Source organism: Triticum urartu, chromosome 7A, assembly GCF_056163025.1.
Source record: "Triticum urartu cultivar PI428250 chromosome 7A, HENAU_Tu73, whole genome shotgun sequence".
Taxonomy (NCBI): Eukaryota; Viridiplantae; Streptophyta; class Magnoliopsida; order Poales; family Poaceae; genus Triticum; species Triticum urartu.
This window is the reverse complement of record NC_141879.1, coordinates 725,910,481-725,973,370: the sequence shown is the minus strand read 5'-3', so window position 1 is coordinate 725,973,370 and position 62,890 is coordinate 725,910,481. Positions and strand designations below refer to the sequence as shown.

General features: G+C 45.4%; 4 protein-coding genes across 5 annotated transcripts in view; 3 read left to right on the top strand and 1 right to left on the bottom strand.

Annotated features, from left to right (window-relative positions):
• LOC125529131 (uncharacterized) overlaps positions 1–9,141 on the bottom strand; it is a 10,203-nt gene extending 1,062 nt beyond the window's left edge. Inside the window, exons 1-17 of the mRNA XM_087534135.1 lie at positions 8,871–9,141; positions 8,521–8,648; positions 7,575–7,653; positions 6,956–7,107; positions 6,592–6,856; positions 5,968–6,193; positions 5,698–5,869; positions 5,457–5,630; positions 4,895–5,161; positions 3,959–4,381; positions 3,104–3,124; positions 2,952–3,022; positions 2,786–2,844; positions 1,986–2,320; positions 1,752–1,883; positions 1,520–1,668; positions 1,176–1,247 (exon numbers count right to left, since the gene is read on the bottom strand). Coding sequence (XP_087390261.1) covers positions 1,176–1,247; positions 1,520–1,668; positions 1,752–1,883; positions 1,986–2,320; positions 2,786–2,844; positions 2,952–3,022; positions 3,104–3,124; positions 3,959–4,381; positions 4,895–5,161; positions 5,457–5,630; positions 5,698–5,869; positions 5,968–6,193; positions 6,592–6,856; positions 6,956–7,105 — 2,516 coding nt within the window. The 5' untranslated portion in view covers positions 7,106–7,107; positions 7,575–7,653; positions 8,521–8,648; positions 8,871–9,141. The remainder of the gene's footprint in view (positions 1–1,175; positions 1,248–1,519; positions 1,669–1,751; positions 1,884–1,985; positions 2,321–2,785; positions 2,845–2,951; positions 3,023–3,103; positions 3,125–3,958; positions 4,382–4,894; positions 5,162–5,456; positions 5,631–5,697; positions 5,870–5,967; positions 6,194–6,591; positions 6,857–6,955; positions 7,108–7,574; positions 7,654–8,520; positions 8,649–8,870) is intronic.
• Positions 9,142–37,373: 28,232 nt separating this feature from the next.
• Positions 37,374–38,350, top strand: LOC147962297 (uncharacterized). The gene has a single exon (XM_087537617.1). It carries the CDS (start codon positions 37,426–37,428, stop codon positions 37,873–37,875), a length of 450 nt encoding a protein of 149 aa, XP_087393743.1. The 5' UTR covers positions 37,374–37,425; the 3' UTR covers positions 37,876–38,350.
• Positions 38,351–41,350: 3,000 nt separating this feature from the next.
• On the top strand, positions 41,351–43,532 carry LOC125531951 (uncharacterized). The gene is made up of 4 exons (XM_048696151.2): positions 41,351–42,291; positions 42,411–42,485; positions 42,573–42,755; positions 42,892–43,532. The coding sequence occupies exons 1-4, from the start codon at positions 41,413–41,415 to the stop codon at positions 43,228–43,230; spliced, it is 1,476 nt and encodes a 491-aa protein (XP_048552108.2). The 5' UTR covers positions 41,351–41,412; the 3' UTR covers positions 43,231–43,532.
• Positions 43,533–61,702: 18,170 nt separating this feature from the next.
• The window catches only part of LOC147962296 (3beta-hydroxysteroid-dehydrogenase/decarboxylase-like), a 7,044-nt gene continuing 5,856 nt past the window's right edge, over positions 61,703–62,890 (top strand). For both annotated transcript variants that reach the window (XM_087536671.1, XM_087536670.1), the window contains exon 1: positions 61,703–62,088. In XM_087536671.1, the coding sequence (XP_087392797.1) occupies positions 61,839–62,088 (250 nt within the window). In that variant the 5' untranslated portion in view covers positions 61,703–61,838. The remainder of the gene's footprint in view (positions 62,089–62,890) is intronic.

Sequence of the window (62,890 nt, the reverse complement as noted above, 5' to 3'; positions counted from 1 at the left end):
CATAGCTACCACCGTAGTTTTGAATCACCACAGTCTCAATTCTTCAATTGCCACGAGGAAGATTTTAAGATGGATTAAGCATTCATCTTGAGAAATGTATTCTTCCTGTTGCAATCCTTGTGCTTTAATATACTGTTTGTTTTGTGGCGTTTGCAAGAATACATGAGGAATCCACTTAGGCTGGATGGATGTCTAGCCTCAAAGCTCTTAATGTTCATGATTGGTTCCATGCTACGAATCTTTTCTATTTATGATTGCATTTTGTTTGTCTTGCCTGGTACCGAATGCTCCAATGACTGAAGGCGGATGATAGAGATGTGTGTGACAAAGCTCTGAGCCGATGCCGGAAGGGTGAGTGAGAGTGTCCGATGGCAAGTTTCTAGGAAATCATGACATACTCACAAAGCGCTCATGTATTATTCAGGTATATACATTAATAACCATAGATATTGTCTACGTGTGGCAGCCATGTCACCGGTTTTTAATGTATCATCACCACCACCCCATTGTCAACAACTTCCAATGCTCCATGGTTTCATTTTTGTTTAAGCCAAGGCAAGTTTCACAACATCCCACTACTGGTCAGCTCTTTAATTCATCGCCGCCATGGCTTCCCAGGGAAGCAACCTCATCTGTTATGTCTCTCTGACCAGGTGGACCCACTGGTTAGGAGCATTTGTTCATGTCAAAGGTAACATGGGAGTGAATAGAAGAAGATGGCACCCTTCAAAATGGTGATGTGTATGAAACCACCGAACACGTATCCATGTCAGCAAAACAAGGGTCTAAAACCAGGGTATAGTGAGTCAAGACAATATTGAAACTTGGAAGAGAGTAAAGTGGACAAAAAGTATATCAGTATGTTACCTATAAACAACTGCAAATACCTGATTGTAGTAAAAATGAGACTTTCCCATATTTCATTTTTAATGAAATTCTCCATGTGCACCCGCGTTTACGTTTTGTGGTGCCACATATAAAAAATAGAAAGTATGTGGCGCCACAAAAATAGAGAGTATACCACATAAGTATACTCTATCTGAACATATGAAAGGGTGAATACGAACCTATATTCCGAAATTCTGCTTTGGAGAAAGTACTTCAGAACAAATGACATGCAACAATGCAATGCTCTTAGAAGTAAAAAATATACAATGATAGAAAAAATTGGTTACCTTCTCGACCCCATAGAACATGCTAGACCAGAAACAAATCCGCTCTTGTTAACATGAAGGACTCTCATACGCCTGGGGAATATGAAGCAACTGACTAATTCTCACAAATTTAGTTATATAATATGTGAAATTGTATCAATAAGCAACTTTGATCAAATTAGGTCTCTGTTCTAACATTTATAACTAACAAATAAATACTTAGTGGGTGTTAACTCTGCAAGATACACATAAATAACACACACAATCCTTGATATCATTATAAATCAGCACATGTACAAATGTTAGGAATGGCAGGTTATAAAGGGGTGCGGACGTATCTCACAAGGACATACTTTGGTGATTACCTGAAATCAGTGGAGCTCCACAAATGAACAGTGCCGTCTTTTGTACCTGCAATTAGAACTGGAAGAGTGGGATGGGAAACGACAGAAACAACCGGAGACATGAATGCTTTCAGTGTATAAACACACATTCTTTCCTTCAAGTCCCATATCTGTTTTGATAAATAAATAAAAGCACGCATTGTTAACAATGTCATGTGCATAGTATGTGTATTTCTTTAAGGAAGTAGCAAACCTTGGCATTTATATCGTTGGAGCCAGTAACCAAATGTTGCTGCCCGGCACGCATGAAAAAATCCAGGCAGTTCACTCCGCCAGAATGACCAGATAGAGTATACTTATGTTCAGGTGAACCCATATTCCAAACCTGAAAATCAAGCATATGCGCTTGCAGTTAAGGTCTAGTAGGAAGTTAAATGTATCCTTATAATGTCAAATATTGTTTGGGGATGAGAAAATTCCCCCAGACCTTTATCGTGTTATCTTCCGAAGCACTAGCAAAACTGTTGGTGTCCATTGGGTTGAATGTGACTTGCCTTACAAACCCGCTGTGACCAGTGAATGTTCTTACCAACTTCCACCCTCGCTCCCCGTCCCAAAGGCTTATGAACCTATGAAATACTAAAAGTACATACGATTGGGTTGGGTGAACAGCTAGTGATTGGAGACCATTATCAACAGAGATCTGCTTGATGTGTCTTATTTTTTTGAGTTGTCCAATTTGATACTTGTAAACATGGATGGAACCGGTAGTGAACCCAACAACAAATAATTGCTTGCGTGCAATGAATTTAATAGAGCAAACTGCAGAAAATGTCCAATGGTGTTATTAGTATTATCAGTGTATGATGGAAAAAAATGTATGTAGTCAGAGAGCATACCTTGTCCGATTCCGACATTACGAGAAACCATCACTTCCTGCCAGTAAATACAAACAAGTAATTACAAAACTATGGTACATCTTCCAGCACAAATTGAGCATTTTGTGATGACCATTTACTTTTTCCCATGAATAGTCTGTCAGCAAAAGCTTTAATATTTAGTTACGGGACTTACAACTTACATCGAACATCACCGAATATATGATTTTATTGATTGCAAACATTGGCAATCATTAACAAAATTAGTATTTCATCAGTTACTCCAGTATTAACTTCTTAGATAATACTCCCTCCGTCCCATAATATAAGACCTTATTACATCCCATATATGAGTATATGTAATGTAATAAGGTCTTATATTATGGGACGGAGGGAGTACCACATTAACTTGCCTGTGTGTTACAGCTCCATATGATAACTTGTCCGCTCCAGTGACTTGTTATAATCCTGTGAGGCGAGAATATATTTAGCACACGCAGATCATGGCATCCAATCCATTCACTTGAACAAAGATGTTTAAATATTCTACTACCCATATAATGCTACACACTCACCATGGCTCCGACGGATGTGCATCTAGACAGAAAATATTACTAGTATGGTAATTATCATCCATACGCATGATCTGATACAACAAAACTTGGTTGAGCATTAGAGAAACCGCCTCAATGGAGAAAGATGTAATGAAGAGAATAGAAGTTCATACCTTTACTGGAGGCAGGATTGCCTGCAACATCGTAAATGCATGAAAAAACAGAAACATCAATCAGCATATCATGTCAACTCACCATTGAAGCAGCATTATATTTCAATGCCACAACATAATTAGCCTCTTCAATGTAGTTTCACTTTTTCTTTTTACTTCACAGATTAGGTTTGTCTTAATTCAAACTTTCTAAAATTTGACCAGGTTTATAGAAAAAATATCATCATTTATAATATCAAATCGATATCATTAGATTCATCATGGAATGCATTTATTTGGTATTGTAGATGTTGATATTTTTTAATATATATTTGGTCAAACCTTACAAAGTTTTGACTTAAGACAAACCTAATATGCGAAGTAAAAAGAAATGGAGAGAGTAATTCACGTGGGATGCCTATCTTTTTCTACAGGAAAACAATAGGAGAGGGTCCTCAAAGAGTTTCAGGTTTCTCTCCTTCCTAATCTAATTCATCTCAGAGTCTCCTTCTGATAACTCTAGATTTAATTACTAAGTTTTTCCCATTTGACAAATGGCAATAATTGCTTCAGAAACGAATTGACAAATTTGAAATAGTCATGAGCCATATTTATGACCTGGCAGGTACTTAAGCTGTGGTCGTGGACTTCCATTCATAAGAAAATCTTCTCCACAATAATGTATATTTATTTGCAAACTTGAGAGACTAATTATGTCAGTCAAGGGCCCATTATTGTTGACATGACCACTGCATTTTATGTTGTTTTGTGAAAAATCAGGTTCGCAGCCCTATATAGTACTAGCATGTTTAGTCAATACTACTACTGCAAGTATCCCAGGTGAGCAAAAATGTTTTGTTACAAGAACTAACTCACCTCATATGTTGTCTCTTCTTGCCGAGCATAAACAGCTTTCACTGTATGCACCACAGTATTTCCTGACTTTTCGGCTTCCTCAAAGAGTCCCTCGCAAGCAAGCCGTACGGCAGTACAGCTACACTTGCCATTTATAATGCTACGAAGGATTAGTTCATCTTCTCTTTCTTCTGGTAGGTTTTCCTTTTTATCTATTATCACCACGAGAGTGTAAGTGGATCTCGGAGGCACAATGCCATACAGTGGCAGCCTTACGAAGCACATCCCTTTGTTATTGCTCTTCTTCATAAGCATAAATGGCACATGTGCATCTGTATTATTTCTTAGGTGCAGAGAGGACGGGATCAACTCATTGGGTTCAAAAGGGAAGTGGAGCATATGTGGGGAGTCATTAAAAAGCTCAACAGAGCCTGGTAGGATTACCTGCAGAAGAATTAACACTGTTAACATTCTTGTAAATTTCAAGAAAGAAAGGACTTTGTATTGAGATGCAATATCAGAAAGTTGGGGCGAGATAACTAATGTCGCTAGAATGAAAGTACAGCAAATATCGAGGAAAAATATATTTACAACCTACAGACTTCTCCCACTCTGTTCCTTCAACTGTTCCTCTTGCACCATTTCTCTTCTAGATGATGTAAATATCCTTTCCTATGCATCATGAGATGCACACAGCCATCTTCCGTCCACCATTATTAGTTTTTTACTCCCTCTGTAAACTAATATAAGATCTTTTAGATCACTACTTTAGGGATCTAAAAGATATTATATTAATTTACAGAGGGAGTACTCTATTTCTGTTTTGATTATATGGAATATCGTCTAGTTTTTTAACAACCCAGTCAAAACAACAGTCATTCAGAAAAGCCAACTCACAGTATCTTTTAGTTGTCCAGTACTTAAGTGCAAGTTATTATTCCTAATTAGTGAGTTCACCTCAGGTGCTGTGTCACTTGCTGGTTGTGGCTCACTAGATTCCTTTGCCGCATCTTGATAATTCTGATTGGCTGTGCTCGACAGCGACAAAGGCATTGGTGAATAACCCTCAGATTTTGCTTCGTCCAACACTTCACTATCTGTCTCGTAGTTGAACAAGTCTTTAGTGAATCTCTCCAGTATGAGATCCTTGCTCATAGTAGTGTTTAGTACCAGCAACTGGTCTGTGCACTGCATAGCCGACAGCAACTCTTCACAGGCTTCCACCTATATATATATACATGCAACAGTGAGACTTTTCAACAATTATGATTAAGATCCGATGATTAATTTTCTTCATTTTATTTCATCCTCCATAAAGCTTGACCCTTTTATAAAAAGAAAAAAAGAGCACAACAGTTTAAACTACATACACTAGGACTGCTACAGTAGATTATATTGTAATGCTGATATAGCAGAATAAAATATGTGCTCATTCTCATATTATGTAGGCATATTCCTGTAGAAGCTTTCATAAAATTAAGGTAGAACATCATATGCAATGTGACATGAGTGATCATACTTGGTCTGCCGCATCAAGGACTTGGATTATATCCTTTGTAGTAGGCCTTCTCTCCATACCAGGGTTCAAGCATTTTTGGGCTATGTTGATGCATTGTTTTATTTGTTGAGTATATTGTTCCATTGGTATATACACTGACGATGATACAAATTTGTTCCTCCAACTTTCAAGTACCTACAAATTTGCAATAGTGAGCTAAAAATGATGGTATACATGCAAAGGCTAGATTAATTCATCTTACTTCCTTTCTGAAGTGCTGAAAAGATATGCTAGTACTCTGAGGACTCTCCTGCTTGACATCTGGATAGTCCCTACGACCTGTGATTATCTCCATTATTATTACACCCAAACTGAAGATATCTGCCTTCTTAGAGATTAAGCCTTGGTTTATGTATTCTGGTGCCATATATCCACTGCCACACAATACGGAAGCACTGCAGACGTAAACAAACATATACAGAGTACGTGAAGAAGATAGAAAACCGATGGAGCTGCAAGAGGCATAGCTTACAGTGTTCCCGCACGATTAACAGTGTCAGTTCGTGATTTCTTCTCGCCAAAGAGCCTTGACAATCCAAAATCCGCAATTTTCGGAATCATAGTATCATCCAGCAATATATTTTGAGGTTTGAGGTCCAGATGAACAATATAGCGTTCCTCATGAAGGAAATGCAAGCCACTGCAAATCCCCTTGATTATGCCATATCTCGTATTCCACTCAAGGCCCAAAGATTCGTCTATAGAATTGATAAACAGAAGAAAAGAAATTTCAAGCCCATTTAATGATTATGATAGTGGTACTGTAAACAGCACAAGAAATGATGGGAGGTGTGGTTGCATGGCCCCACCATCTAGGTTTCAGTACTCTTTGGATTAAAAATGTGGGTGCATTGTTCCTTGTCACAAAAAACAATCTCCTTTTTTTGTTCCATAAGAGCACCACTTTAAGTGTGAGTGGGTAAAGGTGAAATCAAATGTATGCAGTTTCTATTATGCCAGTGTTCCGAAGATATAACAGTCATCCTTAGGCTAGTAACTGACAAAATATTAGATTTTGAGCTGTATTCTAATAAGGTAAAGTCCAGGAGAGATAAATAGAGAAAAATAAGCTACAAATAGTGTTTGGTAACCATACCAGATATATGTTTGTCAAGGCTTCTGTTGGATACATACTCGAAGCAGAGCAACCTGTTTGGCATTTCAGCAAGAATATGCTTCCCACTCCCACTTGGATACTCTCTTAATTCCCATGTAGATTCTGCGCAGTAACCAACAAATTGTACTACATTTTCGTGCTTAGTCCCCATAAGATAAGTGATCTCATTTTGGAATGTCTCATCATTTTGATGTAGTTCCCGAAGTTTCTTTACAGCAATAATTTTACCACATTGAAGAATTCCCTGTGTAATTAAACATATCTTCATATCAAGTATGTGTGTCCTTGATTAATCACTACTGCTAACATTTGAAAAGTGGAGCCAAAAAGAAATTGGGCATACCTTGTAAACCACTCCATACCCACCTTCCCCCAGCACTGACTTAGTGGAAAAATCAGATGTGATGTCTTTTAAATATTCTAGTGAAAATCGAATTGGTGCAGCATTTGAATCTTGTGGCTTCTTCTCGAGTTCATCATGTGCACTTGCCATATCTGATTACATGGAAACAGTATGAGAAAAAATATATAAAGTACACTCTTTTAGACAGATATCATGAATGCGTCTGAGATAGTAGTATCTCCCAGAATAACCATGTTTGTAACAGAACACCAGTACAAGCATAATTTTCTCTAGTATAGTAATTATTGGTATGACTTAGTCCAACAACTGGATTATTTCCTCTCCAGTAAAAACATAATGTGGGAAGTGAATAGCATGCTCAAATTTGTAGATAAATTAAGAAAAAAAATAAAGTGCAAGAGATGCATGTCATTCTTGATGTTATCCTGTCACAGATATATTTGTTCATTCTTGATGTTCGAATGGATCCATATCAAATGCACTTTGAAAGATCAACATCTCAGCAGTCCAAACCACTCCAGCAGTTTATATGTTACTTTTAAAAAATATAGTTCATGAAAGAAAAGGTAGTCATCTATGAGAGGAGCAGGCAACCTACTTGGTTTTATCCTGAGCGAATTCCTCGAACCAATGAATTACACTGCAGCCTGCAGGTCTCCAATGATGAGACCAGAAGACTGTATCAAAGAGGATGGACAATACATATGAGTACTAAAGCAATGGCCACAGGAACGAAAAAGATGTCCACCCCTCCCCTACCCCATCTCCCCTGTAATAAATTGATCTAAGCCGTGGTTGTTAAACTAAGGGAAAACTTTGTTTTTGCCACTCTAGCTTTTGACCACTTTACTTTTGCCACTCTAGAATTTGACATTTCACTTTTGCCACTCTTAATTTTTGACAATACATCACAATTGCCATTCCATGGCAAAAACAATAATTTTAGAGTGGCAATTATGATACATTGTCAGAATGTGAAGTGGCAAAAGTGAAATGAAAAATAATTCCTTTTGCCACAAAATGGCATTTGTAATGTATTGTCAGAAGCTAAGAGTGGCAAAAGTGATATGTCTAATTCTAGAGAGGCATAAGCAAAATGGGCAAAAGCTAGAGTGGCAAAAACAAAGTTTTCCCTTAAACTAAATGGAAAATTTTCTATTCCTATTTTGAAGGGTAAACCCTAATTTTAAGTAAACATAGCTGAACTGCAAAGCAAATTCAGATAAAGATGCTGGACTAAGATAACAGAGTTTGGGACCAAAATCAAGAGGAAGAAAGGTTCACTAAAGTAGACCGTTACAAAATCAAACGAAGCACAAAATTTCTCCAGTACCTGCAACTGCAATTAAACGCATGACCCAGTTGAAAACTAACAACTTTTATGCAACTGCTGATCGATACAGAACAACAAGCCGTATTTCATCTCTTTTTTTTAGATCGGAATGTGTGGGGACAAACTGTACTCCACAAAGAGCTTATAGAAAATTATAAACTGCAAAGCTTGAAGGCTGATTGGTCGTTCCGAAAGCTGAAGCGGCACTAACCTGGAAGATCGATCTGTGGGGATGCAGGCAGCTAGCTAGCTTTGCTCAGGAAACGTCCAAGCAGAGCTGCAAAGGAGACCAAACAGAGTAGACGACTTCACATAGGATTGAGAAGACCACCTTGGCACCTTCACATTTAACAACTTGTGATAAGGTCTAAGCAAAGATATGGGTCACGGGTGCAGCCAAGAACCACGGCAGCTGACTGAGCACTAAAATATGGTGAAGTTGGTAATCGCACTATCATTTTTGACCAGTTGCGTATTAAACGGTGTCAAATCGTGACATAGGCATCTCTACTTGCGCATTAATTATAGGCCACGAGGGCGAAGAACATGAGCGGACGGTACCTGCGCTCGGCGGTGGTGCCGCCGGAGATGCTCGCGGTCGTGGGCGCGCCGCCCGCCCAGCAGCGCAGCCGCGTGCGGGGCCCCGATATCCACCACGGCAGGGAACTTGGACGAGGGGGGCGGACGGCGCGGCTTCATTGCCACCGGCCGCCGCTCCATCGTCGCCGCCTTGCCGGTGTCGGATTGGGGAAGAAGAGGAAACACCTCCGCGTCGCGTGAACAGAGCAGAGCAGGGCGTGGGAGTCGGCTTGACAGGCTTGATACGGGCCAAGACCGAAATATGCGTTAATAGCCGAATTGAGCCCAACTAAAATGAAAGAGGAAGGTAGCAATATCCCAGCCCAGAACGGCCAGTCAAATAAATATACTCAAATCATTAATTGATGAGTACTCCTTGCAAAGATCATTCCCACCTCCCCAGAATATGAACCCTAAAATTTTTCTTTTTTCGTAGATCTATATATTCAAAATGTTTTATCTTTTAAATCGTGCGTTCAAATCTTGAACTGTTTTCACTGTTGGATTCCTCGCGTCGAGATCTCAAAACTAGATCTCCTGTTAATAGGTTTTGATGAACATTTTTTCAAGAGAAAACCGGGAGCATGGTTTTTTTTTCTCTTTCCGAAAGAGGCACGGCCGGCCGTGCCTCTTGCGGAAGGAAAAAAACATAAAACACGTTTTTTTCGTTTCCGAGAAGCACGGTCGTGCGCCTTATCGCGAAAGCAAAACCGTGCATCTCGTGTAATTAAAAAAATAGAAAACGCGTTTTTTTCGCTTTTGAGAAGCACGGTCGTGCCTCTCGTAGAAGCAAAAACGTGCCTCTGGTAGAAGGAAAAAAAATAGAAAACACGTTTTTTCCCGTTTTCGAGAGGCATGACCGTGCCTCTCACGAAAGCAAAACCGTACTTCTTGCGAAAGCAAAACCGTGTTTCTCGCGAAAGGAAAAAAAACTTTTAACTTTTTTATTTCTGTTTCTGAGAGGCAGCAAAGTTGTGCCTCTCGCCGAAGAAAAAAAACACATTTTTTCATGCAAAAAATATTTCTTTTTTGGTCCAAAAGCAAAGAAAGAGCGATGAAAAACCCAAAAGTAAAAAAACCCAAAAAACCCATTTAAAAAGCCGAAAAACGTGTGCGAAAAAATATAAAAAACATAATCCGAAGAAAACACCAAGTGACGCGCTCTCAGCCTACCCGCAAGTGATCGTTGTGAGGCTCCCGAAGGAGCGCTCGTCAACTAGACTCCCATATCCTAAGAAAAAGCCGATCAGTCTTAAAAAAAAACGTCCGAAGGCAGAGTTAAAGCCCAACTAAGGCCCTTTTTGGTTCATATTAGAATAGAAATACCATATCAATAAAAAACATAGGAAATGAGATGACATGAATCTCATTCCCTATAAGAAAAGAGATGACATTTGATTCATAAGATATGAATTTTTGCAATGAGTTTAGGCTATTTTATTTCCTTTATAATGTAAAGGATTGTTTCCTAACTGCATGCTTTAAAGAAATTTTTCTTACAAAATTCTTATCCTTTACAATCCCTAAAAAAACCGTATATAAACCAAAGGAGGCCTAAGCAAATCTCAGAAAAACATGCAACAGACATTGTTCATACCGAACCAGTAGTGCACAGCCCAGTGGCAGAGTTAGCAAATTGTCAAAGCCTGGACACGTCATAGACTCAAATTTACGTTGGTCAACCAAACACCACAATTCCAACTAAAAAAGAAAACACCACAAGTATCATATACTCCTACTCCAGAAGACCGACTTCACATTTAACAACTTGTGATAAGGTTTAAGCAATGATATGGCTCACGGCTGCAGCCAATCCAAGGACAACGACAGGTGATGGAGCACTAAAATATAGTGGAGTTGTTAAGGCTGGCCATAGTGGGGGTAACATAAATAGTATCATGTACTTGGGACTTACGAACATGCTTATGTGATAGGCAATTAAAGAAGAGAGATGGTTATAGTAACATAGGTAGAAACCATAACATAATAAATATAGTGCTACTATGTGTGTATGGCAATAAATGAGACCACCTATGATACTATGCACTATAGAGGTAGTGCCACTATGACCAGCCTAATAGTACCTTTTTTGGTCACTTGCCTATTAATCGGTGTCAAATCGTGACATCGTCACCTCTACTTGCGCAATAATTAGAGGCCACGAGGTGGGAGAACATGAGCGGACGGTACCTGCCCTCGGCTGCGGTGCCGCCGGAGAAGCTCGCGGTCGCGTTCCGCTGTGGAGCACGTGGCCGAGGGACACCGTACGGCGCGGCCGCATTTCATACTGGGCTAGCCAAGGTAAAACAAGGGCTTGATCGGTCAAATAGGCCGACTAAAATGGCATAATACCACAAGTCCATGCCACTGGCCATTGGCCACTGCCACGAGTATCACAGTATGTTTGTCTCAAAAAAAGAAAAACTAGTACCACAGTAGCTGCTGAGAAGGCAGCGAAGAGAGCAGAGACCGGAGACTGAAGAGAGGAACAATGCGGCTCGAATCCGGTGCCGACGCCACCAGACAACGAGCCCAGCCAACGCGCGCACAACATTCGGAGCAGGTGCCGACGCCAGCAGACGACGAGCCCAGCCAACGCGCTCGAATCCGGTGCCCGCCACCAGACAACAATAGTCCAAAGTATATGGGCAAATCTGATGTCTGAACACACAAAACGACCACATCGCACATAGTTCATCATCCCAAACATCAATCATCAGTCCACAATACATACTACCAAATGACCATATATGTCGTTCGGAACAACTCAATGCTCTCACATCTTCATCACACCTACAGCACACACAAGAAGAAGTGCAAACATAACCGCCACCCCCAGCTTCAGCACAGTCATCATCTCATTCCCTACCCCCAACAACTCATTGTACAACATCACCATCCTTGCCGTCATCAAGTATTCACTACTCGGCTTCGAGGTTTGCTTCACCTGTGCCTCCCGGGTCTGTTTCGCCTGTGCCTCCCATGCAGTCCTCTCCGCCTCTGACTCCAGCCTCTCCACCTCCGACTCCAGCTTGCTCGCTCTTACGGTGAGCCTAATGGCATCCTCGAGATTAACTCCAAAAGATGGCCTCTCTATTTCTCCTCGCGCTCCAACGGACACCTCAGATCTTGCTCCCTGAATTCCACCAGTATATATTTTGTTAATTTCTACCCGATTGGCATGAAACATTACCCTTCTCCATAATTTAAAAAATATACATTTTCAATATTAAACCTTACAACCTCAATTAATCTTAAAGTCAGTATATCCAAATCTCTCAAATTATCGATAAGCCTCTCAAGAACTTTTGGTCATACTGGTTGATGCATGAAAATTAATATTGTAGGGCACCAGCTAGATGACAGAGAACCTCCATGGCTTTGGATTTTTTCACAACCACTTCTATGTGTTCAGCATTTATATACTGCACCATAATAGCAGCAATTTCCTTGAATATCTTAAAACCCTTCCTACAAAGCGATATACCTCTTCTGATAATATGACATGCCACTCCTTGCAACATGCTGGGAGATTTGGCAGGAGAGGAATAGATGCACTTTTCAAAGCAAGATAGCCTCCACCTCTGACATTGTGAGAGAATTGAGAAATTCACTGGAGCTATGGAGACTGGCGGGAGCCAACTGCATTGAGAGCCCCTTCGGGGAACCACCGTGAGATTGTAGGTTTTTAAGTGACCCTCTTTTTCACCTTTTTCTCTCCATTTTATCCTTGGTCCCTGACCGCCACACACTTTTTTGTTATCACCATGTTCTCCCTGCTATGAATCAATGAAATAGCCAGTAATTGCTGGACAGTTCAAAAAAAAAGTACCCAGCACCTACAGTACTAGTTATACTTGAAAAGCTCATATACTACACCATAATAGCAGCACACTAGTAACATCAATCCATTGTTCGACGCCATTTTGGCGGATTTTTGTTATGAAATATAAAAAAATGGTGTCAATATGTATGTGCAAGAATGAATATGACCAAGAATAATATGTTGATATTCATCAGAGAGGGTCATCAAGACCACGGAGCAGTGATTACCTAGCACCTAGTTTGTACGTAGGCATGCAAAGAGTCAGGGACGGAGCTCACGTACAACCACTGGTGTCAGTTGACACCAGTGGAGTTCAGCGTTTCAATTAGCATGCTTAATAAATTTTGTCTTTGACCCCAGCCTGAAAGATCGATTGACACCAGTCCGGCCGACGGAAAGCCGCTCCACAAACCCAAAATGCCAGCCCAATTATAGTCGTGCAAACAAAAAGGCTGACGGAAAGCCCGCAACACGTTAATCTAATAGCTGCGGTTGTGAGTTGTGACATACGCGGAAGTACGTGCAGATCACACCATCCACACCTATCCGTCTTTTCGCCGCTTGGTGTTTCTCAACAAAAAAAAAGCCTCTCCTCGCCGACTCAATCCTCAATTTCGGCACCCAGAACCAAACCCTAGCAATCTCAATCTCTCTCTCACCGCTCGATGAAACAACACAACTGCGAAGCAAAAACAGCATGTTTTCATGCCGGCCAGCCGGCCGGCCGCAGCGGCAAGAAAACAATTTTAATCTAATAGTCTGCTGAGGAAAGTTCCTGAGTCCAGGTCTTCGGCAAGGTACACCATGTCTGTACGGACATATGTGACCCCTATACAGAATTTTCTCACCTTGCCTAATTTGAATTTCTCTTCCTTGATTCATCTGGGGATTATGCATAATTTTTTGTTGAAATGAACTATATCACATGATGATTTTGATTCAACAAAATTGATTGATCTTGGTCATGAACTTCACATTTACATTGATAATGTGCGGACAAATCAAATATTTTCCAATTTGGTTTGTATTGCTGAGCTTGCTATATTGTTCGTGGATGCCCAGAAGAATCTTTTTCCTTTGATTTGGTGCATCGACTTCTAAATTCGATTCTAATTTTGTTGATTGTTGGTGATTTTCAAAAATTAATATTGGCAGCAATGTTCTACATAACAAAATGAGTGAGCAGTTTATGAGTGATTGACTGATTTGCTAAGCAGGAAAAAAAATTCTACCATTACAAATGATGACATGATTAATCTCTTTAAGAAGGTGAAAGGCCATGAAGGGAAATTATAAAATGTGAGTCTCGAGTCACTTTAAGTTTCGTTTGATGATATTTATATTTAGTATTGTTAGTTATGTACAATTGTTGTCAGTGTAATATGTTTTGTTTGTTGATCTTTTGCTCGAAGTTATAAATGAAGCTCTCTACAGTCGTCTTTTTTTATTTTCTTCTTCTTATGAATTTGTAACTGGTTTCTTGCCTTCACTTGGTATGCAAGCTTTTAAATAAACAACTATTATATTGTTTGCTAATTGCATATTTTCATTCTTTATATTGTTTTTTGAAAGTTATTTATATTTCCTGCCATAATCCAATAGTGGGTTGTGGCTGACACCAGTGGCGATTTTTTCTAGCTTCGTCCCTGCAAAGAGTTATGCATGGGCACATCTCACGTACAAGTTATGATTACGATGGAAATCCTATGCGTGCATGTAGCTAGCTCGTTGAACGTGACGAGTTAGTTGGCTTGACTATCCACGAAAGCTGATCAGGCCAGGTCCCTACGTGTCAGCCGTGACCGTGTCCGTGTGTAGGTCTAGCTGCTGCAATGCACGCACAGGGGATAAGCTTCAGAGGAGATAATGCATCCTTATCTTGTCATCTCTCCACGAGATCAGGAGCGCCGGTTCAACAACTCTGGAGCGAGACTTATCCCTTCTGGCCACACACCTGCCTATATAAGAAGCAGCCACCACGAGTCAAGGGGGACCACCGGGGGGACGCGCCCACGGCGGCAGCGTCGAGCAGATGTGCGGAGGAGCCTGCAGAGAAGCCCCCACTGCGCCCTCGGTGACGAAAAAAGGAAGCCAAAAGGCCACGCCAGGGAGGACCATGCGCTCGGAGGACGCGCCGGCATACGTCCACTGCACCGTAGACGTGCTGCGACCACGACGACGACGCACGCCCGCCGGCAAGCCCGGCGGAGCCTTCTTCCATGCGCGCTGCCGCACACTCCATCAACCCAAGCAAGCACACGCACGCGACGCCAAGACTCAAGACTAACCGTGCACATTGATTCATCTCTCTATTCTTCTTTAATCTTCTTCGTCATGCAGATCGAAGATTCAAAGATCGATAGCCAAGCGAGCACTCGGCCAAGAAAGAGGCGGCACCCAGGAGAGTGTGCGCCCATGGTGGCAGCCGACGGCGCCCTCGCACAAGCAAGCCACATGTAGATGAAGCAGCGGCGACAGCTACGACCCACACGAGAAAGGCGCTCACACCGGCGGCAATGCCCCGGCCGGCCGGGGACGACGCTGATCGTGTCTGCGAGGCTAGGAAGTTGCGCCGCCGGTGGTGGCGCACACCTGGCCATTTTGTGTTATGTCCAAGTCGTATGGTGCTCTTCTTTTTCTGCCCATATGATACGTATGTTTCTTTTCTCTCTTGATGCCCAGGCGCCATGGAGACCCACACACGAGGACTCGAACGGGGCGAACACACCCGGCCGTCAGGCCGTCCACACACGCGCCGCCGCAGGGCTGCACACGGGGAGGCGCACACAGATGGGCTGGCCGCCAGGCCGCCCTCATGCACGCGGCTGCCGGCGGCGGGCTACACACCGGAGAGGGGCACAGCCACACACGCGGCCATCAGGCTGCTCACGCGCACACACGCAAATTGTTTAACGAGATTTTGTCGCGCCGAAGTATGTATGAGCATGGGAAGTATTTTCATAATGCTTTCCCTAACCATTTTCGAGAGGACAAATGTAATAGTGTTTCTTAATGCCTACGTGTAACTAGCAAGGCTCACAAGATGGCCATTGTAGTGTGAACTAAAGAAATAGCGCCGGATGCATGCGTGCATTGCATGCTAATTAGCTTGCTCAATCACAGATAAATCATTAAAATTTTCCGGCCAGCAGGCCAACCTGACACCATGCTTGTGCATTGTATAAACTTGGTTGCTAACCTCTTGGGACGGCGGATGCACGCGTCTCACTTGGGTCCATCACACAGGAAGCTGGATAAGCTATACCTCGAGCTTACGGTTTGGATGGATAAGTGCTTGCTCCATGTTTCTAGGCAGCGACGGGTTGGCTCAACTGAAAATCGGCGGCGGCGTTATGATGTGCCGTGCTTCGTCCAAGCCCTAGCCGCTCTCTATATAAAGCCCTGACGCTCGCACGCACAGCGGGGCGGACAGACTCAGCCGTCATACCGCACAAGACACACACGGCGACTGCTGGCCGCAAGGCTGCGCGCAGGAGACTCCCATGGCTGGCCGCCGCTAGGCTACTCACACGCACGTACACAGCCGGCTGCCAACCTACTCACATATATACACAGATGTGCATATCCATCTCACGTCCACCACCGAGAGTTAGGGCATCTCCAGCCGTTGGCCTCCTAGGGGCGTCTAAAAGCGCCGCCTGGGGGTGAGCCGGCGAAAAAAATGGCACTGAGGGCGAGTCGGTCCCCAGCCGTCGGCCCCCAGAACCGTCCTCAGGCGCGTATCTTAAAAAAAAAAACAGAACCGTTCGGCGAAGTTATGATAAAAACTAGTTAAATTTCGGCCAAACATTACAAATTTCAGCGAAATTCAGCCAAACATTACATGAACCTAATCTAAAAAAAAGAAAGGGGTTGAAGTCGTCGCCGCCGTCGCCGTCATCGTCGTCGTCGGCCTTCTCCTCCTTGACGCGGGCGCCCCTGCTGGACCCCTCCCTGGCGTCGCCATGGCGAACAGGCGGCGGCGCGTAGTCGTCGTCGTCGCTGTCGCACAAGGCGACGACCCCGCCTTCCTCGCGGCCGCGTCGGCGCTCCTCGAAGCGGCGTAGGGCGGCGCGCTAGCGCTCCTTCTCCTTCTCGCGGCGCGCCTTCTCCATCGCAATGGAGTCCTCGCGCGCCCATTCGAGGGCCGCGGCGTCGTCGTCGTCGAACTCGGCTTTCACCGGCGCCAGCCCCGGCTCCGTCTTCACCGGCGCCAGCCCCTGCTCCGTCTTTGGCTTGACGAAGCGCGGAGGAGCCGACGAGGGGGCGCGCCGGCCGCCCTCGTTGATGACGATGCCGGCGCTGCGAGTGCGCCGGCCGAGCGGCGTCTCCGCCGCGGGCTCGGCCTTGACGCCGAGCAGCGCCGGAGAGCCGGAGGAGTGTGAAGAAGAACGGGATGAGGAGGAAGAAGAGGAGGCGCCGAACCTCCTTGGAGCCCATGGCCCGGCGCGTCGGTGCTGCGCCGGGGCGGCCACCCTCGCCGGGGGGTACGCCAACGGCGGGTCGTTGCCGCCCTCGAGGTACGTGAGCACGCCCTCGAGTGTGCGGCCGGGGACGCCCCACCAGAGGTGGCGTCCCTCGCTATTCTGCCGGCCGCCGACCACCGACGCGCCGTTGGTGGACGCCAAGCGCTGCTGTTGGCGGCGCTCGAAATACGCCGCCCAGGCCGCGTGGTTGTCGGCGGCGTACTGGGGGAGGGAGAGCTCGGCGTCGGTGAGGGACGCGTGCACGATCTCGACCTCCTCGGCGAAGTACCTCGGCTTCGCCACGGCGTCGGGCAACGGAGGAATGGGCACTCCCCCGGCGCTGAGTCTCCACCCCGTCGGCCCGGCGCGCATGTCCGGCGGCGCCGGGATGTTCGCCTGGAACAGGAGTCAGGACTCCTGTTCGCGGAGCGAACGACGGCCGAAGCCGTTGGCCGCCGCCGTATCTCCGGGGAAGCGTTCTGCCATGGCGAAGGCGGGGCTGGGCGGGCTCGGGAGAGGTAGAGGGAGGGGCTGGGCGGCGGCGCTCGGGGAGAGGTAGGGAGAGGAAGGGCTGGACGGCGGCGAGGGGCGGGGCTGGTGTGGGCGCAGGTGAGTGGAGGCCGCCGGCTTTTATAGCCGGGCCGCGCCCGTGTGTACGCGTGCGAGGGAGTGGAGGCATCAGCGCGCCGTCACGTGAACGCGTCGCCCGTGAGGAATCAATGGCAAGACTGACCGGCGGCAGCCTTGCCATTGATTCCCCGCGGGAACCGAGGCCGTTGGGGGAAGACGAGGCGCCGAGTCGCTGACGCGGCGGGCCCGCGTCTTTTTCGCGCCAAAACAGCTCGCCCCGGCGCCCCGAGGCGCCCCCAGTGCGCCGGGTTCGGCCTGGGTCCGCCAACGCTGTTTTCGGTGCTAGCCGGCGAAAATCAAGCTCCTGGGGCGCGACTGGGCCGTTTTTTCAGCGCCGACGCGAAAAAAATCTCCTGAGAAGGCCTTCCTGGAGGCACGTCTGGAGATGCCCTTAGTGTATGGAGACATCACTTCCCGACGCCGGCGGCTGCATCGATGTGGCCATGTGTCTCTTGGTAAGGAACGGTGAGATCATATACATACAGATTCCTTCCTTCCTCATGGCTTGTTGGCTCAGAATAAGATTGGTTTACACCGATCAACATGTTGACCCAGATATTAGATTGGTTCATCCAATCATGTTGCCTCAAAAAAATAGATTGGTTCATCCAATCAGGTTGCCTCGGATTATAGATTGATTTATTCAATCCCATGTTGCCTCGGAAAATTAGATTGGTTCACACCAGTCAAATTTGTTGCCTCAGAAAAATAGATTGGTTCATCCCGATCTTTGTTGCCTCGGAAAAATGGTTTGGTTCACACCAACCTAATATGTTGCCTCGAAAAGAAATAGATTGGTTTATCCAATCTTTGTTGCCTCGGAAAATAAGATTGGTTTGCCCAGTCTACAAATTGTTACCGCAGGTACAAACTATCAAGATTTGTTGTTGATGCTTGTCGCCTAAAATAAGCAAGTACTCCCATCCGTCCCAAAATTCTTGTCTTAAATTTTCTAGATACGAATGTATCTAGTTATGTTTTAATGTTAGATACATCCGTATCTAGATAAATGTAAGACAACAATTTTGGAACGGAAGGAGTAGAATATAGGTACAGCTTCTGCGGGTGATGAGTAGGGTTGTGGAAGAAAATGTGATTGGTTTACACAGGTCGTGGATTAGTTCACGCATGCCCAGAGAGAAGACCCGCTAGCACCACATCCATCCGTCACCGCCGCACTCGCCAGCGACCAAGCACCACATCCATCCGTCACCGCCGTACTCGCCGGCTACCAACGCACACATCCATCCATCAGGAGATTCATCCGTTCACAAGCGCACACATTCATCCATCACGTAGCACACATCCATCCATACCATCTATATCACCCACGCAACGCAAAGTTACAGGAGCAGCTTGAGTTGGACGCGATCGCATCTGGCCGAGGCGCTCGTTGGCTACACGCACCCGAAGCCAGGAGACGTAACGCACGGCGGAGGTCAACCGACTGGACGGCCATGGACGACAAGTTGATCTTCCCGGCAGGTAAAATTACCAACTAACTCTCTCTTATCCCTCATGCGTGAATGCAGAACACGGTCACGGTGGAGAAGTCGTCCATCCACACAAAGGAGGGCCTCGCCGAGGGCATGGAGACGACGCCGGCATGATGTACTTGTGCCATGTCTCCTTCCGCTCTTCACCGAGCCCATTATCCTCGCGTGTCACCTTCGACTTGGGAGCAGCCGGAGCTCGCCGACGACGTGGCCCAACCGCTAGCCCCGGTACTCTATCATGGCCCCGGCGAATAGGTCATGGTTTCAGGTCGCGACGTACATGTCTCCGACTCTCCGGTGCACAGGTCCATCACGTCCCGGTCACGATGAACGGGCCTGGCGTATTGCTTTTCAGAGAAGACGGCGACGAAATCAGAGCTCGGCAGGCAGGTCCATGGCGAACCCAGGTCACCGGCGTACAGGTTTTGCATCACACTCTTGAAGGAGACGGCACGGTGGAACCGAAGCTCGCCGACGATGCAGCCCGAGACTCGCCTTTCCCTTCATGGTGTACAGATTCTCGATGGAACCAGCGTCCGCAACGACGAGCCTCCATGACCGGCTCCTCCTTCACGAGGCACGCGTCCCCGACGAACAGGTGAATGGAGTACAGATCCTTCACCGAGCCGGAATTTGCAGCGACACAGTACAAGACCGGTCCCTCCTTCGAGAGATGCACCTACAGTGGCGAACAGGTCCTTGGCGTACAGGTCCACGGCGTCGCCGGTGTACAGGTCACCCTTTGACGTAGCACCAGTCCAAGGCGACGCGGCCTCTACAACGCCACATTTCCACGGCCTCGTGAGGCGGTCCCCTTTGCCTTGGCCGACCACCAAATACTTGGTGTCTAGCCGAGACGAGGCGCCAACCACCTCGGCCATGCCAACGTGAGAGCGTGTCAGTTTTTACACAGACGCCGGTCTCTCCAAACCATTACTCCCACAAGGCGTAGCCCCTTGAACACCCCGATGAAGTAACCGGTCGTCGAGAAGTCTAAGCTGAGCGCGACCCATGCTACCTCAACACCAACTACTCCAACGCCGCCAAGACCGACGAGGCACGATGGCGAGGGCGGGCGCGGCCACCGCTAAGGCCACGCCACTTGCGGCGTGTGTACCGACGAGGACACGGGCTCTGCCGCTGCCCACACACACATCACCATCATCATGCATGGAGGACGAGAAGCGAAGACGACCACACAGCTTAATCGGAGATATCTCGCGGAGTAACCCGCGGGAGTAATTAACCGGGAGCCTTCCGAGGCTCCGGGAACTAGGAGACCGCAATCGCCACAGTCAGGCAGGCCGCGCTAGTAGGCCACGGAGCTCATATGTAAAGGGATCTTGTAATTTTGTTTCTTCAGTGAGAGATTAATAAAGTGCATGTTTCCCTCTGTTTATTTGTGTACTTAGTACACTGGCATGCCCGCAATTTTTTATTTCCCCTGGCGCGTAGAGAGATAATAACACGATAACCATTGTTGTTTGTTATTATTTTTCATGTCAAACATCCATCAATATCACAATGAAAGACACTGCATGTAAAAGTCCATGCAATTGGATTACATTTACCTCCGCACATCGAGGCACCCAGTTGTTAGAACGGAGATCAATCAAATTGCGAACCATGAACTTCGAGCGTGGTGTCAACTGAGGGTTTGCTACCAGCTCCTTAATCTGGATGAAGTAGGTATTGTTAATTTTGCGAGACCTTGGGTTATCATCAAGTTGTTTACCAATCGTACTGAAGAATTGACATATGGTTTCGATGTGTTCCTCATCAGGGCAAGCCTTTCTGCCAGACCCCAGTAATTTCTATGTAGTGCAAACAACAAATGGATTAGGAAAGTTTACATGGAACAATATATGTATTATCAATTCCTAATGTGTACCTTCGCAACACAATGACCTATCCTCTCGGTTAGCATCCATCGCTTGATTAGCTCACCAATTAGACGAATATTTCCAAGTGTTCTAAGTTTGAATTTTCTTTCCTTATCCCTTGTCATCATAGCTTGGTCAGGTCAGGTCCATGTTGGAATCTCAACCTTTGGGTTGTCGGCACCTTCAAAAGCTTTCTGACAATTGTTCAACAGCACATGTTTGAATGTAATCATTCCACCTCCTGGTTTTTCAGCAGGGAATGACGGGAAGTTGAAACTGACTTCATAACAAAGCTGAGCATACAACGGACAGAAGGTGGGCTCAAAAACAGCCTTCTCAAAAATGAGAGACACAACATCCTGAATCAAAAGCAAAAGATAGATGAACCACCAAGAAACCATCACAAAGTATGAACTATTATGCAGCTGGAAACAATCAAACCTCCAAGATACCAGCACTAGTAATTCCACTATCCAGTATTTGCTTCGTGAGTAGATCAAATTTCTCTAGCGTCAGTTTGTTCAGTATGCTGCACAAGCAAGACATATGCAACGACATGCAAAGGGCAAACATGAAGCTAGGAACTAGGTAATATAAGCTTAGTAAACACGAATACAGACAACCACTTCAACAAGAATAAACAAAACAGGAAAACATAATCTACTATTACCCTTTCACTGTTTTCAGGATTCTAACTTTCTTAGAGAGATTGCCTCTACGGGATGACCAAGGAACCTTGGCCTTGATAAGAGTAGGAGGGGTGCCGATCTGAAATTTGGAAAGCAAAGTGACGTGTGATAATGAGTAATACACAAATGGTAAATACTATACATGCATGTTCAGAAGTATCTTGGTGAAATAGCAAGTTAAATATAACAAAAGCGTTGAAACATATGAATTAATTGCCAATGAATATTCATTACTTCTTTGTATTCAAACCTAGAACTTCTGCATGTTGTTGTTAAGGTGTATAGGTCAACTGCCCTTTCCATTAGTTCAGATTTTTGCTTGCGTTGGCTAGTGCATGAAACTTAACATGGTATCGAAACCTAAGATTTTGAGTCTTGGCTTTCACAATTTATCCAAAAAAATTGTTGCCCCTCTTTGTCCACGTATAAACCTATTGAGCGATAACTCTGTGTCTATTCACATATTGACTTCCCGCATCACACATGAGAGGGGGTGTTGAAGTGTATATGCGATTATCTTTCGTCAGTTTAGACTTTTGGTTACACTGGCTAATGCATGAAGCTTAACATTTGTTTCCATTTGAACACTTGTTCCCCGAATGATATGTTCATATTTACATAAATAAACATAATTAAGCAAAATATATAATAACACAAAAAAACATAATCAAACTACACGAAGTTGGATCGGTGACCCCAAAAATGACTAATGACAAGCTAGCAAAACCAAGTTACTATACTACTCAAATTTGATGTACAATTGCATGACATCAGCCCTGGTTAGTCAATGTAAATCGGCATTAAGTCCAAATAAGTAGCAACCATGAAACAAAACAATAAATAAATCCGAAAAAGGTCAAACAGAGCAATACGTAAGCGACGGATGCTCCTTATCTTAAAGGTACCTAAGCTTTTGAAGCAAACTGGGAGCTCAACTGATCATGCCGGTTAAATTGCTCTCGCTACCTACCACTTGAATTGTAAAGTTCATTAGCTTCATGAATGGCATCCCAAGATGTCTCCTCACGAATTGCTCTGTTTGACCTTTTTCGGATTGATATGATATTCGATCGCGACGACCGAATTGATGAAGTCATGAACTATGATTATGATGATGACGAAGAAAATGTTGATCTTGAAACAACAAAGACCGGCGAGGTATATATATTTATATAAGCAGGCATCTGGTGATCATCACATGTTTTAAATGACTTGAAGATATATTAACGAATCGATCTTTCTTCCTTCAGCCATCCGGATAGAGCAAATCTTCAGGCAACAGGACGAAACGAGGCCCGAACAAAAAGTTGAAGGAGGGCGTAAAGTACAATATCAAGGCCATCAGACCTAATGGCGAACCATTAGCGCCTAAGAAGATTGCGGACAAGTTCGTTCGTCAGCGCGGAGTTCTTGTGAAGGACCAACTCCCCATCTCCCTTTAAGAATGGAGAGAGCCAGCAAAGCCACGTCCAAATCTTACTTTTGTCGACGACAGACAAAAAGGTCTACCTTGGGATACTCTCATGGAATATTTCACCCTACCAGATCATTTTACAGAAGCAGATGTGGAGAAAGTCAAGGACGCTGCTCTTAGGAAGATGGCGGTTGCATTCAACAACCACAAGAATCGTGTATGGGACAAGTACGTCAAGTGAGGAAGGAAGACTCCAGTATTCGAGGGAACACTAGAGAAGCAAAGTGCTCATTGGGACGATTTCGTGAAATTCAAGGATTCGGAATTAGCTAAGGAACGGTCGAGAATAAATAAGAAGAATGCCGAAAAAAAAGGATAAGTTTCATAAGCTGGGGCCAGGTGGCTACGCGGTCGCAATGCCTAAGTGGGATAAGTTTGAGAAAGAGATGGAGGATGCAGGTGTAACTCCGGTTACTAGGAGCTGGCCCCCCAGGTGCAGGACTTGGTTCTATGCGCATGGGGGGGAGTTGGACCCGAAGACAGGTAAAGTTTCGATGAAGGCATGTCTGAACGGAGCCGACGATAACCTACTTGTTGCAATAGAAGAGGCTCGATCGGGGGTGTTCCAGCCCAATAGAGAGAACGACGAGCTTACGCGTGCCTTGGGTAATCCTGAACACCCGGGAAGAACACGAGGCAAGGGCGCTATTCCGTGGTATGAGGGGTTTTCAGACTGGAACGCCGACTACAGAACCCGTGCGAGAAGGAAGATTGCGGAGGGAAAGAAGAGGAAGATGGAGGAGGAGCAGAGGAAGCTGGACTATGAACGCCTTCAAGGCCTAGAATCAAAGCACGCGGACTTGGCAGTCAAATTCCAGCGGCAACAGGAGCAGATCGACTCACTTAGCCAGCAAAGGGGGTCTCAGCAGCTACAGCGGCTAGCGGATGATCCAGCATTGGATAGCACCGCCGCATCCATGCCGAGAAGCAGCATGGGTTCCGCCCCGGGCGACGCAATGCTGGATAGATACCCCGTGGATCACATCATGGAGAATACTAATTGCGAGCTACACTTCAAAATGAAGAACATATCCATGAAGGTGGAGGACGACGTTGCTTTTACAAATCCCCCTGAGGCAACCTTCCATTGCAACCCGATTCCAGCGGGCTATGCTCGTGTCTGTTGGGGAACGTTGCAGAAAACAAAAAAATTTCTACGGTTTCACCAAGATCCATCTATGAGTTCATCTACCAACGAGTGATCGGATGCATCTACATACCTTTGTAGATCGCGAGCGGAAGCATTCAAAGAACGGGGATGATATAGTCGAACACGACGTGATCCAAATCATCGGAGATCCTAGCACCGAATGGACGGCACCTCCGCGTTCAACACACGTACGGTCAGCGTAACGTCTCCTTCTTCTTGATCCAGCAAGGGGAAAGGAGAGGTTGAGGAAGATGGCTCCAGCAGCAGCACGACGGCGTGGTGGTGATGGAGCTGCAGTACTCCGTCAGGACTTCGCCAAGCACTATGGAGGAGGAGGAGGTGTTGGAGAGGGAGAAGGAGGCAACCAAAGGCGTGTCTCAAGAGCCCTCCTTCCCCCACTATATATAGGAGGGCCTAGGGGGGGCGCCGGCCTAGGAGATCCAATCTCCTAGGGGGCGGCGGCCAAGGGGAGGTTTCCCTCCCCCCAAAGGCACCTAGGGGTGCCTTCCACTAGTGGGACTCCTCCCCTATGGAAACCCTAGGCGCATGGGCCTATTGGGGCTGGTGCCCTTGGCCCATGTAGGCCAAGGCGCACCCCCTACAGCCCATGTGCCCCCCCGGGGCAGGTGGCCCCACCCGGTGGGCCCCCGGGACCCTTTCGGTGGTCCCGGCACAATACCGATGACCCCGAAACTTGTCCCGATGGCCGAAACAGGACTTCCCATATATAATTCTTTACCTCTGGACCATTCCGGAACTCCTTGTGACGTCCGGGATCTCATCCGGGACTCCGAACAACATTCGGGTTACTGCATATACATATCCCTACAACCCTAGCGTCACCGAACCTTAAGTGTGTAGACCCTACGGGTTCGGGAGACATGCAGACATGACTGAGACGCTCTCCGGTCAATAACCAACAGCGGGATCTGGATACCCATGTTGGCTCCCACATCCTCCTCGATGATCTCATCGGATGAACCATGATGTCGAGGATTCAAGCAACCCCGTATACAATTCCCTTTGTCAAGCGGTATGTTACTTGCCCGAGATTCGATCATCGGTATCCCAATACCTCGTTCAATCTCGTTACCGGCAAGTCACTTTACTCGTATCGTAATGCATGATCCCGTGACCAGACACTTGGTCACTTTGAGCTCATTATGATGATGCATTACCGAGTGGGCCCAGTGATACCTCTCCGTCATACGGAGTGACAAATCTCAGTCTTGATCCGTGTCAACCCAACAGACACTTTCGGAGATACCTGTAGTGCACCTTTATAGTCACCCAATTACGTTGTGACGTTTGGTACACACAAAGCACTCCTACGGTATCCGGGAGTTACACGATCTCATGGTCAAAGGAAAAGATACTTGACATTGGAAAAGCTCTAGCAAACGAACTACACGATCTTGTGCTATGCTTAGGATTGGGTCTTATCCATCACATCATTCTCCTAATGATGTGATCCCGTTATCATGACATCCAATGTCCATAGTCAGGAAACCATGACTATCTGTTGATCAACGAGCTAGTCAACTAGAGGCTTACTAGGGACATGTTGGTGTCTATTATTCACACATGTATCACGATTTCCGGATAATACAATTATAGCATGAATAAAGACAATTATCATGAACAAAGAAATATAATAATAATGCTTTTATTATTGCCTCTAGGGCATATTTCCAACAGTCTCCCACTTGCACTAGAGTCAATAATCTAGTTACATTGTGATGAATCGAACACCCATGGAATTCTGGTGTTGATCATGTTTTGCCCTAGGGAGAGGTTTAGTCAACGGATCTGCTACATTCAGGTCCGTATGCACTTTACAAATATCTATGTCTCCATCTTGAACATTTTCACGAATGGAATTGAAGCGACGCTTGATGTGCCTTGTCTTCTTGTGAAACCTAGGCTCCTTGGCAAGTGCAATAGCTCCAGTGTTGTCACAGAAGAGTTTGATAGGCCCCGACGCATTGGGTATGACTCCTAGGTCGGTGATGAACTCCTTCACCCAAATTGCTTCATGCGCTGCCTCCGAGGCTGCCATGTACTCCGCTTCACATGTAGATCTCGCCACGACGCTCTGCTTGCAGCTGCACCAGCTCACTGCTCCACCATTCAACATATACACGTATCCGGTTTGTGACTTAGAGTCATCCAGATCTGTGTCGAAGCTAGCATCGACGTAACCCTTTACGACGAGCTCTTCGTCACCTCCATAAACGAGAAACATGTCCTTTGTCCTTTTCAGGTACTTCAGGATATTCTTGACCGCTGTCCAGTGTTCCTTGCCGGGATTACTTTGGTACCTTCCTACCAAACTTACGGCAAGGTTTACATCAGGTCTGGTACACAACATGGCATACATAATAGATCCTATGGCTGAAGCATAGGGGATGACACTCATCTCTTCCTTATCTTTTGCCGTGGTCGGGCATTGAGCCGAACTCAATCTCACACCTTGCAAAACAGGCAAGAACCCTTTCTTGGACTGATCCATTTTGAACTTCTTCAAAATCTTATCAAGGTATGTGCTTTGTGAAAGACCTATGAGGCGTCTCGATCTATCCCTATAGATCTTGATGCCTAATATATAAGCAGCTTCTCCAAGGTCCTTCATTGAAAAACTCTTATTCAAGTAGGCCTTGATGCTGTCCAAGAGTTCTATATCATTTCCCATCAAAAGTATGTCATCTACATATAATATGAGAAATGATACAGAGCTCCCACTCACTTTCTTGTAAACGCAGGCTTCTCCATAAGTCTGCGTAAACCCAAACGCTTTGATCATCTCATCAAAGCGAATGTTCCAACTCCGAGATGCTTGCACCAGCCCATAAATCGAGCGTTGGAGCTTGCACACCTTGTCAGCATTTTTAGGATCGACAAAACCTTCCGGCTGCATCATATACAATTCTTCCTTAAGGAAACCATTAAGGAATGCCGTTTTGATGTCCATTTGCCATATCTCATAATCGTAGAATGCGGCAATTGCTAACATGATTCGGACGGACTTTAGCTTCGCTACCGGTGAGAAAGTCTCATCGTAGTCAACCCCTTGAACTTGTCGATAACCCTTAGCGACAAGCCGAGCTTTATAGATGGTCACATTACCATCCGCGTATGTCTTCTTCTTAAAGATCCATTTATTTTCTATGGCTCGCCGATCATCGGGCAAGTCAGTCAAAGTCCATACTTCGTTTTCATACATGGATCCTATCTCGGATTTCATGGCTTCTAGCCATTTGTCGGAATCCGGGCCCGCCATCGCTTCTTCATAGTTCGAAGGTTCACCGTTGTCTAACAACATGATTTCCAAGACAGGGTTGCCGTACCACTCTGGTGCGGAACGTGTCCTTGTGGACCTTTGAATTTCAGTAGGAGCTTGATCAGAAGTATCTTGATCATCATCAATAACTTCCTCTCTAGTCGGTGCAGGCACCTCAGGAATATTTTCTTGAGTTGCGCCATTTTCCGGTTCAAGAGGTAATACTTCATCAAGTTCTACTTTCCTCCCACTTACTTCTTTCGAGAAAAACTCCTTCTCTAGAAAGAATCCATTCTTGGCAACAAAGATCTTGCCTTCGGATCTGAGGTAGAAGGTATACCCAACAGTTTCTTTAGGGTATCCTATGAAGACGCATTTTTCCGACTTGGGTTCGAGCTTTTCAGGTTGAAGTTTCTTGACATAAGCATCGCATCCCCAAACTTTTAGAAACGACAGCTTAGGTTTCTTCCCAAACCATAATTCATACGGTGTCGTTTCAACGGATTTCGACGGAGCCCTATTTAAAGTGAATGCGGCAGTCTCTAAAGCATAGCCCCAAAAAGATAGCGGTAAATCGGTAAGAGACATCATAGATCGCACCATATCTAATAGAGTGCGATTACGACGTTCGGACACACCATTACGCTGAGGTGTTCTAGGCGGCGTGAGTTGTGAAACGATTCCACATTTCCTTAAGTGTGTGCCAAATTCGTGACTCAAGTATTCTCCTCCACGATCTGATCGTAGAAACTTGATTTTTCTGTCACGTTGATTTTCAACCTCACTCTGAAATTCCTTGAACTTTTCAAAGGTTTCAGACTTGTGTTTCATTAAGTAGATATACCCATATCTACTCAAGTCATCAGTGAGGGTGAGAACATAACGATACCCACCGCGAGCCTCAACATTCATTGGACTGCACACATCAGTATGTATGATTTCAAATAAGTTGGTTGCTCGCTCCATTGTTCCTGAGAATGGAGTCTTGGTCATTTTACCCATGAGGCATGGTTCGCACGTGTCAAATGATTCATAATCAAGAGACTCTAAAAGTCCATCAGCATGGAGCTTCTTCATGCGTTTGATACCTATATGACCAAGGCGGCAGTGCCACAAGTATGTGGGACTATCATTATCAACCTTACATCTTTTGGTATTCACACTATGAATATGTGTAATATTACGTTCGAGATTCATTAAGAATAAACCATTGACCATCGGAGCATGACCATAAAACATATCTCTCATATAAATAGAACAACCATTATTCTCGGATTTAAATGAGTAGCCATCTCGTATTAAACGAGATCCTGATACAATGTTCATGCTCAAACTTGGCACTAAATAACAATTATTGAGGTTTATAACTAATCCCGTAGGTAAATGTAGAGGTAGCGTGCCGACGGCGATCACATCGACCTTGGAACCATTCCCGACGTGCATCGTCACCTCGTCCTTCGCCAGTCTCCGTTTATTCCGCAGCTCCTGTTGTGAGTTACAAATATGAGCAACGGCACCGGTATCAAATACCCAGGAGTTACTACGAGTACTGGTAAGGTACACATCAATTACATTTATATCAAATATACCTTTGGTGTTGCCGACCTTCTTGTCCGCTAAGTATTTGGGGCAGTTCCGCTTCCAGTGACCCTTCCCTTTGCAATAAAAGCACTCAGTCTCGGGCTTGGGTCCATTCTTTGGCTTCTTCCCAGCAGCTTGCTTGCCGGGCGCGGCAACTCCTTTGCCGTCCTTCTTGAAGTTCTTTTTACCCTTGCCCTTCTTGAACTTAGTGGTTTTATTCACCATCAACACTTGATGTTCCTTCTTGACTTCTACCTCTGCTGATTTCAGCATAGCAAATACCTCAGGAATGGTCTTTTCCATCCCCTGCATATTGAAGTTCATCACAAAGCTCTTGTAGCTTGGTGGAAGCGACTGAAGGATTCTGTCAATGACCGCGTCATCCGGGAGATTAACTCCCAGCTGAGTCAAGCGGTTATGCAACCCACACATTTTGAGTATGTGCTCACTGACAGAACTATTTTCCTCCATCTTACAGCTGAAGAATTTTTCGGAGACTTCATATCTCTCGATCCGGGCATGAGCTTGAAAAACCATTTTCAGCTCTTCGAACATCTCATATGCTCCATGTCTCTCAAAACGCTTTTGGAGCCCCGGCTCTAAGCTGTAAAGCATGCCGCACTGAACGAGGGAGTAGTCATCGGCACGTGTCTGCCAAGCGTTCATAACGTCTTGGTTCTGGGGGACGGGTGGATCACCTAGCGGTGCTTGCAGGACATATTCTTTCTTGGCAGCTATGAGGATGATCCTCAGGTTCCGGACCCAGTCCGTATAGTTGCTGCCATCGTCTTTCAGCTTGGTTTTCTCTAGGAACGCGTTGAAGTTGAGGACTACGTTGGACATTTGATCTACAAGACATGTTTGCAAAGGATTTAGACTAAGTTCATGATAATTAAGTTCATCTAATCAAATTATTAATGAACTCCCACTCAGATTAGACATCCCTCTAGTCATCTAAGTGTTACACGATCCGAGTCGACTAGGCCGTGTCCGATCATCACGTGAGACAGACTAGTCATCGTCGGTGAACATCTTCATGTTGATCGTATCTTCCATACAACTCGTGTTCGACCTTTCGGTCTCTGTGTTCCGAGGCCATGTCTGTACATGCTAGGCTCGTCAAGTTAACCCTAAGTGTTTTGCATGTGTAAAACTGTCTTACACCCGTTGTATGTGAACGTAAGGATCTATCACACCCGATCATCACGTGGTGCTTCGAAACGACGAACTTTAGCAACGGTGCACAGTTAGGGGAGAACACTTCTTGAAATTGTTGTAAGGGATCATCTTATTTACTACCGTCGTTCTAAGTAAACAAGATGCAAAACATGATAAACATCACATGCAATCAAATAATAAACATGACATGATATGGCCAATATCACATAGCTCCTTTGATCTCCATCTTGGGGCTCCATGATCATCTTGTCACCAGCTTGACACCATGATCTCCATCATCATGATCTCCATCATCGTGTCTCCATGAAGTTGCTCGCCAACTATTACTTCTACTACTATGGCTAACGTGTTTAGCAATAAAGTAAAGTAATTTACATGGCGTTTCTCAATGACACGCAGGTCATACAAAAATAAAGACAACTCCTATGGCTCCTGCCGGTTGTCATACTCATCGACATGCAAGTCGTGATTCCTATTACAATAGCATGAACAACTCATACATCATATATAGATCATTCATCATTCATCACAACTTTGGCCATATCATATCACAAAGCACTTGCTGCAAAAACAAGTTAGACGTCCTCTAATTGTTATTGCAAGTTTTATGTGGCTGAATTAGGGTTCTAGCAAGAACGTTTTCTTACCTACGTGAAAGCCACAACGTGATTTGTCAACTTCTATTTACCCTTCTTAAGGACCCTTTTCATCGAATCCACTCCAACTAAAGTAGGAGAGACAGGCACCCGCCAGCCACCTTATGCAACTAGTGCATGTTAGTCGGTGGAACCGGTCTCACGTAAGCGTACGTGTAAGGTTGGTCCAGGCCGCTTCATCTCACAATACCGTTGAAGCAAGATAAGACTAGTAGCGGCAAGAAAGTTGACAACATCTACGCCCACAACAAATTGTGTTCTACTCGCGCAAGAAGGACTACGCATAGACCTAGCTCATGATGCCACTGTTGGGGAACGTTGCAGAAAACAAAATTTTTTCTACGGTTTCACCAAGATCCATCTATGAGTTCATCTAGCAACGAGTGATCGGATGCATCTACATACCTTTGTAGATCGCGAGCGGAAGCATTCAAAGAACGGGGATGATGTAGTCGAACACGACGTGATCCAAATCACCGGAGATCCTAGCACCAAACGGACGGCACCTCCGCGTTCAACACACGTACGGTCAGCGTAACGTCTCCTTCTTCTTGATCTAGCAAGGGGAAAAGAGAGGTTGAGGAAGATGGCTCCAGCAGCAGCACGACGGCGTGGTGGTGATGGAGCTGCAGTACTCCGTCAGGGCTTCGCCAAGCACTATGGAGGAGGAGGAGGTGTTGGAGAGGGAGAAGGAGGCAACCAAAGGCGTGTCTCAAGAGCCCTCCTTCCCCCACTATATATAGGAGGGCCTAGGGGGGGGGGGCGCCGGCCTAGGAGATCCAATCTCCTAGGGGGCGGCGGCCAAGGGGAGGTTTCCCTCCCCCCAAAGGCACCTAGGGGTGACTTCCACTAGTGGGACTCCTCCCCTATGGAAACCCTAGGCGCATGGGCCTATTGGGGCTGGTGCCCTTGGCCCATGTAGGCCAAGGCGCACCCCCTAAAGCCCATGTGGCCCTCCGGGGCAGGTGGCCCCACCCGGTGGGCCCCCGGGACCCTTCCGGTGGTCCCAGCACAATACCGATGACCCCGAAACTTGTCCCGATGGCCGAAACAGGACTTCCCATATATAATTCTTTACCTTCGGACCATTCCGGAACTCCCCGTGACGTCCGGGATCTCATCCGGGACTCCGAACAACATTCGGGTTACTGCATATACACATCCCTACAACCCTAGCGTCACCGAACCTTAAGTGTGTAGGCCCTACGGGTTCGGGAGACATGCAGACATGACTGAGACGCTCTCCGGTCAATAACCAACAGCGGGATCTGGATACCCATGTTGGCTCCCACATGCTCCTCAATGATCTCATCGGATGAACCACGATGTCGAGGATTCAAGCAACCCCGTATACAATTCCCTTTGTCAAGCGGTATGTTACTTGCCCGAGATTCGATCGTCGGTATCCCAATACCTCGTTCAATCTCGTTACCGGCAAGTCACTTTACTCGTACCGTAATGCATGATCCCGTGACCAGACACTTGGTCACTTTGAGCTCATTATGATGATGCATTACCGAGTGGGCCCAGTGATACCTCTCCGTCATACGGAGTGACAAATCTCAGTCTTGATCCGTGTCAACCCAACAGACACTTTCGGAGATACCTGTAGTGCACCTGTATAGTCACCCAATTACGTTGTGACGTTTGGTACACCCAAAGCACTCCTACGGTATCCGGGAGTTACACGATCTCATGGTCAAAGGAAAAGATACTTGACATTGGAAAAGCTCTAGCAAACGAACTACACGATCTTGTGCTATGCTTAGGATTGGGTCTTATCCATCACATCATTCTCCTAATGATGTGATCCCGTTATCATGACATCCAATGTCCATAGTCAGGAAACCATGACTATCTGTTGATCAACGAGCTAGTCAACTAGAGGCTTACTAGGGACATGTTGGTGTCTATTATTCACACATGTATCACGATTTCCGGATAATACAATTATAGCATGAATAAAGACAATTATCATGAACAAAGAAATATAATAATAATGCTTTTATTATTGCCTCTAGGGCATATTTCCAACAGTGTCTTGGTTGATGAGGTGGTGGACCCATATTCGGGGCTACAGCTTGACATTCCTGGAGGTGACGATGAGCACACATTGGGAGAGGCCATACATCGTGTCATCCTATGGAGAAAGGATTGCATCGTCTTTCGAAGGCCACCGACGCCGCGTCACCCTACTCCTCGTCGAAGTCCGCCACCGAGTCAGCAGACTCCCGCTCCTCCAAGTCCACCAACGCGTGAGGCCACTCCTCCTCCTCCAAGTCCGGCAAAGTGTCCGGCCACTCCTCCTCCAAGTCCGACATAGCGTCAGACGTCCACTCCTCCTCCAAGTCCGGCACAACTTCAGGCCACTCCTCCTCCAAGTCTGGCACAACTTCAGGCCACTCCTCCTCGTCCAACTCAGCCACGTCAGCTGTCTCCGCCGCCTCAGCAATCGCAGAAGAGACACGCCGCAGCTATGGTGCGTAGCGATACGAGTCGAGGTAGTACAGGAAGTACAGGCGGTGGCAAGCAATATAAATATGGTCCAAGCCTCGTGCCTCTTCCGCAGAGGCCTTATGACAAGTCTGAGGAGGAAACCACAGCCATATCGAAGGCCGAGGTGGAAGCCCATTTTGCACCGAAACCGCCATCGCCGCCAAGGGAGAAAGTGCCTGAGGAAAAGATTGACCACTTCATTCGTATGGCTCAACCACCAGCTCCCAAGCCTGTTGACACAGACTATAAGCGCCACATTAGAAAGTTAAATCGAGCACGTATACAGAAGGAGGCGAGCTCGAGCTCGAGCTCGAGAAAACAACAAGCAGCTATCAAAAAATGCGGGAAAACTGTTCCCCAGCTGGGAGAACAGGCGGCGCAATCGATCCCCCCGCTTGTTGTGCCAAAAACACGTGAGAGTACGCGCGCCCAATATTATTGTGGGCAAACAGTTTACGTTCCCGAGGTGGGCAATGTGGTAATAACCAAGGAGCATATAACGCAGGCTGAAATTCTCAATATCACTGTTGGACAACTCCTCGAGATCGAGCACATGCCTGTGCTTACAGAGGAAGAAATAAAACGGAAATATGTCCGGGACGAACCTTTGGTCAAGCCAGACGAGGTCAAGAAGCTCCCAACGAGAATGTATGAATTGCATCAATGGTACATGGACATTACGAAGAGTTCCAATCGAGAGTCCCTCATGGTGGAAGTCAAGAAGGATCATTACTACCATCAGAAAGCTGTGGCCGTTGAGTATAATGAACTGTTTCAGTTATACAATCAAGACGCACTCGACAAATCTATCGTCAGTTGCTATTGTCTGTAAGTGATTTCTTTCTGTAATTTAAGTCTCAAGCTAGCTGTAGTGATCCTTTTGATCAATCATTACCTGTAATTATCCTCACTATATTTTTTTCTGTGGTATTATGCAGGATGAAGATGTATGAAATGAAAAAAGGTGGACGCTATGGCATTGGGTCCATTGACCCAAACACCGTAAATGAATACACATGGAAAATAGATGCATATCATGAAAAGCATGTAGAGGACAGCATGCTAGAGTTCTTGAAGCGCCTCAAATACAATGAAGATATACTACTTCCTTACAATTTCCAGTGAGTCACACTGTCTTGTACTACAAATTCTCTGTTTTTGCCTACTAGCTAGCTACATGTTTTTGCTTACATATGCCCGCTTAATTAAGACATGCAAACGTGTGTGCATGCAGATTTCACTGGATCTTGTGTATCATTAAAGTTGACGCCGGAACAGTTGAACTACTGGACTCACTACTTAAAAAACAAAGTGACTACACCATCTTGTTTGTGATAGTCAACAGGTAATTTCAATCATTATTAACTATATATCTCGGCCTATTTAGTAATTCGTCATTTCCTGATATTAACTATTTAATAACCCATTTATTCATTTTCTTTGTCGGCGGGCAGGGCTTGGGCAAGGTTCATCAGCGTCACTCCAGGCGAATGGAAAGAAAGACTGAAATGGTTTCGACCCAAGGTAAGTAATTAAATAGTACTAGCTAGCTAGCTAGCTGCCTTCTCTTTAATTATCATGCTTAATTAATTATTATCTGATCAAATTCCATTCTCGTAAAGGCCCTGAAGCAGGCGCCGGGGACTGATCTGTGTGCATACTGCGTTTGCGAGAACATTCGCATAATGACGTTCGAAATGAGCAGATCTCAAAAACAGGAATGGGTACGTTTGTCAGAACACTATTCACAATTTTTACACCATTATCGATATGTAGTCACACAACTAATACACATGCATATTGATCTCCTTCTTAATAGTTCACAGAGGTGTGGGAGAAGCTCCTACCAACGGAGCGCGTACAAGCACTTCAAGAGGAAATAGCGGGACTTTTGCTCGACCAGGTCATAGATCCGAAGGGAGAATACCATTACCCGCTACCGCCCCCATGAACCACTTTCAATTGTTATCGTGCTCCGAAGGCACCAATTAGGCTAATGTCATTGGCTCCGAAGGCAACATGTAGGAGAAATTGTATATAGCTATACATGTGTGTATGTGTGAATTAATATGGTGGTTTGTGAGACATTTGATGATATATATATATATATATATATATATATATATATATATATATATATATGATCTGTTCTACTAGAAATTCTATTTATATATATGCATAACGTGTACAATGTGTAGTATCGTAAAATATCAGCAAACGAAAAAGAATTAAATGGAAAACACAAAATTAAATAAAAAAGAAATCATAAACCCAAAACCCCCCCAACCTTTTAATACCGGTTGGTTTCACCAACCGGTACTAAAGGGCTCCCTGCCCCCGGAGCTGGCTCGTGCCACGTGCTTTCCCTTTAGCACCAGTTCGTGCTGAACCGATACTAAAAGGGGGGGGGGGGGGGGGGCTTTAGTGCTCACACTTTAGTGCCGGTTAGAATCGGCACTAAAGAGCCTTACGAACCGGTGCTATTGCACGGTTCTGCACTAGTGTATTAGTGTCTTCTGAAATTAATGAAATTCAATAAATTTCGTTGAAATCTCGCTGAAAGTGAAAACCATGGCTACATCCACATTGACAAGTGTTGCAATCGGACGACCAGCAAGTTTTGATGTTGTCGGCACTGGCCTTTTGTTTTGCTACAATTGGCAAGTTTTCTTGCTGGATCAGTGAGATGTTTCGTTTGCGACCGTAGGCAGGGATGACACGTGTTTCCCCACGATTTTGCTGGCGCCGTCCTTTCGATTTGTTGGCACCGTCTTTTTGGTTTGCTACAAGTGGCAAGTTTTTTAGGTGGATCGGCGACATGGTTCGCGGCGAGGATATGTTTTTCTGCTAGAACCGGCGACAGTTTTTTTTTGCTGAACTGTGTTTATTTTTTGCTATCACGAGAGACACTGCTCTTTTTTGTTGCCGAATCTGGAAATATTGCATCGACGGCGACTACACACGAGCGACACTGGAACCGGCGGATGGAGAGTCTGGCGGAGGCGAGCGGGGGAGAGAAAGGGGCGCCATTCGTTGACCTAGCGGGGGAAGGAGACGAGATCGAGGCTGTATCCAACGGTTCGGCCGACCAGCGCGTTGTACTCGCCAAATCGATATTGGTGCACCGTCGTGATGCCGAGAAGAGTTGGAATCCGAGTCGGACTCCGGCCAGCCGGCTCCCCGATCGATTTCTTTCATAAAAGCTACGTAAGCAGCAGCTGCATACCCACGAAACATCAGGGACGTGGATTTTTAAAACATCTGCACCCGGGCCCTGCTCTGCTAGCTGTCCAATATTACTTTAAGATCGGTGCAACACAACTAACTTTCTATCTGAAATTTTCTCTTTTTTATTTCTCTCGTATAAAACATATTTTGAAGTTCAAACCTTTGCAGCGTGGCAAAGCTTTCTATCTAGAATTAAAAATCATTTTTTGTATATTTATTTTTGACCAAAAAATCTGAAAGATTTATCCTAGATTCTAGATAGAAAGCTTTGCCCTGCAAAGGTTTGAACTTTAAAACATGTTTTATGCGAGAGAAACAAAAAAGGAAAAATGTGTTTGCATGAATCGCGAAGCGCAGAATGTATGGCTAAATAGGAAGGGCCTGGGTGCAGGGGTTCTATTATATATTTTCAGAAACATCAGGATAGCCGGCGGGAGAAGAACCACCTAACCAAAAGCGAGATCCAGCGCGGCGATCTCGCTCGATCGATTGGGAATTGGGATATGGAGGAGGTGGAACATCGTCCATGGTGTGCTCCCATATCGAAGCCCTTCTCGGCGGACGCCGAACGACTGCTGCTGCCCCTGCATCCGCATCCGCGGCCTCTGCCGCTGGCGCTGATGCTGGCGCAGGAGGACTACGACGCGATCGACCGGTGGACGCGGGAGCCTGTGTCGCCGTCGTCGGGCGTCCCCGAAGAGCTATGGGGGCTGCGGTTCTTCGCCGCCCCACTCGACGACCACCAGTTAACGACACAGGAGCCCGGCGGTGAGTCGTCGTCGGAGGTCCCCAAGGAGTTCCGATGGCTGTTCAACGACGACGCCGCTGTTGCTGCAGGCCTCGCTTCTCCGCCGCCTTCGTCTGCGGCAGATGCCCAGCTCCTGCAGCCGCTGCCGCCACAGGAGGAGGTGGATTACGGTGTCTCGGAGTTGGACCAGTGGAGAGGGCGGTGAGCCAGGAGAGCCGGAGGAGGAGGATTACGACGTGTTGGAAGAGCAGTAGATGCAAGAGGGTGACGACTCAATTAGTAGGAACAGTCATTCGATTGATTGATGTATCCACGAACAATGTACCAGATTTGTTGTTGGTCATATAAAACTGCGTACCAGCAGCAGAGAGTCGAATTGAAATTAACTGTGTATTTTTGTTATTGTTGCTTTTGTATGATTGCTTGTTGTCTTGCTGAGCAGCACATCGTTGCACCCTGTCTTGTCCGAGGGTGTACACTAGTACTAGAAAGTGTTTCACCTTCTTCACCTTGGAGGACACGTGCAAAATTCGATAAAGGAAAACCACAACACAACAAATTTTTTTTCTTCGAGAGTACGCCTAAGCGTACCATATTTTTATAGAAGACAAAAATAAATTATAAGAAGACTACACTCGTTGCGAACAACAAGTGTAGTACAAACTCCACTCCAAGGCCGTCCGAAGACAAGCCACCACAAACATCACAACCACAACATGAGAAACCTACCCTAAATTGGAAGACAAAGCCGCCTCTCTACCAACACCGGACACCTCCAAGACAACACACCACCATGACTTCACTAATCAACACACCATCCACCCATGATTGCCTAAAAGAAGATGGCGAGTAGGTGGCGGGACTTGGTCGATCTTGAGCAAATCATCATCTTGGGAGCACCAATGATGGCGTACATAGCACCCCCGAAGCTCCATGTAGGGCAGCAGCAAGCACCGAAGGATCGCAAGAGGCCTCCATGTCAAGTCTCCATAAAACGATGCTCCCATTAAAGAAACGACGTCGAGAACGTCGCCATCGCCCGTTCAGAACCGAACCTAGGCTTTCGCCTGGAGACAAACACCAAACACCCAAGCGAGGGGGAGATGCCGACACACCTCGATGACGCCTCCAAGGAGGGGAACGACACCCACAGATGCAGTCGTCACCGACACCGACCGAAGACGGGCAGATTTCATCCGTAACATCGCACATCTCCACCCCCGCCCAATGGATTGGGGCAACACTGTCCAAATTGGATCACATCGCCGCTGCCGCAGCACCTTGTCGTTGTAGTCGGAACGCCACGGCCCAACACCAACCCGCACAGACGAGAGCACGCAGACCAACTCCCACCTCCAGCACAACCGAGAGCCCGCACCAACCCGGCCACCAATCTCCAGCAGCACCATCCCGGCCACCGCCACCGCCGGCAGCTGTCACGCAACTTCCAGGCGGACAGCCACACGACGGCTGCGGCCCAAGAAGCGAGACGCCACAGATTGGCTCACGAACGCCACCACCATCCGGCACCCCCCGCGGCGTCACCATCAGAGGAGCCAACGCGCCACCAGGGGAGCCGGCACGCTGCCTGGACCCGGCGTCCCACCGCAGCGCCATCGCCTCAAGGCCCAGGCCAGCCACCAACTCCACTGGATCTCGCGCCGCCGTCGCCTCCATGGCCCGCCGCCGCGATGCAGTCCGCCACCGCGCACCAGGACCTTCGCCGGGCCTCCCCGCTATGCTCCGCCGCGCCTCCGGTCGTGCTCCGCCACACTGCTGCGCGCCTCCGCCGAACGCCGCCGAATCCGGCCGCCACCATCGCCGCCCACAGACGCTGCTCCTCCGCGCGCAGGAGGCCCGTCGGGGCGCGATCCACCATCCCCGCTACCTTTGGAGGCCGGGCAACAAATTGAAGTGTAAACATAAAACATAGGAAAAGTAAGAAGAAGAAGAGGAAGAAGGTGGAGTGTGGCATGAAGAGCGTGGGTCACGCCTTTTATAAGCAGGGAGACGCAGGCGTTAGGCTACTCATAGTGGGGAGTATCATAAGGTAGTAACATGCATATGATATTAGTGTATGATACTACCTCTATAGTGCATAGTATCATAGATGATCATATTAATTGTCATGCATGACACAAAATAGCATAGCATTTAACATGATACGGTATTTACCTATGTTACTCTAACACTTTCTCTCTCTTCTTTAATTATGTGTCACATAAGCATGTTTGCTAGTCCCAAGTGCATGTTATGACTTAGCCCTGTGGGTAAAGGCCGGGCTCGCCTCCCATTTCTCGCGTGATTGGTTGACGGGACGGCACGTCATCATTCACTCTGGAGCGGAGGCAATGTTTCAATCAAGGACGATGCGGCGACAACCTGTCATAGGGATTGGCTCTCCCCTTGTGACGACTCAGAATCACCAGTCGGCAGGGCCGGGGGCTACAATCAACGATACGGGGGGCGGGGTCCTCGGGATCATATGGGATGGTTCGTCACCGTGTGTCCCAGCGAGGCGTGTCGACTAACACCGAGAGAAGGCAACATGTGTGTTATGCACCGGGAATCCCCAGACACGACCAGTCCCGAGCATCTGGGGTGGAAGCCGCCTAGTTTATTCCAAAGTCACATGATTACAATCGGCAGCAACTAGTTCGATGCAAGTACGAGGATGATTAAGCTAGCACGCAGTGCTATTCCCTCTTGGGCCAAAATTCGCTAACAACTCTCCTGAATTTTCTCTGTACGTATCAATTTTCTAGTTCCATTGAAGATAAAGAATGCGCGCACCAAGAGATAAACGAATCCGTGCTAGCTTTTTTTTTTCATTCGATCTAAAATGGATCAGGTTTCACTATCAAAAGATAACGGAACAACAAATATCTAAAGAAAGAACATTCAATGCAAAAACGAAAACACATTGAGGTTCAAAAGTGCCTTACACAATCCGTGCCAGATTTAACAAAATTCAAAACGGCCACATATCATCTCGATCTTGGAAAACTGACAAGAAGAGAAACATTGCAAATTGCGAACACTCCCCGTGCTCGCCACCAATGCAAGTATTTTTTTTTCCGTTACTCTCCGCTGGCTCTTTGGCATCGATAGTGAGAATGTGTAGCTAATTCTTGTTTCCTAATCGACCGCTCCCACACTTGGAATTTCAATTGCGGCCCGATGGCATGCACTGGCCCGACCCGGTCCAGGATTCTCAGGCCGAGTCGGGTTGGGTCGTCCGGGCCGAGCTGCCCATGACCAGGTAAAATATAGACGTATTTTAAAGTGTAGATTTACTTATTAATACTTGTATGCAGTTTATATTGAAATCTTTAAAAAGTCTTATATTTAGGGACGGAGGGTGTAGAAGACAAGTTAAGGTGACAATGCGATGTGGAGAACAGGAGCACCCCCTGCAGCTGTTGCCGATGGAGAAGGTCATGGTGGCGGCAACGCGCCCGAGTCATGCACGACCCTCAACTCAACCGGGCCAAGGGCCACAAACGGCAAGGTGGCATTGCCGCCGGCCACTGCTCCGTCGTCGCCGGTTTCGAGTTGGGGAAGTAGTGCGAGAACTTTTAGAGCAGCGAGAGGAAATGGGCTAAAAGAGGACATGGGTTTGATGGGTGTAGTCAGCCCAATTATAATTAGCCTCAGAAAAAGATTATGGCCCATCCTGGCCTTTTTGTTCTTCGGGGTTGGCCGACGAGCAGAGCAGAGTGAGAGACTGAAGTGGGGAACAATGGCGCTGGAAATCGGCGGCGACATCCACAGGCCGCGGCTGCCGGCGGCGGCGGTAGACCACCTCTCAGCGCTCCCGGAGCCGCTGCAGCTGCGCATCCTGACCTTCCTCCCGCTCAGGTCCGCCATCCTCGCCTCGTCCCTCTCCCGCGCCTGGCGCGGCCTCTGGGCGCGCCGCTGGGAGGACGACGGGAACCCCTCCTCCTCCCTCCACCACCACCTCCGCCCCTACTCCACCCCTTGTTGCAACAAGCTCCTCGACATCCTCGAGCTGCGCCAGTCCCAGGGCCGGCGGGGGCGAATCGACCGCTACTCCCTCGTCGTCGACACCCTCTCGATCCGCCCCCACGGGCTCGGCCGCTACCTGGCCGCCGCCGCCCGCTGCGGCGTCGAGGATCTCCGCGTCGAGCTGCGGAGGGCGACTCCGGACACGCCACTCCTCTTCCCCTTCCCGGCGGCGGCCGGCCCCGCCCTCGCGCGCCTCTCGCTGCGTGGCATCGGGCTCTCCGGCCTGCACAGCAGGGCCGCCCGGCCGTGCGCTGCCTTGGAGGCCGTCCTCCTCCACTCCGTCCGCCTCGACTTCCAGGAATTGGCGAGGATGCTGGCGCTGTGCCCTCGTCTCCGCGTCCTCGGCCTGCGCTCCTGCACGGACATCAGTCGTGTCGCCGTGACGCCGGCGATGGGGCTCTCCAGCCTCAGGACCGTCACCATCATAGACTGCAGCTCCCTCATTGGTGTGGACTTCGCGGTGGTTTATAGCCTCCTGTCGTTCCGCTACAGCGGCGGTTTCTGCTTCTATCTGCCCGGCGATGCCATGTTCGCCGACCTCGACATCCGTTTCGGCATCAAGAAAAGCCGCAATGTCCTCATCTGCCAGAAGGTCTATTGTCTATTAGAAAAGTTCTTGTCGATTTTTCATCACAAGTTACCATATGCATGTAGTGTGCATGATTAGCATACTCAAATGACTGAATTCTGTTAACATTTGCACTTTATCAGGTGTTCAGTGGCTGGTTCGAAACCCGTGTTTGCTCGAAACTTGCTACCCTCACCATCTGCAGCAATGTCCTCTTTGTATGTATGCATTTCTCTGCTGAACTTCGGTTTAGTTTGTGATATTTGGAATCATGGACTGTTTGTTAACCTTGAATGCCATCTTAGGTTGTGTCTTCCTTGCTTAATGCAACCTCACATGCCCAATCGACCAAGATGGTGGGCGACTTATTTCCAAGAATGACGGAACTACAGTTGATTATGTTAGAAATGAAGGCCCCTGAGCTTGCAAACATCTATGTGTTCCTCAAGAACAGCGGCTGTTCTAATCTGGAGAGGCTTTTTGTGCAGGTTTAACAACTGTTCGTTTGCAAAATTGATTGTTTGAGTTTGTTGGTAGTCAGTTGTCATTTTAGTGCACTGACATCTTTATTGTATTTTTATTTCATCATAATGCTTCTAAAGTGATCACGGTTTGTGCTTGCAGCTCCCTACTGCACCGAGCGGGCTCTTGGTGGATTCGTTTGACTATGTGGGGTTAGAGCCACCACCGGATGTTTTGGAAAACCTCAAGGTGGTAAAGATTACGAATTTCAGTTGGAACCGCTATGAGCTGCAGCTGGTGTTTTTTTTGTTGAGGAAGGCTAGCTCTCTTCATAAACTGGTACTGATTACTCCCAGTTTGGAGCCGTTGCATGTGCCCGGTATCCAGAAGGCAGACCTTTTGTTTCTTGCAGAAGCTGTGGCGAATGGAAAAGTAATTCTCAGTGGGTCTGACGATGCGGCAACCCAGCCATTTCATTCAGATGTCTCTGCCGACTTTTAGTTGCTAGTCAGAAGTGGAATTATGGCCCTATAGCTTGTAATATTGTAGCACCAAGCTGCCTTTGGGGCGTTGTGACTGCCGTGAGAAAGTAAATTTGTATGCTACAAGGATTAGCATGACATATTTTGGTATTGATCGTAGCAAGCTAATAATGATGCAGCTCATCAGGCTAATATATTCTAGAGATCTCTATATTCTACAGGGACTACTGCTGGAGAGGATAATAGATCTATTGTAGTGCTGACATTCACAATTTATAAAATTAAAGCCTGCCCTCGAGTCATGAGTGGTTCGCATTTTTACAGAGTTCCCACTTGCAAGTGCCCTTGGGTGTTCATGTCTGTTGTCATGCATTTTTCTTGTGATGTAGTGGCGTGGAAGGAATGTTTGCTGGAAGTGAGGCTGTATTGCTAGAGGTGGTGTGGTGTCGTGCAATTCAGGCCATGTTATTAGGCTTGGTTCAAGACTGGGAGTCAATATCTATACTTTGATTTATCTTTCGATATTTCTCTATGCTGTTTTGTATAGTCAACAATTGAGATTCCCTGTTTTTCATTGATCATAGTATGGCTGAGTTTGTTTCGTGAGCAACCTCCTTGCTCTTTCAGATATTGTTTGCTACATATCATGTAACCTTGCTATATATTGCCCATGCTGTAGGTATGAACTATTTGTTGCATACTCCGTATTCATTTTGTCTGGAGGGTTTAATATCGTCAAGGAACTACTCCCTCCGTCTCATAATGTAAGAAGTTTTTTAACACTAGTGTAGTGTCAAAAAACGTCTTACATTATGCGATGGAGGGAGTATCTGTTGTGTGTTTTGTTTCAGCTGCACTGTGTAAGGGACAACCTATATACGCTCTAGGTCAAGTTATGGTATTAAACATAATTTTTATCCTCAAACTTCAGTGGTTCTGTGGTTTTGTTGTTCTGAAGTTTCAGTGGTTTTGTTAAACATAATTTGTTGCATATTCATTTTGCCTTGATGTTTGCTCTGTGGTTCTGAAGTTATTAGCTTTGCTTTTAGTTACCATTCTGTACTCAAACTTTATGTTCTCCCTCTATCTCTATTGCAACTTATTCCCTCAGCTTTGCTTTTGCTTCTTATTAGTTTTCCCTCTATCAATAGGTTCTCAGTGAAAAAAAAAATTATGGCATGTCTGAACAGCAATTCAGTCACAATGCTCCATACATAACCCATTTGTGTCAACTTCTGTGCATGGATGTTGTCTTTTAGGCTGTTTCCTTTTAGCAACTCAAAAACACCTTTATCATGTGCATAGTGCAGTTAACTTGTCATGTCTCATACGGCAGTTAACATCGTGTTTTTCTTATTGTCATCCATAACAGGAGAAACATTTTGCAGGAATGTGGTCAGGGAATCACGATTAACAAGAGAAACATTTTGTAGGAAAGTGGCTGGGGAATCTACAGTAGGTAAGGTTAATGCCAGGAATGGGAGCCTATGCTGTACCGTCACTCGCGACCACTGTTATGGCTGACGAGTTCCAGTTCAAGTGGCATGGTAATCTCTGAACCACCGGGTGCTCCTTCTCCTCTGTATCTCTTGATGCAACTCGATTGACCACGACCGTCCTTGAATTCGTTCCATCCAGGTTACTTTGCCGTGGACACTGACTGTCACCCCTGTACAAAAGCTTGGATTTTGTTTGCATGTAGGGAGGAAAGTAGAAACGTAGTGATGCCATAGGCTTTTTTGTGGCCAAAAGGCCTTTTTGTGGTTGTTGTTACACAGTAGTAGCCTTTTTGTTGTAGTAGTTGCAAACAAGACTCTTCATTGAAGGAAAAAAAATGATGTCAAGAGAGGCTCGTTTTTAGCACACCTTAACCACAAGGCAGTTTTTGGCAACGACCGACCCATCCTTGTAAGAGAATGACTGGCTCTATTTTTGCTCTCTTTGTGTGTCCCAGCAACGCAGCGATCGGTGATCTATTTGCCTCCGGTTCCTTGATCTATTTGCCTCCGGTTCCTTAGGTTGTTGTGTCTGAGTGTGTTGCTGTGTTTCCAGGGTTTGTTGAGCTGTGTCCTCAGCATTAACCCTTTTGCTACCTTATTTGTGTGTGAGACTTTTGTGTGTGTGTGTATGAACCTTATTGGATGTTTGGCTCGGGCGATTTGCTTTATAATATAAAGCGGTGTGAAAGCCTTTTTCGATAAATTAATCACTGTGATATCATAACGTTTCATTATTTCGTGGTCTTGATTTGATAAAAAAATTCAAGAAACGGAAGTGGTACCTCTCGCATGCTAAGTAAGCGCTCTACATGTGTTTGCTTAATTGACAAATTCGCCTGCAATATGCAAGACAACATCACAAGATGAAAGCGTAGTTGTAGCCTTTCTGTTGATAATTGTTTCTTATCACACGTGGACCTTTTCATTGAGTGCACCACATGTTTCATCCTCTATAACACCGCTCCCTACGTTAAAGAGCTCACATTCAATTGATGTCTTCAATTAGAATTGGGTGACCGATTTTGACCGGGTCAACAGTTTTGCTTCAATTTTTTTACATTATACACTATGCTTTCCAATTTTGAAGGGCTCACAATTAATTGACGTATTCAATTTAGAATTGTGTCATCCGATTTTGACCAGGTCAACGGTCTCTCAAGCTCTCCTATTCAATTCTTTTAATTTACTATGGTCCCTAATTTTGAAGCTCTATCAATCAATCGAAGTATTCAATTTTTGATTTGGTTTATGATTTTGACCGGGTCAATAAATTTTCACCCTCCCACCACCTAGAAAAAAGAAGCATCACCATGTGATATTATAGCACCAATATAGTATATGCAACCACTGACACAAAAAATTCTCTAGATACATAAAAATAGATTGGTTAGCCGTAGCCAGCGGTGAGCCGGCGGAGGTGAGTTCGAAGGTTGTCAGTGTTGGGAAGAGGAAGGGGGGCGGGACATGCTTACTAGGAAAAGAATCTAGTGGTCCAGTTCAGTGGAGGTGGCCAGAGGTGGTGCCATCGCGACGATGAGGGGAAGGCAAAGCTGGCGCGGTATATTCAGCGGCCACGAGCGGCGAAAACATGTGGTTCAGCCGGTGGTGGCGGGAAGTAGATGAACATAGGAGGGCGGGAGGTGGAAGAAGGCCATCTAACCATTGGCTTTACATCAAACAATGTAGAAAACAATGACTGACCCAACTCTTTTTAGTCGACTAACCCCTAGCCAGGCCCTAACATACTAGGTCAGGTTTGTTATACCGTTAATATTATAACTTATCAGCCATGTAAAGAAGATCGGGTTCTCATCTCGAAAGAAAAACAAATCTGTTTTTTTTACGTATCCCCATATCCAAACAAGGGACGTGGACTCTTTAAGCTCAAGCTTCTGGACACCCCTTATCCTTACCCTCCAATATTGCTTTGAGATATGTATTATACAACTAACTACGCCAAATTTTCCTTTTTTTTTTGTTTCTTCCAAATAAACCTACACATGAACTTCAAACTTTGCAAGACACCAAATCATTCTAACTACAATGTGGGAAAACTCTTTCAGACTTTTTGGTTCAAACATAAATATACGAAATGAGATTTTTCTTATTAAAAAATGTTATTGTTAGTATTTGTATTAGACCCAAAAATCCGAAAGTTTTTCCTCACATTCTAGTTAGACCATTTTGTTGTACTGCAAAGTTTGAAGTTCAATGTTGTTTTATATGGGAGAAACAAAAAAGACAAAAGTGTTTACATGAATCACAATGCAGAAATGAGTGGCTAGATAAGGGGGTGTCCTGAAGCCTATGTTGTACAACATGCTATCGTCCAAACAAGCGATAAATCATGAGTGGACATGGTGCCGCACGAGGTCTATATCTCATCATCCATGTCTCTGAGATTCGTACCATATTCATACGTTAATGAGTGTATATCACATACTGAATATTCATCCTTGCAGTATTCTATACACAAAACAGTCAATGCATAAGGGGACACATGGTTGATAACCGTGACCCAACTCATTTACTAGGAGCAAACATCCTTTATCAAGCACATGTCGTAAATGTTAAGTGCATTTGAAGCCTGCACCTAGGCCATAATCACACCAGCTCTCTCCATCTAGTTTGTTTTTTTGCGAAACAGTGTTGTTAAAATTGAAGTGTGGTATTTTAGTGTTGCTGTATGTTTTAGACTGCCATTTTAAAACGGAAACCTTTACATGTTTCAATTTCTACAAGAAAAATCAGTTGACTTCATTCATCATATTTAACATGAATCATGAAAGCAGATACAATTTGAATTTTAAAATATAACATTAGTAAAAAAAAATCTAGTTCATTCCCTCACATTCATCCTCCTCCTAGACTGATTGTTCAACTGCTGAGTGTTATATTATGTGATCCACTGCCCTCCATGTTCAAATCTAGTTCATTAGCTCCTTCAACAAGTATCCATTCAGAACAGGTAGCTCTCCTTCCGCTCATCCGATGGCCTGAATGGTTTAGTTTGTCAACTCCTTCTAATGATCTAATCCATCACAGTTATGCAACCTGTGCAGAATAAGCTGGTGGACATTGCCAGCTCATGTACTACGTTACCAACGAGCCTAGGAAATCGATAACAAAAACCCTCCGAAGCACATATTTTATGTATAGGAAAGGTCTTGCTATAGTAGTGCACATTAACGGACGGCAAACCTTCCGCCTTTGCTTGAGCTTGATGCCATGGTCACCTTCTCGTTCTATCTTCTCCCAGCGAGCAGGTTGGAGAAGGTTGTACTATGTAGGAGTAATATTGTTACCTTCCCGTGAAATCTGTTACTACCGGCTTACCTTAACATGTGTATGTTTTGTACATTAATTCTTAAGGGAATGTCCCATCATCCACGAGGCATTAAAATGAACGCAGAGCTCTGATGAACCGGCACAAAAATGAACTTTGAGAAAAACAGACCAAAACGAAAACGGACGCTTGTTAATTGCCATTCAAGGCATACGGGTTTGAGACAGACATATTTAAATGGTGTGGACCAGCGTTTTAAATGGCCTGCATCACATTAACATGGCATAAAGGTAAGGACCATATTTTGCATGTGTAATCGCTTGTATCCAACTCTATTTAAGATGGCTAGCCACCAACCCATGTGCATGTATTTGCTGAATTAACGTGACGTATTGTTTGGGCATTCATTCAATCACTATATTAGTTGCTAATCTCATAGAATGAATGGACTACAGATTCCATCCTCGTGCGCCACCATGTCCCGATATAAATCACGAGCGGAAATGCAGCCACACAAGGTTGATATCAGGCCCACTCGTTCCCATGTGATTCGTGCAGTTGGAATACATCGAGCCCGTATAATCAATTCCATCCCATTGTACACAAGTTGTATAGCATGCGTATTACCTCTGACCACGCCAGCAGATGGCCCACAAGGCAACCTCATGCATTGAAATGAGACGCGCAATGAGTATATGTCAGCCCCAACAACTATCTCCATCCCGCTGCCCGGCCCTCAGTCTTTTTGAACGTCCGGCTTGTTTGTTTCTGTTACTCAACTATTCTTCTCCGTGCTCACTCCCCATTCCTCAGTTTCATCATAGTTCACAAGCATGTGTTCATTCATGTCCCGGTGCTGCAACTCCACACCACCTCCATCCCACACCACCGTGAACCAGTTGACTACGCTACCTCTCATCCGTTGCACCAAAGCAACATGGGCTACGTTATTTTGTTTGTCACAGGCACGGAACAAAACCCAGACAGGCATTTCTGCAAGTGCGAACGCCATGGTGTATGTTCGTCAAAAACCTTTCCATCCGTCATCTGCACTCCGGGCTAATAATTTTTCTGTTTGCATCACGGTGGATGAAGTTTCTAGAAATGGGAGTGCAAGTACATATAGTACTTGAGTGCACGATAGGGTCACCTGATTTCCCACTGGGTCCATCGCCACATCTCACTTCTCGGACAGAATCAAGCATGGCTGTTGAACATTTTCATCCTCGACCTCCTCAACCTATTGGCCATGGCCTTGCTCCGCATACTCAAGCTCTAAAGCTTATCCCCTAGACGAAGAGAGTGTCCCTATAGTCAACGGGCGCCAATAATCTGTTAGTCGTAGCTGTCCAGCAATTCCATATCTAGTTTTTTATTCGTGCACCATGGACTGCATGTATCTGCTAGTACGTGCTGCCACTAGTAAAAAAAGGGTCAAGTGTGAGACACATTAGTCCCGGTTTGTAACAGAACCGGCACTAATGTGTCCATTAGTGCCGGTTCCAACGGCTAGGCGGGAGGAGCTCTTTAGTACCGGTTCGTGGCACGAACCGGTTCGCCACGAACCGGTACTAATGAAAGTGGTGGCAGGATGTAGTCAGAGTGGGGCCCCTCCAACACCTTTAGTACCGGTTCGTGGCACAAACCGGTACTAAAGGTCGTCCTATATAAACCCTTCGTCCACCAGCACTCTATTCTTCCCCCTTTCCCTCTCCCTCTCCTCTGTTCTTCCCTTCTTCCTCTTGAGTTCATCACAAAATTTGCCCCAAATTTGTCAAGATTTACAGGCCCCCATCCATTCAAATGATCACAAAGGTTAGCAACTTTGTCCTTTCATCTCTCATTGCTAGATTAGCTCTTGCATTGGTTTATATAGTGATTAATTGTGGGTTTTAGTAATTTGGGAGGAATTATATGTGGTAGTATTTGATTTATATGCAAATTGAGGTCAAAATAACACTTAGTTTGCATATGTAGGTGTGGTTTACTTAGTGCCTTCTAAATCTCCGTCGTAACCACCGTCGATCGCCCGCACCGTCCCGTCGCCGGCACCACCTTGTGGTGAGCCTCTTGTTCATGAAATTTTATATAAAAATTGATGTTTGTGTGATTTGGATATATAGTTACTCGTATAATTATCTTACCCGTACGTTGTTTGTTATACATAGTGCCATGGTTTTGATATCCGTCCCCGTCGGCCCTCGTCCTTGTTATGATTCGGATGTGGTATATTCTCTTTTAAAACTAGTTGCATTTCATGTTTATGACAAATTATGCCCATCAAGTTGACATAGATATTTTTTCTAGGAGGTATGTGAACCGGAAATTCCAACCGACCCTATTGTCGAGAGGTTAAATTTAGTTGAAAGAGAAAACGAGTACTTGAAAGAAAAATTGAAAAGAATTGAGGGGGAGAAGATGGAATTGGAGTTGCATGTTGCCGATGTCATCGATGATCACAAGATCAAGATGGAGAAAATGCGCTTGAAGATTAGAAAGATTAGAAAATATGCCATCGATAGTGAGGCTTGGTATCATTATGCTGTTGGATCAATTGTTACCTTAGTTGCGATCTTGATCGCATTTGTTGTTGCATTTAAATGCTTTAGTTAGAGAGTTATTTGTTTGTTGCATTTAAGTGTTGTATGAACTTTATGTATTGTATTAATTTGGTGTTTTCGGTGTTGTGTATTGAAGATGAGCCGACAATGGATGTACGATGACCGATGCTCTCCCGAGTTCATTAATGGCGTGCATACTTTTCTGCTTGCGGCTAAGGCAAACAAGCGGGCGGATGGTTTTATGCCTTGTCCATGTGCTGGCTGTAAGAATGGTCACAGTTACTCTATGTCAAGAACCATTCACGTCCACCTGTTTGAGTCCGGTTTCATGCCCCACTATAATGTTTGGACCAAGCACGGAGAAAGAGGGGTTATGATGGAAGACAATGAAGAAGAAGAGGACGACGACAGCTATGCTGGCCATGGGTTCCCAGAATACGATGATACAACAATGGGGGAAGAAGCTGAGCCGGTAATGTGGAAAGAAGCTGAGCCGGCAATGCGGGAAGAAGCTGAAGAAGAGGCATCAGATGAGCCCGTTGATGATCTAGGTCGGGCCATTGCCGATGCAAAGAGAAACTGCGCAAGTGATTTGGAGAAGAAGAAGTTGCAACGCATGTTAGAGGATCACAAAAAATTGTTGTACCCGAATTGCGTAGGTGACAAGAAAAAGCTGGGCACCACACTGGAATTGCTGCAATGGAAGGCAGAGAATGGTGTATCTGACAAGGGATTTGGAAAGTTGCTGGTAATGATAAAAAATATGCTTCCAAAGGACAACGAATTGCCTGAGAGTACGTACGAAGCAAAGAAGGTTGTCTGCCCTCTAGGGTTAGAGGTGCAGAAGATACATGCATGCCCTAATGATTGCATCCTCTACCGCGGTGAGTACGAGGATTTGAATGCTTGCCCGGCATGTGGTGCATTGCGCTATAAGATCAGCCGCGATGACCCTGGTGATGTCGAGGGCGAGCGCCCCAGGAAGAAGATTCCCGCCAAGGTGATGTGGTATGCTCCTATAATACCACGGTTGAAACGTTTGTTCCAAAACAAAGAGCATGCCAAGGCGATGCGATGGCACAGAGAATACCGTAAGAAAGACGGAAAGTTGAGAGTACCCGCTGACGGGTCGCAGTGGAGAAAAATCGAAAGAAAGTACGGGGAGGAGTTTGCAGATGACGCAAGGAGCGTATGGTTTGGTCTAAGCGCAGATGGCATTAATCCTTTTGGGGAGCAGAGCAGCAACCATAGCACCTGGCCTGTGACTCTATATTTGTATAACCTTCCTCCTTGGTTGTGCATGAAGCGGAAGTTCATTATGATGCCAGTGCTCATCCAAGGCCCTAAGCAATCCGGCAACGACATTGGTGTGTACCTAAGGCCATTAGTTGAAGAACTCTTACAACTGTGGAATGGAACAGGTGTACGTGCGTGGGATGAGCACATGGGGGAAGAATTTGACCTAAAGGCGTTGCTGTTCGTGACCATCAATGATTGGCCTGCTCTCAGTAACCTTTCAGGACAGACAAACAAGGGATACCGCGCATGCACGCACTGTTTGGACGATACCGACAATATATATTTGGATAATTGTAAGAAGAACGTGTACCTGGGACATCGTCGATTTCTTCCGAGCAGGCATCCCGTAAGAAAGAAAGGCAAGCATTTCAAAGGTGAGGCGGATCACCGGACGAAGCCTCGCCACCGTACTGGTGCTGATGTACATGATATGGTCAAGGATTTGAAGGTGGTCTTTGGAAAGGGTCCTGGTGGACAACCTGTTCCGAATGACGCTGACGGACGCGCACCCATGTGGAAGAAGAAATCTATATTTTGGGACCTGCCCTATTGGAAATACCTAGAGGTCCACTCCGCAATCGACGTGATGCACGTGACGAAGAATCTTTGTGTGACCCTGGTTGGCTTCTTGGGCGTGTATGGGAAGACAAAAGATACACCTGAGGCACGGGAGGACCAGCAACGTATGCACGGAAAAGACGGCATACATCAGGGTCATGCAAGCTACACTCTTACCAAAGAAGAGAAGGAAATCTTTTTTGAATGCCTGCTCAGTATTAAGGTACCGTCTGACTTCTCGTCGAATATAAAGGGAATAATAAGCATGGCAGAGAAAAAGTTCTAGAACCTAAAATCTCATGACTGCCACGTGATTATGACGCAACTGCTTCCGGTTGCATTGAGGGGGCTTCTACTGGAAAACGTTCGATTAGCCATTGTGAAGCTATGTGCATTTCTCAATGCAATCTCTCAGAAGGTAATCGATCCAGAAATCATACCAAGGTTAGAGAATGATTTGGTGCAATGTCTTGTCAGTTTCGAGTTGGTGTTCCCACCATCCTTCTTCAACATCATGACACACGTCCTAGTTCACCTATGCGAAGAGATTAACATTTTGGGTCCTGTATTTCTACACAATATGTTCCCCTTTGAGAGGTTCATGGGAGTCTTAAAGAAATATGTTCATAACCGTGCTAGGCCAGAAGAAAGCATCTCCAAGGGCCATGAAAATGAGGAGGTCATTGAGTTTTGTATTGACTTTATTCCTTACCTTAAGCCGATTGGTGTTCCTGAATCGCGGCATAAGGGCAGACTGGATGGAAAAGGCACGCTAGGAGGGGAACAAATAATATGTATGGACGGACATTCTCTCACTAAAGCACACTACACAGTTCTACAGAATTCCGCCTTGGTGGCTCCGTATATGGATGAACACAAGAATTTGCTACGCTCCAAACACCCGGAGCGGTCTGATGACTGGGTTACACGTGAACAAACCAGGAGTTTCGCCAGCTGGTTGCAGATACGTACCATGCATGACGCCTCTATTGAAGATGACCTGTACTTGCTGTCCCAGTTACCATCTTCGAATATAATGACTTTCAAAGGGTACGAGATAAATGATAATACATTTTACACGATCGCCCAAGATAAGAAGAGCACCAACCAAAACAGTGGTGTCCGCTTTGATGCAGAAACCAAGACGGGAAAGGAAACATATTATGGTTATATACATGACATATGGGAACTTGACTATCGACGTGGTTTGAAGGTCCCTTTGTTTAGGTGCAAATGGGTCAATATGACACGAGGCGGGGTAACGGAAGACCCGCAGTACGGAATGACAACAGTGGATCTCAACAATCTTGCGTATGCAGACGAACCATTCGTCCTAGCCAATGATGTGGCACAGGTTTTCTATGTGAAGGACATGTCTACCAAGCCAAGAAAAAGAAAAGATAAGGAAGCGAATGCATCGTACGATGAGCCAAAGCGGCACATAGTTCTTTCTGGGAAGAGAAACATCGTGAGAGTGGATGACAAGACAGACATGTCAGAAGATTATGAAAAGTTTGATGAAATTGCTCCATTCACAGTGAATATTGACCCGAGCATCCCGTTAAATGATGAAGATTTTCCATGGTTACGGCGCAAATTATGATATGTTGTTTCTATTTTTGCCAAGTCTGTCTCTTTCTGTTGCTCAACTATATATGTTGCATATCATCGACTCATGTGATGATGCAGGTGCATAGATCATAGATGGCGAAGAAGTGCTACGCCAGGAGTATATATACGACAAGTGGCCGGAGTGTCAGGCCCAGATGTACCGGTTTCCGGTTTCCGAGCGACAGGCAGTAGTTAGTTTAGGTTCACGCTAATGCGAGAGAGGGATACGTACTCATGTTCTCAAAGTGATAGCTCTTCTCGCGTATATCATTGTTTAGATGGATGACAATGTATTTGCATATCATTCAAGACTTGTATCGCTATTTTCGAGATGATGACGAGAGACCACTTTGTGTTGGATGATGATTATGATGATGACATGATTTGATGAGACTAATTGTATGTATATGCTATGATTACATTTGTATGTGTATGATATGCTAAAGATTATTGTATAAAGCCTATTCAAATACAAAACAAATATGCAGGAAAAAACTAATAAATAAACTAGTAGTAGCGAGGGGGGAAATTTAGCAGTAGCGCCGCATTGTCAGTAGCGCGTCCCAGCAAACAGCGCTGCAGATAATATCAATAGCGCCCTTTCACAAAGAGCGCTACAGTTATTCATGTATAGCAGTAGCGTGGGACAACATGCGCTACTGCTATATGTTAACTGTAGCGCCTTATTAGTAGCGCCGGTACCCGCGCTACTGAGAGGCCCAAAACCCTCGCTGCTGCTAGGTTTTTCCCTAGTAGTGCAAGTATCTATCTAAACATACAAATAAGAATATTTTTCCTTTCAGAAAGAAGATAAGAACAAGAGGCTCACCACGGTGGTGCCGGTGATGAGATCGGCACGGGTGATCGACGGCGGTGAAGACGGGGGCGGGGCGTGACGGACCGCTAAACCTAGACAAATATTGAGGAAAATGGAGCTTGAAGGTCGAGCTTGGAGAGGAGAAAGCTTAAGTAGTGTGGCTCGGGCATTCCATCGAACACCTTGTGTGCATAGGAGGTGAGCTAGAGCACCACCAAGCCCTCTCCCCCTTGGCCAGAAAAAACAGAGCAGTGTGCTCTGCTCTTGCGCGAGGGGGTACATATAGGCACCACCATTGGACCCGGTTGGTGGCATGAACCGGGACTAAAGGGGGGCCTTTGGTCCCGGTTCATGCCTCCAACCGGGGCCAATGGTGGTGGGCCAGGAGCTAGGACCATTGGTCCCGGTTCGTCTCACAAACTGGGACCAAAAGGTCCAGACGAACCGGGACCAATGGCCCACCACTAGTAGAAAACGGGCCATTAGCACCGGTTTGTAAGGGCCTTTAGTGCCGGTTATGGAACCGGCACTAACGTTTCGGCACTAAAGGCCCCCCCCTTTAGTACCGGTTCAGCACGAACCGGTGCTAAAGGGGAACCACGTGGCATGAGCCAGCTCCGGGGGCCGGGAGCCCTTTAGTACCGGTTGGTAACACCAACCGGTACTAAATGGTTGTGGGTTTTTGTTTTATTTTGTATTTTTCAATTAAATTTGTGTTATCAATTTAATTTAGGATTGTTTTACGTTATAATGAGTTGTAGTCGTCATCATCATCATCATCATCGCATATTAATAAATAAATAAACTCTAGCTAGCTAAAAATCATCGTAGTCGTCTAATTACCACTATTTAATCATCATAGTCATTACCGCGCTAGCTATCTAATCATCATCAACGCTGGCTAGCTTAAAGGGGAAACATTCACTTTGTAACAGAAGCAAAGATATCATCAAGTTCAACATAATCGTCACCAAGATCGAAGTTCAGGACACGGACATGAGACAAGTACTAATTAAGAGCATGAACTAGTAGCTAGTGATCCTGCTGCTCCCTCTCAGGTAGAATAGCATAGAACATGTATAGCTCTCCTGATTCATCATATTGGAGCATGCAGATGAATCTGTCTCCTAATCTTAGGTTGCGCTTCACCTTACTGCCCCCTAGTACTTCTCTGCGATCGTTAACAATTTTGCTCCAATCTTTCACTATTAAGCATTCTTCGCTTTCAGAAATCCTGAATGCACTCATGTGCAATGTAGGAAATCTTGGTCGTAAGCTAACCATTGACATGCGACCTTTTGTCTCGATCCACTGAGGCACAACTGTCATCGGAAGTCCCTGTTGAACAACATCGTATAGTAATTAATATACTAAGCAATGAAAGTTTAGCTTCAAAAATAATGTATGCAAAAGATGCACTAATTAAGGACAAATATTTAAAATCTTACCATCTTTTGATTATAGATGTGACCGTAGTTCAATACGATCACCATTGGTCGCACGTTTTGAGTACTAACATTTCTAAGTTTAGGAAAAAAAATTGTCTTGACAGTATTAAGATCCTCAAGCCATGAAACATAATGACTTATCTCCTCGCAGTTTAGTTGAGCCCCGGGGTAGTAGTAGGTCCTGTCTACCAAGCGCCGGACATGTTTGCTTGAACCGAAATAAGCTGACAATACAAATTAGTTGTCAACTATTTTTGAATAAACTATATGAAAGACATAAACATATGCATGCATGGTTGAGAAAAACTCACCAAATGGTAGAACTGGAGGCGTTTGCACATCGACCCAGATGTCTATATTACCTTCAATATCATCTTCCGGACGAATATCAAAGGTGATAACCATATCAGGCTCAAATGCATAAGCCTTGCATAGTGCTTGCCAAGTTTTGTATTCAAAATGGGTGTATGTGTCTCCATTATATAATTTGACGTTGAAAGTATACCCATGCTCCGTCTTCAAGTAAACTCTCTTTACCTCCATATCATCTATAGCACTAAAACCTATCTTATCCAAGACAAAAATTCTTGCATGACAGGGGATGCGCTATAGTAGAATAGTGAAAATTTAAAATTATAAGTTGAAGCAAATGAAGCATAAGTTTTGCATTCAAATAATAATTGACAAAGTGACTTACTGTATCAACTTCGAATGTCTCATCCAGCTTGATGCTGAAGCGCCTACCATCAACAAGGAAATTTTGGTCGCACAGGCCGCGCTGGTCTTCACAGTGTTCGCACAAAATAAAATCTTTTTCGTCGTCAGATGACATTTGCTATGTTCATATAGGTGAAACATTAAACACCTATATCTAGCCAAATATATATTCACCTAACATTTGACATTAATATATCTAACTATATATTCAATTGACATTACTATATATTTAAATTTTTATCTAATTCATCTAACATTCGACATTAATCTAACATTTATATAAACTCAAAATATATAAAAAATTAAATAAACAGAAAAACTCATTAACAAATAATATTTTAATTAGATCATCAAATCTCAGATACCTAAAATTTTCTTACTAAAAATAAACTAGTTATATTAATTATTGAACTAGTTCAAATCTCATATATCTAAATTTTTCTTACTAAAAATAAACTAGTTATATTAATTATTGAACTAGTTCAAATCTCATATACCTAAATTTTTCTTACTAAAAATAAACTAGTTATATTAATTATTGAACTAGTTCAAATCTCATATACCTAAATTTTCTTACTAAAAATAAACTAGTTATATTAATTATTGAACTAGTTCAAATCTCATATACCTAAATTTTCTTACTAAAAATAAACTAGTTATATTAATTATTCAACTAGTTCAAATCTCATATACCTAAATTTTCTTACTAAAAATAAACTAGTTACATTAATTATTCAACTAGTTCTAATCTCTAGTTCGACAATTTTTCTATCTAGCTAATTCATCTAACATTCGACATTAATCTAACATTCGATCATCTAATTAGCTTTTCTAAAAAACAGAAAATAAGAAAAAAGATGTGTGTGTATGTGTGTGTATACGTATATGTGTGTACGTATGTGTGTATGTGTGTGTATGCGTGTGTGGTATATGCATGTGTGTGTGTGCATGCGCGCCGCCCCGTACGAACGAGCGGGGGCGCCGGCGTACGGGGCGGGGGCGGCGGCGTACGGGGCGGGGGCGCCGGCGTTCGGGGCGGCGGTGGGGACGGACGGCGGCGCGCGGCGTTCGGGGCGGACGGCGCGCGGCGCGGCGGCCGGGTACGCGCGAGGAGAGAGCGAGATACGTACGGACGGCGGCGCGGGACGACGACGGGACCGCGTCGCGGGACGACGACGGACGGCGGCGCGCGGCGTTCGGGGCGGCGGCGGGGACGACGACGACGACGACGGGCGGCGACGACGGGAGCGGCGCGCGAGAGGTTGACGAAAGAAGTGGGGAGATGTAACTGAAATTTCATAAGTGCTGTATATATAGGATGAGCCTTTAGTACCGGTTGGAGCCTTTAGTACCGGTTGGAGCCACCAACCGGTACTAAAGGCCTACTTTGGCCAGGCAAAGAGGCGGGAAGAGCAGACCTTTAGTACCGGTTGGTGGCTCCAACCGGTACTAAAGGGGGGGCCTTTAGTACCGGTTGGAGCCACCAACCGATACTAAAGGCCTTGCGCTGCCACCCCAAAGTTTAGTCCCACCTCGCCCGGCGAAGGGCAGCCGCACTTGTTTATAAACCCAACCGCGGCTACCTCTTCGAACTCCTCTATATAGCAGACTTCTGGGCCTAATTAATCAGGGCACGCTGCCCTGTAGGTCTGCTGGCCCTCCTGGGCCTGCATTTGCACACCCTAGGTCTGGTAGACCCACAGGGCAGTGTGCCAATAATTTTGCTATATAGTTTTTTCTTTTCTGCATTACTTATTTTCTTTTATTTATTTTTGAGTAGTTTTTATATAGTTTTTTCTTTTCTGCATTATTTATTTTCTTCTATTTATTTTTGAGTAATTTTTTTGTATGGTTTTTTTATTTTCTGCATTATTTATTTTTGTATAGTCCGAAACCCTGATACTCGGAAAGAGTTTGTCCAATTTGTACACGAAGTGCGTCCAGTTTTTGCCGTGACTCTCTCTACTCTTTCACGCATGCTATGCGGGTGATATGATGATACCATGCCAAGTTTCAACATTTATATAGTTTTTTCTTTCCTGCATTACTTATTTTCTTTTATTTATTTTTGAGTAGTTTTTATATAGTTTTTTCTTTTCTGCATTATTTATTTTCTTCTATTTATTTTTGAGTAATTTTTTGTATGGTTTTTTTATTTTCTGCATTATTTATTTTTGTATAGTCCGAAACCCTGATACTCGAAAAGAGTTTGTCCAATTTGTACACGAAGTGCGTCCAGTTTTTGCCGTGACCCTCTCTACTCTTTCGTCATTGTCTGTGCACTCACGGCTTATAAACCGCTCATACTGCCTCTCTCTTGGCGAAGATCACAAGATAGTTTGGTTAAATTGCATTACTTGTAAGTCCAGTTAACATGGATGCTTATGATGCAAGAGCAACAGCAAAAGTGAAAATTTGGCACAAATAGGTAGTTGTGTAACTAAAATAGGTAGGAGGAGAGATAGCTCTTATGTCACAAAAAAAAAGTTGTATCAAACCTTTTATGTCGGATCTAGAACAAACCAATCGGTATCGCCATCATACAGCCCAACCGTGGCTCGTGATGCATATATATGCATATCAAATGCACGGTTGGACGTATGATGGCGAATCCGAATGATTTGTATTCAGTCGATGAACTGGTAGATGTATGCAGTCGATGAACTGGTAGATGTATGTAGTCGATGAACTGAAAGACTTATGCAGGGAAGGCGAGAGGTGGGCTAGCTATATATAGGGTCGTTTGGCTCACAAAGTGATTGTGGTAGTTTCGATCCAACGACTCACATGAGCTAGGAAGAAACACACTCTTGATCCAACGACTCGCAAGAGCTAGAAAGAAACACACGATCCGTGTGATTCTTCCTGATTGGTGGGATGCACATTAGTACCCACTCCGGACTCCGAAACCCTGATACTCGGAAAGAGTTTGTCCAGTTTGTACACGAAGTGCATCCAGTTTTTGCCGTGACCCTCTCTACTCTTTCGCGCATGCTATGCGAGTGATATGATGATACCATGCCAAGTTTCAACATTTTCAGGATTCATTTTGTAGCGATTTTCAATTTCACGGTCATTTCGCTCTCTAAACAATTAGGTAAATGACCGAAAAACAACAAATGATGTCAGAACATGTTGAAAATTGATGACGCCGCTTTAAATGCTGCATACTGAACACAAAAGAAGTCCGGAGTTTAAATAAGTTATTAAAAATAAAAAAGAGGTGCAATGGTGGTTAATTTGCTTCAAGCCATTCGGAATAGTGTAGACTGCACTGCACATAGCTCAGTGCAATCTATGCTATTCCGCAAGGCTTGAAGCTAATCAACATGTAGGTGAGCATTGCAACTCTTCATCATTGTCTGTGCACTCACGGCTTATAAACCGCTCATACTGCCTCTCTCTTGGCGAGGTGGGACTAAAAACAGCTTGCCATAAACTCATTAGTACCGGTTCGTGGTAAGAACCGGCACTAAATGGTGATGGTGGGGCCATAGCCTGACCGCAGGCTGATGCAGCCTCTTTAGTACCGGTTCGTGGCATGAACCGGTACTAAAGGTTCGCCACGAACCGGTGCTATTGATCGCCGCCATGAACCGGCACTAATGTACACATTAGTGCCGGCTCTAATTCAAACCGGCACTAATGTGCTTCACGTTTGACCCTTTTTCTACTAGTGCACGTGGCCCGGTCGGCCCCCTGGGCTCACGAACCGGGTCCAGTGCACCCATTGATCCCGGTTCTAGACTGAACCGAGACTAATGGGCTTACCCGGCCTGAACCTTTGCCTCCTTTTCTACTAGTGCATGTATGGTCAACCGTAGTTGCCGTAACTAGTTGTCACATATGCACACCTGTAGTTGCCATCTATCACCGTGTGAGCGTCATGTGGACGAAGAGCTGTTTCGCCCACACATTCGGGGAAGCGTTCATGTGTCCGTTCGGGCGAGGAGGACCCACACGTGTGGCACTAAATGATAATGCCTACACAGCATTGGGTGTTTACATGACTCTCCACCCAGATGGCAACTGCTTCAAAAATTATGCAAGTGGATCAAACGACATCGAGTGCATGTGGGCATGTTGATAACTGTCGCACGTGTGGGCATTATTATTTTGATTATTTTTAAGATGGGTCAATAATTATCTAACTCTAATTATAGGTACCTTGCCACATGCAGGAAACCAACAGAGACGACATAAAGATCACCAGCCACTCAACCCAACAGGAACAAATCTCCTACCGACAGCTGTTTAATTGATCACCAAGGAAAATTAATACCGGCCTGCACCCATCAATCCGCCCATGACTTGTCCTACAGCTCATCAGAACACACCGAAAATATTAATTATTGCATTTATATACTTTGTCGGGCATATAAGCAGCCCATGTGCTTATTATTACTCTCTTTGTACAAAATATATTTAGGTACAGAGGGAGTACTATTTTGTGCGGCGCACCATGCATGGCTGCCTCAAATCCGATCGACCAACCATTAATTAATTTTCCTATAGTATATTTGGTATTTTACAAGAAATTAAGTCACTAATACAGCAATGCAGAGTCAGATAGGTCTGCCATGACATTATGTTTTCCACCTAACGGCCAATCGGCCACTTACTCCTGCCGAGAAACACACGCTACTAATATGCCAGTCGTTTTAGCATTTCCTTCATCGTCGTCGGTCTCCTTGATCAGTCATAGTTTTCTTCAGGGCAAACCAAAGGATCGAGCGACTAAAATCGTACACATCCGTATATAGTACAGCTATCAAGCTAGCAGCTGGATTGTACTAATACGTACGTACAGTACTTGCTAGCACGCGCATGCATGGATCCTTCCCCGGTCGGCCAGGAAGCACGTCGGTTGTGCGCGGTGACCGGCGGCCGGGGATTCATGGCGAGGCACCTGGTCGCGGCGCTGCTCCGCTCCGGAGATTGGCGCGTGCGGATCACCGACCTCGCCCCCAATGTCACCATGGAGCCCGACGAGGATGATGCGCTCTTTGGCGCCGCTCTCCGTGACGGCCGCGCCGCCTACATCTCTGTCGACGTCTGCCAATTGGCCCAGCTCACACAAGGTACTTCTATTATTCTTAGGAAAATAAAAGTACATAGTGCGCATGAGTGTCGTCCGGTGCGGCGGCATCCCAATGGAATTTTGATATAGAGAGAATCCATGCGTGCATGCATGAATCTTACACATCATACTAACATCATTGTACTAATTGCTTTTTTCAGTTTTTTAAAATGTTTTGTCTAACTAACCGTTAATCTGATTGGTGATCCGTTTTCACCGGTGAGCTCGTCTCGACGAACCGCTTCAAAACAAGATCCCATGTTGTCATGTTTTCTCAAAAAAAAAATTGTCGCCTCTAGTTGCCAGAATATGTCAAGATAGTTGCGAATGCTAATTGTGAACAGTTGCTGCAATAATTAAGTGTTGTTACCGGATAATAGGTATGTATGTTTTTAGATGTTGTAACGTTTATGAAAGGTATAGAGTGTTTGGTAAAAAAGAGGTATAGAGTGAATTTCTAAGTGTTAACAATAGGACAAAATAGGCATTAAGCCACAGAAATACCATCGACCAAGTTTTCTACTAGTATCTATTGAAGCTCACCAATATGACAATCAAGTTAATTTAATCTGACAATTGAGTGTATCATAATCTAACAACTAAGTGATAGTAATCAGGCAACTATCTTCGGAAAAAAGTTGCCAAAACATATTGACAGGAGATCTAGTTTTTAAGATCTCGTCGTGAGAAAACTAACGGTGAAAGTGGATCATCAATTGACTTCACGGTTTGAGAGATAAAACTTTTTAAAAATTTAAATTTAGAAGAATATCTATTGATGTCATGTGTTTTGCATGCATACA

Excerpts from the sequence above, each read along its gene's own strand:
- LOC147962297 (XM_087537617.1), top strand. The coding sequence starts at position 37,426 with ATGGAGGAGGTGGAACATCGTCCATGGTGTGCTCCCATATCGAAGCCC.
- LOC125531951 (XM_048696151.2), top strand. The coding sequence starts at position 41,413 with ATGGCGCTGGAAATCGGCGGCGACATCCACAGGCCGCGGCTGCCGGCG. Across the intron at positions 42,486-42,572 it reads TCTGCAGCAATGTCCTCTTT|GTTGTGTCTTCCTTGCTTAA; the intron begins GTATGTATGCAT and ends ATGCCATCTTAG. Across the intron at positions 42,756-42,891 it reads TGGAGAGGCTTTTTGTGCAG|CTCCCTACTGCACCGAGCGG; the intron begins GTTTAACAACTG and ends TTGTGCTTGCAG.